The sequence below is a fragment of the Pseudochaenichthys georgianus genome, chromosome 20 (genome assembly GCF_902827115.2).
Source record: "Pseudochaenichthys georgianus chromosome 20, fPseGeo1.2, whole genome shotgun sequence".
Lineage (NCBI taxonomy): Eukaryota > Metazoa > Chordata > Actinopteri > Perciformes > Channichthyidae > Pseudochaenichthys > Pseudochaenichthys georgianus.
In genome coordinates, this window is record NC_047522.1 from 13,367,290 (window position 1) to 13,427,785 (window position 60,496).

A 60,496-nucleotide genomic window follows, 5' to 3' on the forward strand; every position below is an offset into this window, starting at 1 on the left:
TGTTCCATCCGAATTTACTCTGACACAGAAACATCTATATTGATTCTGACACTTCTACATCCAACTCACAGATGTCACCTTGCTTTGATAACAACAATTATTCATATAAACCTTTTAGAAGTGAAGTTACAGTCATTTGTTCTGGGAATGTCATTTTCGAGCCTGAAACCTGAAAAACAGGCTCGGGGTTTAACAGGTTAAGGATGTGTACGTGACTGCCTCAATAGGTGACGTAAAGCGGAAGTGCTCTAAGAAGGACCATAAGGACACGATAGAGCAGCTCACCTTGGGCGCGCGGTTTCTTAGCGGCAATAAGGTAAGATTTCACCGACTACAATTGTATTTTCCTTCATACATTTTAAATTCAACTACATTTTGAGCAACAATTCCTTTCAAGCGAGTCTTCCCCTCAACCGAAAAGCGATGGAGGACACAACACATGCGGCTAACTAGCTTACACCGAGATGATGCTACACATGTCACTTGTCCTCTATGCTTCCTGTATGGATCCACAGAACAGTTTTGTTTTATATTCTGGTTTGCAAGTGTTGTGTGGAGGTGTATTTCTTCCACATTTGCATGTAACACCTAATTCACCGTTCAACAACATATATGTGAGGAGAAATTAAGACAAGAAGTGTCTAATGTCAAAATGTGGAGTCATTGTCAGCATTTAGCTAAATACATTACTTGTATTATATTTGCTGTTCATTTTCCTCTCACCACTGTTTATTTTAATGAAATGTATGAATGAGTAGTTGATGCTCAAAAGCAAATGAGCTAGTAGGTTTGCAGTTATCATAATGTTATCTCTTTATCACCATGATTGATTATGTTATTATGGTGAAATGAACATAATGACCGAAAATATATGTAATAGAGCTTAATTGAGTCTTGATTTTATTGAGGATTCCTTTTATTGTCTTTTAATAACAGTAAATAATTGCATGATATCACGATACTTTAAATACTTACTCTTTATTTTTTTAACCTGTAGCTATTTCCTGCTTCGTCAGTATGAGGAAGTAGGTTAGATACCGTAAGCTTGGTACAGGTTGGACAAGTCCCCATTTATACGGAAGAAGTCTTACCGTAAACAACAGGAGGGAGTGGGCGGGGTTGTCAGTTGGAACAGACACTTCTTTTTAAGCTGTTTGACACCTCCCTGAAGTCTGCATCTGACATTTTTATAATGGAAACAAAGATTGCTGTTGTGATGTGGAAACAATACATGAAGGTCACATGCACCTGGTTCATTGAGACTATTTTAAAAGTAAGTTTGATCGATAGAATTTAGAGAACAATCAATCGGGGCCTTAATTCATGTTGATTTCCAGCAAAGCAACTTAAAACACATTATATAGTTGGAAATAGAAAAGAAATAACAAGCAAAAAACATACTGTATACAGAATAATGTCCTTAACTCTGTAGATTACAGTGAAAAACAGTCTCTGTGTACAGGGAAAACAATCTTTAAGACCTACAACATCCATTCAAGGTCGTCTGAGGCAACCTGACCCGCCTCACATCCTCTCCCCGCCCTCACCCTCAACCACTCTCTCGCTCCGTTTCCTTTCGTCTTCTTGTCTTTGCATTTAAGTTGTTAATAAACCGTCACAAACTCATCTTCTCTGTCCTCTGCTTTCTCTAGGAAAATCAGCAGAAATGGAGCGAGTGAGGTCTGCGTTCAACAGAATGGTGAGTATTTCTTATTTTATAATTCAAGTTTAGCTTTTACCCTCTTTAATAATGTGGCAAACTTTGTTACCAGACAGCTGTTGGATCAGGAACACATTGCTTTCATAGTTTCCCCTCTTGTGTTCCCTCGCTCTAGATTAAAAGTGAGCGGTACAGCAGGTTTACTCTGCAGCCCTCGGAGGACGGAGAAAGACACGTCGAGGTCAAACTGTCAGATGATGCCGCAGAGGACCAGGCGGGGGGGTCACCGAGCTTCAGGCCAGCACTCCCACGTCAAAGCCGGGCGACTCTCTGCTACCTGGCCCTGGTGATACTGCTGATATTTTCCATTGGTAGGCCATGCTCATTATTATCTTCCCATGTTACTATTACGCCTTTTCTTCATCTATTTTCTAAATAATGCAATTTATTAAATCAAATACATCTTAATCTAATATTTGGGATAAAACTTAAGATGTTTAAATGTAAAGAAACATCTTCCCGTTTTAGAAGCCATATATACCAGTGAATAATTGGCATTTTTTGCTTTAAAACTTTCAAGATTTTGAGCAAGCAGAAACTTTGGAAGAATTACTGCAAAAAAAGAGACAATTCAAAAGCAGCAACTGAAATCCATTGTACGTAAGCTAATAATAACACTAATGAAGTTACATTTTTGTGCACTCAACAGAGTTGTACAATATTTAACTGTCATTTTAGAGTCAAATTATTTAATTTGATTTGATTATTTACATATCTCTGTATCAGTATCACCTTACAACATCAATGCAGTAAAGGACATTAGTAAGAAAAAGCTCACAGCTCTGCTCAAGCATTAACCACTAAGTTGTTTATGTGAAAAAGAACCTAGCAGCGTTGTCAGCACTTTGGCCAGAGCTTATTTATTGTTTTGCTTCATTTTGAATACAAATGTATTATTGCACATCTCTGAAAACTAGGGTGCCGTGGTACTTTCGTCATAGTCCTATTCTGTTCAGCTGTAGGGTTAGAAAGCTGCTCCTAAACTTTAATACTTTTTTTATAATCCAGTTCTCATGCCTCTATACTTTCATCCTTCAGGCTACCTGCTGGGTTACCTCAGCCACCGTGACACTCAGCTGCCGCAGGAAAACTGTGCCACAAATCCTGAAATGGAAATTCAGAAAGAAGCAGCAACAGAAGCAGCCGCAGAAGCAGCCGCAGCAGCTGTTCCAGATGCTCCGATGTACTGGAAACAAGTTACCGAACTCCTCACGCAGAAACTCACCAGCCAGGCTTTTGACAAATCTTTGAGGTGCCTGGTTCATGTGCATAACTTTTTAAAACACAATTGAATATCATCATACTGAAAGTAAAGACAAAAGAGAACACCCAACAACCAAACAAACCTGCTAATGCAATAAGTTATAAAAAAAAATGGTGCCTCCAAAGTTATCCTGTTATTAGTGGTAATTAGTATTGGGCAATATCAAAATATATAGTGAAAACAATGTAAAAATGTTTATTGCATATATATATATATATATATATAAAAAAAAAAACCCTCTATCTTTCAAATGATTTAAAATAAGAAACTACTTTTTTATGTTTCTACAGTATATATTTATAGAATTACTGTAAACATGCTATATTGTGATATATATATATATATATATATACCCACACTTTAACTAAGGGCTCTACTTTTTCCTACCACTGTCCCTCAAACCATATTCATCCAAACGCATTCATAAAATACCAGACTTAAAAAACAAAGCCACATGACTTAAGCTCCAGAGTGTTATGGTCAAGGAAATTATTAAATATATTTCTCAAGCTTGGAGACAATTTATGATTTATATCATCTGACAACGTGCAGCAAGCCTAAGGCATAATGGAAACGTATTAAATAAGGTCACCACGTACGAAAGTTGGTTAAATATTTGTACACATATTATAAAATCGAATGCAACCATGATCTATCACTAAAATATATTATGACAAAGTAAAGCACTGAAGCCAACGTTAATAGCACAGCAGAGAACAGGATCGCCTACATTTATCTCGGGGCATTTGTGTTTCTATGACATTTATCTCAACTTAACTTTTTATGTGTGCCACCATAAATAAAAGTTAATGGAAAAAAGATTTAAAATTCATTTCACTTGAAAGAGTGTCTCTGGTAATGTACAACAAAAGTTGACATCTAAAGAAGTGCACCGTTTTTAATGAGTCATCTCGTGGGCTTTTTTTTCTCAGAATTAATTGAACCATTCATGAAAGGCTCATTGTTGAAAAATGAGGTGCAACAAATTTGTCGGGAAATTAGATTTTGTTTCTCTGCAGTGACTTTGATCGGCCCAGTCGTTCAGCAGGAAGTGATGGAGACAAGAGTCTGGCAAACGGCATCTTTGATGTTTTCAAGAAAGAGGAGATGGATCCCTGGGTTGGCATCCACCATGTTTTGCTGCAGACCCCAGACAGGTTGGTCCTTTACTATCATACATTTACTGATTGTGCCAATTTTATTTAGGGATATTTATTTTTAAAATGTAAGAAATTGGTGTTAGGATGATGATTTAACCAAAACATTTTAAGGCTGAGATTATCAAAAATCTATATTGTGAAATTTTCATTGAAGTTTTCTTTTCTTTCAAGTATTGCTTATCTTCTCCTTCTCCCTGTTTCTCACAATTTTGAAATTCCAGATTTTTTCTTTTCAGATATTGTTTTGTTATTTACGCCGCAAAACCGGTTGCCATATCTGTCTCAGCTTAATCAATTTAAGGTTTTACTTTTTTGAAAAACTCCAAAACAGGCACATGAGCCATCATTTATTTTGACAATTAGGCAGAAGTATGTAGTAATTTAGTTTGTTAGTAGAAAAAAAAACTCTTGATTTCTAAGACAAACTAAATATTACATATATTTTAACAAAACTTGTATCCTCTAATCTACAGCAAGTGTCCAAACCGTGTCATTTATGGTTCAGATAACTTCAAGCCTACAGGATATCTGGCATACAGTGCTACTGGGATAGCTGTGGTAAGTTGTTCAAAACATTAACATTTCCTTTTTTTTGTTAACATTTACTACCATTTAAAATCTAAAATGGAATAAAATCTGGGGTTTTAGTTTCCAGCTTATAAATGGTGCGGCCAATCTGACTTTTACTTGTGTTTTCAGGGCAAACTGGTGTATGGCAACTACGGTCGTCAGGAGGATCTGGAAGTTCTGCAGAAGAAGAACGTTCAACTGAAAGACAGTGTGTTGTTGCTCCGCGCTGGAAATATCAGTTTTGCAGAGCAGGTGACGACACACTTGATACCTTCACAGGCCTCATATCATTTCTTTCTTTTGCATTTGGGAACTTTAATTAAAACTTGTTTTCATGATTCTGATTGTTTCTTCAGGTGGATAATGGTGCGAAGAAGGGGGCCTCTGCTGTGCTGATCTATCCTGATCCTCAAGATTACAGTTATAATTTGGACACAGCTCTCTACGGACATGTACGTTTGCACATAATAGCAACGTAGGATGCTGTTAAAAGCCAAAAAAACAAGATGCCAGTGAAGTCTCCCTTTAAAACCACTTCATGTTGCATTTTGACTTTGTGTTGTCCCTATGCAGGTCCACCTGGGTTCAGGTGACCCCTACACAACCGGATTCCCCTCCTTCAACCATACTCAGTTCCCCCCCACGAAGTCGTCCGGACTCCCCAATATCCCAGCCCAGACTATCACGGCCACCATGGCTTCAACTCTTCTAAAGTGAGGACACACACACAAACAAACCCACAAAGGGGAACAACCTTCCACATATCTTCCGGTTAAGCTCAGGAAATGCTGTACAGTAAAACACCACATCTGTTAAGCACTATAAATAAATTCATGGTGCTCGAGTATGGTTCTTTGGACAATTGAGCAATTTGTTAACTTAGTTATTCTTTAGAATATGATGGACATGCATGACTGTGTCTGACATTATGCTTCACATATATTCTTACCGTGCCTGAGTATACCTACAGTACATCTTTGTGTTTTTAAGGTAAAGCCTACTATTGATGTTTTTTTTTGTCTTCATTTGAATTTATCTGTTTTTTTTGCAGTTGTGAGTTCAATTCACTTATACACTGCTGTCATACATATTTACAGCTATAGTGTCAATCATGCATTTTTTATGAATACATAACATGTGATTAAAATATTTTGACACAACACGACCAAACATTAAGAAAGTGCATCTACACAAGACAAAGCACGGCAGCTAATATTGCCTACTAGATTCTGGCTTTACGCTTGCCCTGCTCCATTTCTGGCACAACACTGGCGCTGACCCCCCCCCCAGCATTATCCCCCCGCCGAGGGCAACAAAAAAGTCCTCTGCTCCGGTGCTTGTGGTATAAACACCAACAGTCCCACAGTGCTCCAAACTCCCAATCCTGGCATCATGGCTACAGTTAGCAGTCGTAATAGGTTGATTTTATTTTATTATTATGTTGCAACAAGAAAGGTTAACTAAAGAAGACACTGCAGTCAAATCTGGCACAGTTCAGTGTACAGCACTTCCTCATCCGCCTCTCTATCTCTTCTCTAGGACAATCGGAGGTCCTGAGTCAGATGCGAGCAGCGGTTTTAAAGGCAGCTTCACCTCAGTGGGTTACAAACTGGGAGGCAGCGAGAACATTACCGTTGAGGTGAACAACGTGCTGGTCAACAAGGAAATCCACAACGTGTTCGGAGTCATCAAAGGATTCATTGATCCTGGTACGTTTTTATCTTCTCTCTGACCATCTACACTTGGATTATTTTGTCTCCACCATACATCTAAGATGCTTTGTTGTCTATATGTGAACCTGCAGATCAGTACGTTGTACTGGGAGCGCAGAGGGACGCCTGGGGTAAAGGTTATGCCAAAGCCACTGTTGGGACCTCCGTACTGACTGAGCTGGCGAAGGCTGTTCGGGAGATGGTGGAGAAAGGTAACAATTATCTCACAAAAATCTCGATGCGTTAATATGCAAGTACAATTTTTAGCCTTAAAGAAGTTATATAAATGAGGCTGTAGCCAATGTTGTAGACTAATGTCGGTCACAGTGTGTGTTTTTGTTGCAGTTCCTTCTTCTGCTTAACATAAGTTAAAAGCTCTGTCTGTTTTTTTTTTTCCCAGATGGCTTCAGGCCCAGGAGAAGCCTGGTGTTTGCTAGCTGGAGCGCTGGAGAGTACGGAAGTGTTGGCGCCACTGAGTGGTTGGAGGTAGAAACTACATTTATTTTATCTTGAGATCCAAAAAAAAAACATCTATCCCATATTTCTTATATGTTTGAATATGTTTGTTTTTTAGGGTTATATGTCTTCTCTTCACAAACATGTTGTCACCTACATCAGCCTGGACGGACTGCTCATGGGTAAGTAAAGCCTCTCCTGAAGCATATCTCTGTACTGAAAAAGTTGTTAAGGGATTTCCAGTCGGTTGACCTTGTGTATCTCCTCACAAGGTCGTGGGAGCTTTATGGCTTCAGCAAGTCCGCTGCTCTACAGCCTCCTTGAGAAAACGATGAAAGCGGTAACAGCACAACAACACCTCACTCAATGTTCATCCAGTTCTGTACAAACAAGTTGTGTTTTTGGATTCATTTATTTTCATTTGCCTCGTCGATGCAGGTGAACAGTCCTATGGGTGCTGGCACTGTGTACGATATGGTGGGAACAACTAACGTGTAAGTAATGGAGCAGCATGTAGAGCCACGTTTTTGTTTAGTGAGACATCCAAAAGATAACTATTGCAAACCATGTTTCAGGATAGTTTTGTAGTACTTAGAAATACAATGATTAACAGAACATTTGAACACACAGAAGTCTCACGCTGGGTGTTTTTATAAAAAATATATTGGTGTCGATAAAACACTTAAGTCTCTGTACAAATACAAATGCCTTATGCTCACAATTGAAGACAACATTCTAACATGTTAATTATCTCTGAACAAAAGCAGCCAGACAAGAGTTTTGCTTAAAGAGCAACTTGCAGGTTTTTTATTTTTACTAGATCTATTTATTTATGCTTAACCTTGCCTTAAAATTACAATTAAAAAAAGTTAATGCAGGACTTGATATGTTTTACGAGACATAAGGGCAAGAATTCAGAGGGGAAAGGAGCCGTTTTGAGCTCTGCTACTAACGTCAAACGCGTCGTATTACGTCACATGGGGGAGCAACTTTCTCGGACCGTTATCTGCCCAATCCGCGGTAGTAGCTCGTAGTTGGTTTGAGCGGTTGTGATTTAGTGAGCTGGTATTCTTTCGGTAATTTTACATTGCATTTCACCATTTGTAATCATGGTGAGCTATTGTGTTTGTGCAGGTTGCACAAACTCCAGCCTGTCAGCTCATCGAGTCCACAGTTTCCCTATCAGGTAAAGGACCGGAGCTAGCTTTCGTTCCTGGGTGCGTTGTGAGAGGTGCATCCACCTCCCTGCAGCACATACTCTCCACAGCTGAAGTCTGTCAAACAAAGCGTTTATCAGGAAACCGTATTACATCTCTCTCCCCCCTTCGCTCCTCTCTCTCTCTCTCTCTCTCTCTCTCTCTCTCTCTCTCTCTCTCTCTCTATCTCTCTCCCCCTTCACTCCTCTCTCTCTCCCCCCTTCACTCCTCGCTCCTCTCTCTCTCCCCCATTCGTTCCTCTCTCTCTCTCTCCCCCATTCGTTCCTCTCTCTCTCTCTCCCCCATTCGCTCCTCTCTCTCTCTCTCCCCCATTCGCTCCTCTCTCTCTCCCCCCTTCGCTCCTCTCTCTCTCTCCCCCATTCGTTCCTCTCTCTCTCTCCCCCCTTCGCTCCTCTCTCTCTCCCCCATTCGTTCCTCTCTCTCTCTCCCCCATTCGTTCCTCTCTCTCTCTCCCCCCTTCGCTCCTCTCTCTCTCTCCCCCTTCGCTCCTCTCTCTCTCCCCTCCGGTACACAGCACCGTAAGATGTAGTGTGGAGTTGTATTGGGTAACGCGAGATACGGCTGGTACTTGCGCATTAGTGTCTGCTATGGATCAGTATCAACAGTCCTGCCAGTAACGTTACTATATTATCAATACTACTTTAGTTATAGCCTGATATATGATAGCTAACTTTACAATGTTGTGATGTGACTGACGTTAGCTAACATTAACTGCCTGTAGCTAACGCCGGTCACTCACCAGGACAGCTGCCCTGTTCTCCACTGGTTCTCCTCACACCACTGCTCCATTTCTCGCCGATGGCCGTTATTTCTTCTAATCCTTGGCTGCTCCTGGTCTCTTGGACGCCTAGCAGGCTCATAATTATAAGGTTGTGGTCCGTCATATGCATACGAATATACATTTTCAACCTCTTCTGTGTCAAAACTAGCATTCTGATCCATGTTTATTAATACCTTAGACCGGCTGTTCTCCCCCGTGTGACGTCACACGCGGGTGGTCTTTTTTTTTATGCGGAAGTAAAAATGTCTTACAAAAACGACGCCAGATGTCACTGTAGTGTATATTTTTGGGAACATTTAGTGTATACATCATTTTCCTACACATTTATTCACTGGTGTCTCTAACCTGCAAGTTGCTCTTTAAGTAAAATGCAGTCTAAACTTGGCAAATATATTTTAATTGCCAATACCAAACATTATGTCAGCTCTGCCACAGTGTGGTTGCTGTTGAAAGAACAGATTGTGAAACCTTTTGTTGTAAAAGATGGGTTCATTTCAATAACTTTCAATAACATTCTGATATGTGCAGACTAAAGCCGATGTCAATGGACGACCCTGCCTATCCCTTCCTGGCCTTCTCTGGAATTCCTTCCATCTCTTTCCACTTCATCAATCTCAACGTGAGTAATGCAACACAATCCCTGGATAATTACTGTGGATATGTTTACTTTTACCCACATGATGGCAGTGTTTAGATGTACGAAACCGCCTATATACACTAGTGGCTAAAGATGGAAAAATAAATGATGTTAGACATTTATTTTCACATTAGGTTATTGACATTGCATCCAAAGTTCAGAAACGCAGTATGCATTGTAATTCAGTCCTTTTTGTATATAAAAGAGACAGATGGGTTCTTTTTTAAAGAACATCCTATAGCTTCTCCTAGTGAAAGTAAAATCAATTCAAAATGCCCAAGATCACTACATCCTTTGCTACAAAGTGATGACTTTTTTTTGGCAGTTTACTGATTACTCTACTTATTCTGATTGTTACATCTTGTTTCCTTTGTGCTTTTTAGTTTTAACATGAACATTGTTTTTGAAATTGTGTGTTAAGGAGGAGACTTACAGCTACTATGGCACCGACCTGGACAACAAGGACCACCTCGATTACAAGACGAACCATCACACCAGTGAAATGGTGGCACTGGCGGCACAGTTTGCCGGACAGATGGCTCTGCGACTGGTTCACGACCACGTGCTGTATCCCAGCCTGGATGTGAGCCGGTACAGCAGCGTGATCACCAAGGCTGTGGTCCGGGTCTACAAACGCATCAACCAGCTCTCAATGGTCCGTTTCTCCATCTGTCTTTTGACATCTAGCTAAAGCTTTTTGTTTGTTCTTAGTGTTATTGCTGATACCTTTTTTATTCTGTAGACTGGTCAGCTGAAGGAAGTGAATCCCAACTGGCTCAACCGTGCAAGTGGATCCTTCCAACGAGCTGCCAGCAGCATTACAGATGACATCGACAACACTGACCTGAGTGACAAGGAGTCCTGTCGGATCCTCAACGACAGGATCATGACGGTGAGACGCAGTGTAGTCACATGCGTGTTTAAAATGTTATTAACAAGTTCGATCCTTTGGTTGATGCCACTACTCTCCCGTTGATATATTTCCATGTGAACAAATTGGCAAAATGTACAATTTGCGTCATGGGTTGGGTTAAGAAATATTTAAAAAGTGCAAAACTATGCCAAATTCAAAACGTATCAGTTTGTGATCCTCCATGTTATGTAAATATTTTAGATTCTGTTTAGTTTGTACAATTGAAACATTCTAAAACGTTATTATAGGATTGTATGTTTACTAATTGAGTAATGGTTCCACTAGCATACATGCCCTATTTCAACATGTTGCATCATTTCATTTTTTTTTCAAAAGGTAATGGCAAATAAAAGATAGACATAATAATCAAATCATCACAGGTTCAAGTGCGCACGTGCGCGCACACACACACACACACACACACACACACACACACACCATGAAAAAAACCAATTGGGTTCAATTAAGTAAATCTTATCTTATAAAGATGGTTTATAAGAATGGTTCCTTGAGTGAATGCTCTTGCTAATGCACTATCCTGAGCGCAGTATACATGTAGCTTTGTTTTACTACTATATCTTAACACCTCACAGATGTATAACAGTCTTTGTTTTTCGTTCCAGGTTGAGCCCTCCCTCCTCTCTCCCTACGTGTCCCCCATTGAAACCCCCTTCCGTCATCTCCTGCTGGGTCGGGGCTCCCACACTTTGGCCTCCATCGCTGAGACCACCGACATGGAGCACTTCCGCATCCAGCTGGCCCTCGCCACCTGGAACCTGCAGGGATGTGCCAACGCCATGGTGGGCAACATCTGGGACATCGATGAGGAAATCTAAAGAAAAAAGTCTGGGAAGTTGTGAGCGTGATTGTCGTGTGAGAAATGCAGTTTAAAGTAGAAACAAAAGAAAGAGCTCCAACAACAGCACTTTAGCACAAGCTGTCAATCAGATGTCTAAGCCAAACCCCTAAAACAGGTAGGGTCCGAGTTGTAATCCCCCACAGATTCAGGAGGAAATGGAAGAGTACGAAATAGTTCTTCACTGTGAAACAAAATGAAATGCTTGATAATAATGCTACTGACAAATCTGCGTCCTCTTCTTCTGGCAAATAATTGAAGCAGTCTCTGCTGTGACCTCTCGCCATCAAAACACTGAGAAACCTTATTTATACTTATGTTTTTTATCAGTGGCAGGGCCCACTATAAAATGATTATTTTGTCTTTTTATACGACGTTATCGGAAGCAGTGTCTTCCATAATTATGACGGTTATACTGTCTAAGCACCCAGCAGCATCTGCTACAGAAATGACTCAACTGTTGCTGACAAAATGGAATCCCCTGTTAAAAAAGAAAATATTCTTTTATTGCAAATGGCCTTTATATCTTCCTTTTTGAGAAAATATTTTACAGCATGCCATTAAATGGTTATTTAAAAGGAAGAAATTAAGAGTGATAAAGAATTGTCCCTGATATGTCAAATTAGTTGCAGAGTGAAAACCAAAAGTCTCTGGATATTGGGAAATTCTTATTTATAGACCACTAAGCCTAGAAATGTATTATGATTTGGATTTATCCTGCACTTAGTGGCAGGATGAATTCAAGTTTAAACAAATAATTTAAAGCTAAAACATTATCAAAGCTCTTTAAGACGCGAGTAATGATTAGTTAATTTGCAAGAAAGCCATTTATGTTGCACAGTCTACTTTGAAACAGTTTATATTATGATAACGTTATCGGGAGCAGTGTCTTCCATAATTAAAACCCATTATCGGGAGCAGTGTCTTCCATGATGTAAAGCAGTGATGGTAGTTTTTGCCTACCAGTGTGTGTGATTGTATGTTTGTGTGTGTTTTTAAATGTGTATTTATCGAGAGCAGTGTCTCTCATATTTCACTTGAGGGTGGAATAACTTATCGGGGACAGTGTTTCCCAGAGTTTTATACTTTATATATATTTATTTGTTGGTCATTATTTTTGGATTATGTGGGTTTTTCTTATTTAGCTAGATTACACATTTGTTTTACATCTAATAAAACACAGAACATTATTGAAATGCACTTAATTGATTACAGTTTTCAACAAACCTAGTGACTTCAAAAGTACAACAGATGCACCTACATGTGATTCACTCCGCAACTCTCTTTGCATGGCATATTTCCTCTTCATGATACTGTACTGCTTTATTCAGTTGTAGTTCAACATCATTTCTATATTACAAACTTTTTAAATGAATTTGAGTTCTACCAATAGATCTTTTTTTTTCAAGCTGTTTGATGTCTTTTTGTTTAACCATTTTCTTCCCATAAAAGTTGTTTTCTGACCATATTTTAAGGCCTTTAAAATGGAAATAAGGGATATTTATTAGAATACACATGTTAAAAGAATATCATCAGTCAGTCAACCCAATTGAATTAAATTCATATCCAATTTCTTTATTTCAATACGCTCTAGAGAGCAAACAAAACATCTGTGTTGGGTACTTTAGATTATTACATGTCATTATTACACCTCCCTTCTGTTTGGGAGCTTGATATTGTTGCAGCCTTCTTTTTCATTCCTGCAAGATGTTACAATAATTAAAACCAACGTTACTGAACTCTGATAGGGGCAACTGAACGGTTGGGAAATGTCATTGTGTAACTCCAACTGTATGTTTCATAACTCATTGTTCTCATCATGATCTCCATGTTCAGCAGAAAAGTCTAATAAACCTTTTTGGCTTAGCTTCCAGAATATGTTTGTCTGATCTTATTTTCTTTTTACATTTTTGTATGTTTTCAACAAGAGCAATTATAGTTTTGATTTAGTAAACAAGTATTAAACTTCTATTTAATTGCTGTTTCACAAATCAGCCACGTATACTTTTTGGGCTATGATGAGCAACATAAGGCAAGAAGTGGTAAACTGAAGCCAATGGAGCGCTGTTCTATATATATATACATATATTATATTCTTTAATATACTGTATCTGTTATAAGCTATTTTCTATCTTTTTGAAGACTTGTCATTAGTAGGTAAATGTATATTTTTAAGAGCAAGTATTCATTTTAATTTCTGTTATTTCAAGATTTGTCATGGTTTTCAGATTTAATAGAACAGTATTTAATTTACATTTGGACTACATTAACATAAACAAAGGCAACACTAGTGAAACTTATCAACCGTTTTTTTTACAAACATATATAAATATTTAACGACACCTTTGCTGTTTATGGCCCTGATGAGGCTTTTCATAATCGCGTTGTACTCGTGCTTTTATTTTGAAGCCTGAATCTCCGAATAGGAAGTGCTATTATTGTGGTGAATTCGAAGCCACTTCCGCCGCTCTATCTGCGCGTGATGATGTTACGCACAGTGACGCTCGTGAACTCGGACAGGCGCACCGAGGAGCGTTTAGGAATAAACGGAGGACAGAGATAACGGTTCCGCTGAATTTAAAAGGTTCCCCGATAAACAGCGCAGCTTCACGCCGGGCAGCAGGTACTGAAGAGCGGCGGGCAGAGCGAGGACTAACCGCAGGAAGGCGGACTGTTCTCCCGTAAACCCGTCTTCACCTCCCAGGTTGGTATTCTGCAAAGAAGCTATACAATATATTTGGTATGCTGGGGTTGTCTTTATCTGGCAGCTTGATATCGCTACATGGAAAACGTGACATGTTGCACTAAAACAAAACACAATAAATGACTAAATAAAATAAAGCTATTGTGTTTGGGAGTGAAACTAAAGTAGTGAGGTGTTAACTGACACATATAAAGGTGGACATCGAACGTCACTGAGGCTAATCAGCTTTGGGGGGCAGACACTGACAATGTAAAGCAGCAGCCGAATCAATACAAATCCGTTCTGATCTACTCTATGGAGATTATAGCTCTTTACCATGATGAACATCCCAGTGGACACACACTATTTGAACTCTGGTCTTAGCTTGATGCTTATTGCTGGATACTGGTATTCACTCTTTTGTTTTTAATGTCTAATATGTTTTTCCACAGTGAGATGCAGTTTCTACTCGGAACTGACCTGGAGTCAAATCATTACAATACTGGTGTCAATCTGGTGTCAAATGGCCCCAAGAAGATTTGATATGACACACCAAACATTAAGGGATTTCAATAATTAGATTTGAAAACATATGGATTTTGTTTCAATTATTCTCAACATGACTTAGAATGGGGAAATACACAAAGATCCCAACATTTTGAAAGATATTTTTTCAAATGGAATTTGGGGGCTCAGTTTAATCCTTTAAAAAATAAATGCCGACCTATAAGTATTTAACTATCTTCAGTTTGAGTTGGTGAAAATAAAGAATACTCTGTGCAGTAACGTGCAACCAGATAACACTTCCGATGCCATGTCTTCAACAACATGGCATCTCAAAACCTTGAAAATAAGTAATTTTTCCATAACCCCAAACATATTCCTAGACAAGATAAACAGTCTCAGTGCTATCATTTGTAGCTATTAACCTGATTAACAGATCAATAGGAGGAAGAAAACAGACTCGAAATATTTCAATAATGTAATTAAATCGTCTTTATGGACAACATTGGAGCCTGATATTTTTTTAAAGACACTGAATAGAGACTGCTTTTATTTTAATGTGTCATGGTTGTGAATTACTCCATACAGACAGACAGATTGAGCTCTATTTCTCAGAGCAGTTTACTTATAGTTCATTTATAATTTGAGTGAGCTCTTGTCATTCTGATTTCACTGCTTGTTTTTTATGTGTATGTAGATGCGGGGTCTCTCCATCCCTGGCCTCCTCCAGGTGACCTCCAGTGATCCCTCCTGACTGCAGCTTTAAACCCTGATCCAGCAGCAGACTTCTGCAGGGTAGGACCAGTAAGATACACATACTGTAAGAGATGATTGCAGAAGAATGTCTTTCTGTACTGGCTACACTAATGCCTTTATAAATGTACTCAAAATGTCCCTCAGTCTTTTTCTTTTTCTTTTTAAATGTGTTGATTTTCTATGATATTGTTCTTTTAGTGACACATGGCGGTGGCTGACATGTGCAATAGATTACGAACAAAGTGGTTGATTAAAATTCCGTCTAATCGATAGTTTCAAATAACCAATTTGGCTCTAATAGTCAACCAATATATCTGTACGGTGGCTGACAGATGCAAATGCAATTTATTGGCCCCAAACACTTTTATTAGGAAAGCCGCACTGCAGCTAGAGGAACGATGCTAAAACACGTGCAATTGAAGTAACATCATCGCCAACTTGACGAAACATGCGCAGCTTTTACAAAAAGCGATGCATAAACGAAACGCTGCAACAAAAAAATCGCTGCAAATAAAAAAATGCTGCTAATACAAATGCTGGAAGAAAACCCAAACCACATTAATTTCAAATATATTAACAAAACACTTATGATTATGAACAGACAAACTCTGTGAGAGTGACAGTTGGGGATTATACCGATCGCATAGTTTCTGAACCCACAGCACGTTTCTCCTATTGAAAATGTTTTGGGCCGTTGTAGCGTGTTTGCACCTGTCAGACAATTGACTGAATTTGGATCAATCACTGTCTTGAAAATCTATTACACTTTTCAGTAATTATCAAGCAAAACAAATTTCTAAATTGTATCTAAATCCCGCTTCTCAAATGTTCATACACTGTTCTATTTGTCAAATACAGCCATTTTCAAGATGTATTCATTTTATTCCTATGGTTTGATACAGTCCAAACATATTAAACATGAACAACTCTGTCTCTAAACAGAACAAGGTAGAGTGCTTGAACTTACATTTGTAGTAGCTGGTCATCCTTATGCAATAATAATAAAACATGCTTCCTGGTGTTTATATATAGTCAGTAATCAAAGCAAGTGGACAGTGAATAAAGAAAAACAGGATTCTGGATGCACAATAAATTGTCATCCTTGTCATACAGGAACACATTACTGTATATAACAGTCCTGACTGAATCTCAGGTATAGATGCTGTGATTACAACACCTTAGCAGTTGTGCTCCACACTCCATGCCTGCGGATATAAGCTAAATGTAGCTTTCCTATATTTAGAGCATTGGCCTCGATAAAAGTGAATGCTCAGATTTTGTGCTCATTTAGGCCACGGATGCACACATACATAAACACAGGCATTTATTATTTATATGCGCCAGTTACACTGTCTTTGCCATCAAATGTTGCTTTAATGACAGCTCAATATTTATTTTTATACTTGTTTCTCAATGAAACAAGAATAAAAAGAAATATAGAGGCATAAATGAAAGCCTCGCCTTTTGAATGTTCGTGTAATTTGTTACAGCAAGTCAGTTCAACTAATTATATTCAGAATGAGGCTCACAAGAACAGGCAGATTGCATTTTTGTGTGACTTTTTGGGCCGTTTCAAGAGTGCATTCTAAGCAGCAGTGAATCAGCTTTTACAAAATGTATTGACAAAAAATACATTATTGCTATCGTCTGTCTGTGAAAGGGCGCCTGGATGCAAATATTTTGCTTATCATTGCAAGAACCTGTGTATACCATTATTTTATATTAATAATATGTTGACCTTGGTTTTATTGCTTTAGCTGATTGATTGTAGCTGGTCCATGGCCATCTATCCCATAGTTGCTGCGATATCTTCGTCTAGACCCGAGACATGGACCAAACAACAGACGGCCATTATATCCCTTGCTTTTTTTTTTAAATAAAGTGATTCCTTTTCAGTATGGCTTAATCATCAAATAATGACAACCATGAAATAGATAGTCTTTGGTTTCTAAATACAGTTGAACAAAATTGTGTTTAAATGTTTATTTAGAAATAAGGTCAGAAGAAAAACCAGGGCATGTTTTGTCAAACCAACAGACCAAAACCACAGACCAGAACCACTATCACATGACAAAATACTTGAGTAATTAAAAAGTATTACAAATGGTTGTGAAATCAGTTGAACGCTTCCAAAGCTGATTTTCCCTTTTTTAAATTGACTCCATAATATTATGCTTGTTTGGATTGGTGTCAAGCATAGCTGCAATACCATCTGCATGTCTGCATCTATCAAATAATGCTGGGAACCCTATTATTCCTCTTTGGCCTAACTAATGGCCACTCATCTATTCACCCATCCATCTGTGCACCTATTTGTTATTGCATTTTCTCGCCTCCATCCTCCAACATCTCTCCCTCTCTTTCATCCTCTTGTTAGAGCTGCTGAATTATTTATCACCAGACGGTGGGCTCTGCTGCTGAACCAGAAGGAGATGGAGAGCTAGAGAGAGAGTAAAAAAGATGGCGAGAGAAAGGGTAGTATGGAGGTGTCCGACGCCGCTGGAAGCCGTGAGTCAGCAGGGAGAGAAAAACCCAGTGTGGGGGAAGATACAGAGTTTATAGATAGCTTTAGGGGATACGACTGGAGACAGTGGCGTCAAATGCCCTCGGTGTGTTTGTGAACGTGTGTGTGCATGTATCGATTTAGCAAAGAAGGTCATGGAGCCGAGAGGAGATTAGAAAACTAGACTCAGAGCACGGCAGCAGAGCTAACGCCTCCTCTGAATAGCAGCTAGACAAAAAAAAAAGGAGACAAGGCGAAGGACGAGAGGAGCTGCTTCACTATGGGGGAGAGCTATATGTACCAGCGACTTCCTTACACCAGAGGAAAGGAGGAGGGGGAGGATGAGGACGAAGAGGAGAGTGCCGGGAGCATTAGAGAGAGTGTCGGAGGACAAATGGTAAATACGAAAGTTCTGGTTGGACATGCCATGATCCTTCTTCACTCTGTAAATACAGTATGTCTTTCTGTGCTAGTGTGTGTCAGTGAGATAAAGAGGTGTGTGTTAGAATTCAAGTGTGATTGTGATCATGTGTGTATTGATCGTGATTGTCGGGCTGCAACTGGACTATACTTTGATTTTAATTCAAATAAATCGTTCAGTTCAGCTGTCCACAGCCTGTTCCTCAAATGCTGCGAAACCAGTTCAGGCTAACATGTTTTATCCGCATCATCATCATCATCATCATCATCATCATCATTCTTTTTATGTTCTTTTAAATCCTGAAGGAGGTTATCTTGAGTTAAAGGCTAAATGAGCAGAGAGTTCAAACCAGGATCAGGGTTAGTTTAATTGGGTTAGTGCTGATCATGTGATGGCAATTGAGATGTTTTTGTAGGGAAACATCCCAGCATGCACTGCAGCATCATGTTAGTGGACACAAGTTTCATTGTATATGTATTCCTGAATTGTAAAATATGTCATTGTATTCTTAATGAACGTTTATTAAATAGTTTGTCCATCAGAGAACTATGACTATTAGTAAAATGTCCTTCTCTGTACACATCTCTCTTAAAATTCAAATAATGCCATTTTAAAATTGACCATAACAGTTTGATTATGCTTTAGATTTTAGTATTGATATCATTAACAATCATGACATTCTAGATCCTTGAAAGTAGGGACACATTGACGGCATTAAATAATGTAAATAATGTATTGGACATGTCATTATTTCGGATAAATTCCTCCCATGATAAATATTGTGTGACATCATGTTTGGATCCAGAAAAAAATTGGACTCAAAGGAATTGACAACAAAATAAGAATTCAAGGGAAAGATTAGCATAAAGGTTGGAAACAGGGAAGAGCACCAGCACCTCTAAATGTCAAAAATTAACATGTTTAGGCACACAATCCATGTGTATTCAACACTGGCTTTCTGTCAATGCATATTTAAATGTGTGTGTGCAGATGCAGAGTGAGGAGGGGACCGAGTGGCTGCTGGAGCTGCTGACAGACGTGCAGCTGCAGCAGTACTTCCTGCGGATCCGTGATGAGCTCAACGTCACACGAATCTCCCACTTCGACTATGTCAAGAACGAAGACCTGGAGAAGATCGGCATGGGACGCCCCGGTACTTCCTATTATCACCTGTTCCCAGACGCAATATAAGTCTTTAGAGGGAAAACAATCTCAATCTGAAATCTTTTTTTTGTGATTGTGTCGTTTTAGGTCAGCGGAGGCTTTGGGAGGCAGTCAAGAGGAGAAGAGCTCTCTATAAACGCAAGTCCTGGATGAGCAAGGTGCAGTACCACTGTCCTGCAAACACACATAAAACCATACTCATACACATTTTTGCTAGAAGTTGCAAGTTTCTCACAAATGTACTAAACGCTATTATTGCACACACACAGTCTTGGACTTTGGAACATTTAATGTCTATCTCTTAAACCCGTATGTCCGAACACTAGCTGCAGCTTAATGACAAATATATTAGTTACTTTACTACATTTTTAGATAGATTTCTTGTATTAGATAACTGATTTTCAAGGCTGAAATAATGCTCACATGTTTGCAGGATGACTGTGTACATCTCATCTGAAGTGACTACAATTACTATTTGTTGCTTTTTTGACATTTTAAGTGTAGATGCATAATTAAATCAAATCAAAAATCTTTCTCTGTATGAGACATACATACAATTAAACCCCTCATCGGTTTCTTCTTCTGTGCTTGTAGGTGTTCCCTGTTAAACGACCTGACACGGACCCCCAGCAACCCCTCCCTCACGGGGCATCGTCCAGTTCGACTTCATCCAATAGTGAGCCAGCAGCCTCGCTCACCTGCCTGATCAGAGAGTCGGAGCTGCAGCTGTTTGAGCGGCTGGGAGACGGCACGTTTGGGGTGGTGCGGAGAGGAGAGTGGACTGGACCCAACGGCAGAGTGGTGAGACGGAAGAGTGTAAAAAACAGGAGGAAGGAAAAGCATAACATGTTGTAGTCTGTGCAAAATGTATGACATTTAAGCTCATCTTGGCTGATTCCCAGAGGTGGGAAGTAGTGGAGTACAAATACTTCATTATTGTACTTATGGTATCATTACTTTACTCCACAACTTATTTTTCTGACGACTTTTTACTTTTACTTCCTACATTTTTAACACAAATACCTGTACATTACATTTTCAAAACTGGCTCGTTACTTTAGTTTTAATCTGCATTTAGTGGCGGGATCATTATTATTTAGAGTCATTGCGTGCCTATAGATTTGAACACAATCCATGTATCCATCATTTCCTGGTCTTCTCTAAAGAAGAGCGACCAATGAAAACGTTGTCATGTTGCTGTTGTTCAGCATCGAAACATTCATTAGCTGACAATGACATTATTGTTCTATTAATATAAAGGGAGGTCAGTTAGTCTTTAATAAAACAGTTGGTAGTTATGGGTACTTTTTAATTAAGTACATTTCGAAGCCCATACTTCTTTACTTTTACTTCAGCAAATAAGTTTAGTCAGTACTTCTACTTTTACCAGAGTATTTTTAAACACGAGTATCTGTACTTCTACTTGAGTAAAGGTGGGGGTACTTTTGCCATCTCTGCTTCTTCCACAAAACTGTCCCAAAGGCAACATTTGTATGCAGTTTATTCTCTTTGTTGTTCGGCTGACATTGTCTCTCCCTCTCTGTGTTTCTAGTTGTCAGTGGCAGTGAAGTGTCTGAAGGCCAGTGTGTTGGACTCTGATGGTCTGGACGATTTCATCAGAGAGGTGAACGCCATGCATTCACTGAGCCATCAGAACCTCATCCGGCTGTACGGCATCGTCCTTACGCAGCCCATGAAGATGGTAAAACACACACTCTGACTCAAAAATGCTAAAGTAGACACCCAAATCACAAATCAGATGCGTAAACAATTATGAGCGTTTTAGTTCCAAAATAATGTCTGTGCTTGTGTGCAGGTGGCTGAGCTGGCCCCTCTGGGTTCTCTGTTGGACCGCCTCAGGAAGCGTCAGGGTCACATCCTCATCTCCTCTCTGTGCAACTACGCTGTTCAGGTCAGTTTAACACCAAAGAAAAGGACAGTAGGGGAAGTGATAAACCCTCAATTCCATTGGGAACGTTACAGTGTCTAGAGATAAATGTAAAATGCACTGAACATATTGTAGGACAACGTATTGTTATTTAAGGTCATGCAGCAAAAGTTGTGTTGTAAAACATCAGTTTTTATATCTTCATTAATTTGGATGAACACATAAAAACTCAAACGAGAGAAAAAGTTAAGAAAAAAAGTGGCGTCAGAAGTATTCTAATAACTAATACCACACTGCAGTTTAAGTCATGCATTCAAACACTTTACTTGAAATATGTAACTATTAACAGACATTTTAATCAAAATTAAAAGTAGTCATAATATATTTTCTTTTATTGTTTAACTATCATTTATGATAAAGATATTCTAGGTTGTGCTGATATTAACTTATTTGTATACGGTTTTATATCGCCAGCAGTGCGAACAATATAAGATCATAATACTGTATGTTTGTTGTGTGTTTGTAACCTGTGTGTTTGTACCCTGAAAAGAAAGTACAATATTTCCCTCAGAGATACAGTCAGGTAGAATAATAAAGATAAATGAAATGGAAATACCCAAGTGAAGTAAAATCACTTCAAATGTATGATAGTACTTTAGTTACATTCCACCAGTGTCTCTTTGTGTCTGTGTGGATGTTAGGTGGCGTGCGGCATGGCCTACCTGGAGCAGAGACGTTTCCTCCACAGAGACCTGGCCGCCCGCAACGTTCTGCTGTCCACCAATGAAATCGTAAAGATTGGTGACTTTGGCCTGATGAGAGCTCTGCCAACACACACTGACCATTACATCATGGAGGAGGGCCACAAAATCCCTTTCCCATGGTGAGAAGAGCGTCCCGATCGCACTTCATTATTTGTCGTTATGTATTTTTTATATCCAGGCTCAAGTGATTGAAAGATTTTATGGGGTTTTATCCATAGTTTTCTTTCTCTCTTACATTTTCTGTGTCTGTGTTATTCTATATTTTCCCTTGTCTCTCTCTAGGTGTGCTCCAGAGTCTCTGAAGTCTCGTAGTTTCTCTCATTCGTCTGATACCTGGATGTTTGGGGTCACTCTGTGGGAGATGTTCACCCATGGACAGGAGCCGTGGCTGGGCCTTAATGGGAGCCAGGTGCTCACATAACTTAAAATGTTGGATACAAAACTATTTTTGCATGTGTTGTTTCCGAAAAAGCTTAACCCCAAAAAACTATGTTAGTTGCAGTTTCTGAAATTGCCCACACAATAAAGATACTATAGCTTTTTAATGATGTGTCTGCTTGCAGATTCTCCACAAGGTGGACGTGAATGCTGAGAGGCTCTGTAAACCAGATGACTGTCCTCAGGACATTTACAATGTAATGCTGCAGTGCTGGAGCCCCAGACCTGAGGACAGACCCACCTTCATCGCCCTCAGAGACTTCCTGCTGGAGGTAATACAGGATTTATTTGTCAAAATCAGCTTTTTAAGCCCTTTGCACCACCTGGTAATGTAAACCATAAGAGAGGAAACTCGTACATGGTATTACAACTGATCTTAGGTGCATTCAGAAAGGTGGTTATATGTGCAAACTAAGTTTAGAGGGAGATTATTACTCAGATCCTTAAAAATACGTACAATGCTCTGTTACTTGTAAAGGAACAGAGCATTTTTAAGCAAGAAGTACTTTAGGTTTAAAAAGTACCTTTTTTAATGAACAGAATGGCCACTGTCATTCTAATGCTTCTATCTGTATAATACCTTATATTATCCTATTCTTATTACCATACCATGTATCTGTAGTTCATAATCTGTTGTGGTTAACGTATATCCTCTACAAAAATGTTTTCAATACATCTTAATAATATAATCAATTATAATTTATGTTGGAGCTATTATTAGTTACAAAACCTTATATTACTATTTGGCAAATGATCTCTAAACAACATATCTTTTAAAAATTCCTCTAAATTGTTTCTGTTATAAAGTAATGAATAACTAAATAAGTACTTATACATTGAGAGGAGTAACATATCATTATTTCTCTCTAAAATGTGTAGTGGTAGAAGTAAAAAGTAGCTCAAAATAAAATCAGTCTTTTTTTTGAAAAATGCAAACATTTTATTTGTAAGTGAAAGCCTAAACCAGAGTACTTTTATTTGCAGTTTGACAAGAATCAGTCAGCTCGCTTTACCAGAACAAATACATAGGCTTTTCAGCTATTAAGCATGTCCTACCACTTGTATTATTTGTTGTGGTTTGCAGATGAGAGGTTGGCTTAGTAGCTGACATTATTATACTAAATTACTTTAATCTATTTACACCACATTACTTTTTACAGGACCTCTAATGAGTTGTATATATTTCAAATTAGAGAGTTAATTTGTCTAAACAGAATCAGAATCAAGTTTATGGCCAGGTACAGTTACACATACAAGGACTTTTCTTTGGTATCTGGTGGTGCGAACATAAACAATCTAAGAAAATAAGTTGCAATATGAGGTAAAAAATGAAAGGTATAAGGATAATAAAAAAACCTGTATTTTTAAGAAACAATGTTGCATAAAAAAAGAATACTAAAGACAAGTATTTACAACAAATGTAAATATACAAAGAACATTAAAAGCTTAAAGAATGTTATTTCATCTCATATTTCCACTAAATGTGTTTCTTTAGCTCCAAAAGTAGTTGGAAACCAAAGTGATGCAGCGGACAAATAAAGGACAATAGAAGAAAAGCAAGTGGAAACAAATAAATCACCATTTAAAAAGAATGACAGGACATGTTTGTATCTTGTGATCCTGCTGAGGACAGTAATACATCATCAGACGTTTGTAGCTCTTTTCCTCTAACTGTAAGTGTGTGTGTTCCGCAGACAATGCCGACAGATATGAAAGCGCTCCAGGACTTTGAGGAGGAAGACAAGCTCCAAATTAAAATGAACGATGTCATCACCATGATAGAGGGAAGGTCAGTGTGTTATAATTCACATGGCTGTACCTTCAAGAATGTCATTTAATTCTCATTAGCAGATCAGTACTTTAACACAATTACTGGTCTGGAAAGTCATGCTTATGTGTGTCAGTGCGTATTGGAATGAAGGTTATTACTCCAAGTCTACAAATGCGTCTTTTGTTGATATTGAATTCCTTGCTTTATTGAGCATTTATGTAATGCTGTGTAGTTAATGGCTCGTTTTATAAAATATACTGTGGGTATTGATGCCCAAATCAAAACCCACAAGTAAACAATTATTATTAATTTGCCGTCATTTACATTCATGTGACTTAGACAATCTGCTCCACTCAGGAAAGTCCCATTCTTTTTGAATGACATTGTATATGAGGACTCAGATTCCAGTCATGTGGTAAACAGAAAAGACCTCCTTATTATGTCCTTATATGTGTTTTCAGGGCAGAGCATTACTGGTGGAGAGGACAGAACAGGGGCACGCTGCGTATCGGTCAGTTTCCTCGTCACGTGGTGACATCAGTCGCCGGTACATCCGTCCACGACATCAGCAAACCGCTCAAACACTCCTTCATCCACACGGGGCACGGAGACACGGACCCTCACAGGAGCTGGGGACATGCAGACCGCATAGACAGGTTAATAATACACGCATATTAACTTCAGTTGCATCCACACAAAATATGAAATAATACAATCAATTAATAGATTAATGGTTTTATTTAGGGTTCAACACTAGTAGAAAAACAATCTGGTTATATAAATGTTTCAAAGGCTTGAATGGCAATATTTTGCGAGAAAAACATAATAAAAAGTGTTGTTATATTAAATAGCATGTTGTGTAAAAGTCAGCAATGGTTTCTTTGTTATTCCTTTATTCATCATTTTACCCTCCTCGACCTATATTGAACTACTCATCTAGATCATGAAAACCATTTTGAATTGATAGAGTGGACAATGTTGAACTACAAACAGTTATCACTAAATGCTATGCTATGCTAAGCTCGAACCATGTGTATGTGATTCTGTAGATCTGCTATCATTGCCGTCTCCACTGGAGTGCAGCATTGAGTCAGTTTACCAACAGATGATGTACTTGTTAAGGTTTTATAGGAACATGCTTGAAATTCAGAATAACTCACATCTGCTGCAATAATAGAAAAATAAAAAAACTCAAGCATTTTTACTGCCAGCAAAGTGTATCCACGAAAAAAGTACTTATTGGCTATAGCAAACATAAAGGACAGCTGAAAAGAAATAACATGTTCAGTTAAAAATGTTTGTCTTATAAACTAATGTTGAATTAATTTGCAGCCACAGGTTTATTCCATTAAATCTGATTGACGTCTCTTCTCTCTTTCAGTCTGTATTTGGGGAACCCCATGGACCCTCCTGACGTCCTTGGAATGGACTCGGGCATCGCAAGGCCGACCAAACTCCCCAACCGTGCAAAGAGTACATTTATGCAAACCTTTTTAACATATATTTAGTGGCACGTTAAGTACACATACTCAAGTACATTTAATCAAGTGCTGTGCTTTACTATGCATTAGATGTGGTATATTCAATGTTGTATGCAACTCTATTTATTTATATTCTTTAAGAAAAATTCATGTATGTCCACATTTGGTCACTTAAGGCCATTAAGTGTATCTATATAGATTGAGAAACATCTCCTACATCTAATTATTAAAGCTTATTTTGGATAAGCCTTAAAATATATTGTCAAAAAGCGCATTAAACGTTGACTTGGAAGATATACATGGATATCACACAAAAATTACGTTACAAACATGTGATTATATTATAGAATATGATGCAGTGATGTAGATTAAACTGCCCACCAGAATATACAGAGGTAAAAAGAGTAAATGAAATGCAAGAAACACATTAATGCATCAGTAATGTTACTCTTCAATGTTACTTTTGAGCATTAACTGGACTTTTACTAAGTGTTTTCTAACAGTATTTTTACATGTACTCCTTGTAACTAGCTTACAATGGTTCTACTGAACAAATATCACCTCATAATTCTTATTCCTTTTAAGGCACTATGTGAATATACACTAATATCTAAAACTCTCTTTATCAGAGCAACCTCCTCCTCGTCCGCCTCAACCTGCTGTCCTGCTGAAGAGTAAGTGTTCCTCAGCAACTGTTTACAATCAAAATGTTTTCATTTAAATACATCCTTGTGTTTCCTGACTGGTGCTTGAATGTGCATCCAGAGCCATTCTACGACTCTGTGATCGACGATTACGATGACGAAGAAGACACCAGCACTTCTTCTGGCCTGAGGAAGCTCGGAGTGTCCCTGGGACTCAAGCTGAGACCGTGGGAGGGGTCCAGGGTGCGCTCGGCCAAAAGTGAAGTGTCGCTCATCGACTTCACTGATGACAGCTTCAGCTCCACCACGCCCTCGCCACTTGCTGATATGCGGCAGCCGGATGAGGACACCCTCAAGGTACTGTCTGTTAGTGAATGAAAGTAGTTAGGATGTGAAATATTTAAATGTGATTCATTTTAAACCATAACAGTTTTCTCGCTTCTGGGTTTACTTCCAGTATTCGGCTGATTTAATCTTGTGTTTGGTCCCCCTGGCCCCGCCCTCAAGAACCCACTCGGCCCATAGACTTAACAATGTGACGTAACAAATGTTTTAATCCCTTTTTATGGTTCAAGAAAGGTTCTACAATTATAAAACCTAAAAACTGAGGACTCATAGTTAGCAGGCAGATTACATATTCTTCATTTATGTTATTTGTTACGCCAGGTGATACATAACAGTATGCTAGTAAGATGCTAAAAGTCTGCAAGTTTGGATCTTATCACTTTTTACTTTGTTATTATGTTAATGTATAGTCTTGTAATTGAGTTATTATATTTAGTGAGAATATTGCAATCCTCAAATCGACAGACCTGTATAGATTCAGCTTGGATGGCGATAAGATTCTATGATGCTGTAATTTACCTTCAATTGAACCTTGGTTCAAGTTTTTTATGCCAAGCCTACATTGTGTCTTCACAAAAGATTTGGCATTTAATGGAACACAAATCAGAACGAAGACATCCTTGCAGTCTAAGTCACTTAGAAACTTGGTACACAAGCCATCATGAACTTCACGGTTTCCTGTCAACAGTTTAAAAGACGTCTCTTTTAGAATAGTCGTCCAAGTGAAACATTTTTCGCTGTAAAGTCAAGAGTGGTCACCTGTGCAAAATAGAATGAACGCAGAGCAGTGGTGCTGTGTCCAGATTTCATAACAGTATCCATGCTTCCTCCCTCCTACTGCTGGCGCCCTTTCACAGAATCGAAGGTTGATGGAAAAGAATGATTTGCATTTTCTAAAGCAGCACATACAGCACTTTTTCACATGTTTCCACAGCTGCAATCATAGGACGTGGAGAGGTTTTTATATTTTACATGCATAATTTCCCCTCTGATCTTGTGTATCCACTACCTTTATTCCCTTTGGTTTCCAGTCCCACACCATCCCACACAGAAAGCCATTTTTCTCCAGCAGTACATGATCTTAAAGTTTTGTCAAATACCATAGACCTTCTCACACTATGTGATCACAGTTTTGTGTTCTCTAAAGGATGTGTTCCAGCTTTTGACTAAGAAAAGTCTTGAATAAACTTTTGTCCTTGAGCCGAAGGCAGATACAGTGAAACAGATTTGCACTCATTGATTGGTTATGTGCACATTCGTAATTTAGTGGCTTACAGTCATATTTCCGCTTAACTTTTAAGCATTTTTCCATCATCTCAACGAGTTTGGTTGTTCATACTTTTTTGCTACATAAATATGTCATATATGTAATGTGCAGATTTTTTGTTGTAAATCTAAAACTTCTACAGCCATTTCTTCTTCCAGTCCTGCCCAGTTCTTTTGATGAGCTATGATGTTTAAACCATACAAGTTCTAGGTAGATGACAAATGTTGTTAATTCAACAACAATACTTGATTGTTATTTTTTCTCGACATACAGTATGAAGCTGGCCACAACATACTATTGAGTCATTCTCTGTTCCAAGGTTGGCTTTTATAATGTATAACTTTCCCCTAGTTGGTTTATTAGTCTTTAGCACTGTCTATGACATTTTTCTCAGATTCTGCAATGTCCCTCCTTCTCATACAGGACACTCCGTCCATCCTGGACTGGCCTCTCCCTCAACCATCTTATGACGAGGTGACTACCAAGCTCGAGGACCAATCAGAGGACCAGGAGGTGCGGTCTATTAACAAGGGATTCACTGAGGAGACCACGCCCACCGCCAGCATTAGTATGGTTGGCCGGAGCGAGTCGCAGTCAGCTGACCTCTTCCAAGAGTTACAGAGAGAGGTAGAGAAAGTAATGGACACATTGTTTCAGTTTTTGTGGACACAAACAGACACATGCTAATCCAGTGGTTCTCAAACTTTTTTCAATAATGTACCCCCTTTGAAAAAAAAGTACCCCCTGATCAGTGCAAAAAAAATTGTTAGGGAAAATATGCCTATATAAAGAGGTACAGTAAAGCGCTGCACCATCAGTGTCTGATTTATTAAAACAACGACATTGTAACTGAGAAACACTTAAATGCTACATTTCAAATGTTTACAATCCATCACTAAATTCATGGCCAACCAATTTTAACATCATGCAATAACACTAAGACAACATTAGTTGCATTGAACTGATCTTTTTAATAAGTTGTACTTACAATTTAGTGAGCAATATGGGCTTGTGCTTCACTGAGGATCTTTGTCATTCTCGGTGACAGGAAGGCCACTGCAGTTATTACACTTCGCGTTTTGAAATATTTGTAACTCTGTTAATATAAAACCCACACTGCTCAAACTTCGTTACTTTTCCTAAAATTAGTATATTTATTTATTTAGGGGCGTGGGGAATAAAGAGAAAAATATATATGAGCATTTTATGAGCATGGGATTTTGACCCCTCAAATGCATAATGCTATACTTTGCGGCAACGCTTATTGTTTAGGTCCTTTGATAAGCAGGCAGTCATATTATTAACTAGAACTAGCTAGATCTGATAGATTTGGACATAAACGCGAGTGAATTCTAACCGGACGCGAGAGAGAGAGATCAGATCAGCTGCTGCTGACGGAGAACAGGCAGCTCTGCATGATCACAGCTCCGTCCGCTGTGATGGACCGTTGAGCGGAGCAAAATACACTAAGAGTTAGACCTAACACACTTAGCTATTTCATCTACTCTGGAACTAGCTAAAGTTTAGTTATACATATATTTATTCTTTACTGTCGGGTCACTTATTACAGGTTCAGCGAGCTGCACGAGCCTGACTAGCTGTCAGGAGAGGGAGAGGAAAAGAGAGCACCCCGTTTATTGTTCCCATTTTATTATCCAGAATGACTGTAAACTTGTGAAGAAAGTAGTTAATCTACTATTAGTAGTTTGTTTAAATGCATTAATTACGTTTTTTTTCATTAACATAAAATAAATCTCACGTACCCCCTGCAGTACTCCAACGTACCCCTAGGGGTCCGCGTACCCCCATTTGAGAACCACTGTGCTAATCTATTTTTTGTGGGTGTAGGTGATGGTGAAGCTTCAGGTTCCCATGTCAACGGGCCGCTCTCTCCCCTCCTCCCCGCTCCCGATGACCCTGGCTTCTCCGAGCACCCACCGACAGATCTACCTGCCCCCTCCGTCCCCCACCTATGCCCCCTCCTGCCTGGATGACCGTCCCGTGCTGCCCCCTCGCAGCCCCGTCCCCCCGTTGCGTCCGTCAAAGCGCATCCCCTCTACCCACACCCCCCACCCCCAGGCACGCCCCAGCTCCATCTCCATGGGCGATGTGGAAGACAGACCTCCTCAGATCCCACCCAGAGACCACGCCTTCTCTCAGCCAGGCTCCCGCTCCTCCTCTCCACTCCCCCTGGTGCCCCCGCTGTCCTCCTACCCCATGGCCCTGCCCCCTCCCCCTATCTCAAGCTCCCCTCGCAGGGCATCAGGACTCCTGGGACCCCTTCTGTCCTCCAACTCCTCCCCGTCTCACTCCACATCACACTCTTCACGGCAGGCAGCTAGTGGTTCATCCTACTCATCCAGCTCCATTCTGGATCCTCTTGCTTTTCGTGAGGGGCGCGGCCTCTCCTCACTGATTGACAGCTCCCAGAGCTCTGCTCCGGCTCCGTTGCCAGAGCGACCAGCTTTTCTGGAAAGGTGTGTTGCTGATATCAAACACTGTCCAACTAGCTTGTTTAGCCAATACATTATCCTGGAACTAGCTCCATACTGTATAAGCTATAATTGCTAATCTAGGGGGATTCGTTCTGAGTTCACTAATTTTGAGCTTTTCATCATATTCTGATCTTCATAGGCAGAATGCCAGTTAATCCATAATGTATGAAATAAATAATATATTTGTAAAATACATATTTATGTGTATAAATTGTTAATATACAATAATAAACAAGCAGTTTTTTATTATATAAATGAATACAGTACTGTAACCATGCCTTTCAAAAAATGTATCTATAATAACAAAAAAACTGTCACCATTTTGTGTTAGATATGGAGCAGCTAATATGGCGGCAGTCAAACCAATGATTCAACATCCCAGCGGAGCCAAACCAAACTCCTCCTACAACAACAACAACAATGGGCGAACTGCAGCTCCCAGCATGCTTCAGGAGCAGAGCGTCACACAGGTAAGAGAGAGGTAAATAAAATGCGCACATTTATTTTAAATGCCACATGCAGACAAATCAGTCAAATGAGTCACCCTCAACATGTTGGATTTAAAATTCCCTGATCCATATTAATCAATTAGTCAAGCACATTGCTACTTTGGCTTTAAAACGCTTTTAATTTACAGTAGTAACTCCTTCACTGATTTGTAAATATTGAACCGATTTATGAACTCCTTATTATTCAAATACAGCTGTGTGAGACTACATAACATCTGCCCTAATGTTTTGAAAAGTCCCTTTTGTAGACATATTTAAAAACCTTTCTGTAAAAAATTATCTTTTAGGCATGACCTTCTTCATTCTAACACTGCAGGACTCCCCTTTTGTCCATGAAAAATGAACTGACTTCAAAACGGCACAGGCATAATTTCATTACAGACTGTGAGTCCATCCCTTATTGATACCAACATCTCATTAACACTTGCTATTAGTGTTGTAGTTAATCAGTTACAACACCACACACATAATTAAACCCAAATAGACCTGCCAGATATCTGATAGACATAAAACCCTTTAGGATTTAACCCACCACTCTGACATTTCCCTTCTTCTTTAAATATGGCCTCATTAAATATTAGACCATTAGCTAAAATACTTTGATCATAAATGGTTTGATTACCTCACATGAAGTGGATCGAACCCAAATAACACAGTCACAGCCATGCTTGATGTTGTAATCTCACTGTACCTTGCCCCAAGTGGAAACTCAATTGAAATGTAGACCACATAACAGGAATTCTGATAATGTGAGGAAAGCAGGTCATCATTGACTTGTCTGAGACAACTTCACATCTGGCATAGGAGTTATTGCAGAGTTATGTGTTTCCTCTTTGTAGAATCATGTTACCTTTCTGAAAAGGAGATCAGAAGGAGGCATTAACCTATTCACTATCTATTCTTTAAATACCTTTAAACTTTAATCCTCCATTCATTATAACTTCATAGTGCGGTATGGAGTCTACTGCTCAGAAAATAGAGCACATCGTCCATTACTGGATCAGAACTTCCACCCCTGGCTCCTCAAGTCCACAAGTCCAAGGCTACGGTCGAATTGTCAGTTTAGCTTAGGAAACTTCCTAACGGAGTGAAATGACCCGGAAGTACCTCAGTGGCAGCCATGATAAGAGCCGTTCGAGTTCTCTAGATGATAGGAAAGGAGGTTTGAAACGTCCTTTATAACCTCCTTTAGCTTAGGAAACACTGGATCTTAAGGCCCGACACACCAAGCTGACACCAAATAACTGACACAGACGGACCCCGACTGTTGCGTCGCCTCGCGTCTCTGCGTTTTGGCCATGTGTCGCACTGGAACACACCCCAAAGACCTCAGCCGACGGCCAAGAAGCACGTACGAACTGCGCATGCGTGAGTGGCAATAACTCTGCTTACCAGCAGGCGGCGGTAGTGTGTATTCGTCATTCAAAAGAGGCAACAACCGGACGAAAGACTGCGTGATAACCGAGAGAAGAAGAACAGACTGCGTGATATAAAGAAACAACAAATAGCGTGTGCGTTCCATTTTCACTCTACAACGAGAAGCTCATGGGCTCGCTAGCTGAACAGCCAATTAGAGTGATTTCTTTTGCCGACTGCCTGCCGATTCAACATGTTGAATCAGCGGGTTTTCGGCTGAAAAGGCGTCGGCAGGCTGAAAAGACACGACGGTGCGGGACACACCAATCTGAGTAGGGCGTGTCAACGCTCATCGTCGGCCTGATGCCCACCGACAGCCAAAATCGGCTTGGTGTGTCCGGGCCTTTACTTTACGAAAGGAAAAGAGAACATGCTGTCACACAATATACCACGGTGAATGTTGACCTTCCTTTTCCTTTCTTAAAGGAAGGTCAACATTTACCGTGACAAAACATTCGGCCGTTCACGGAAACAACCGATTATGACCGAGAAATTAGTATCATGAAAGTTAAGGTGCTTATTAAAGGTGGGGTAGGTAAGTTTCAGAAACCGGCTCGAGAGACACTTTTTGTTATATTCCATGGAATGCTCTTAACATCCCGATAGCAATGAATATCTTAAGTGCTTTGACAACAAATCCATAAAAAAATGTCATCTGTAGAAGCCGTAATACTGTAAAAAGTACGACCAATCCGTTTAGCCGGCCCGGATAACTGGATGGCCTACCTGCCTGTCAGCCTTCCATCGGGGCACAAACTTATCTCGTGCCCTAATTGGTCATGTGCGCGTTCGTGTGTGTTGGAGGAGGGGCTCTATAAGGAAGTGGCAGATTTTCTCCGGTTGTGTATTTTCAAATTCTAGCGATCTCGAGCCGGTTTCTCAAACTTACCTACCCCACCTTTAAGCATTTTAAAATGTATGTGGTAACTTGCCAAAGTGCTTTGTTTTAAACGTTCATCACTATAATAATCAAAAGGAGAAATATGAACGTTAGTTTTTACTGGAATGATCAAATAAAGTCAACATTTCACAGTGTTTACTGAGCTGTGTGGGGTTTCTTAAACTTTTAAAAACATGTTTAATGGTGATATACACAGTGATAGATGTTAAGGACTAACACGTTTATAATAATTACATTTGTATTTATTTTAAGATCTTTTCATACAATCATACGTATTGGGATCATTTGTATTAATGTGGAGCCGGAGGGGGAGGGTGACAAGCATTAGTTTCACTTTCCTTTTTTATTTGAATTCCAACCTCGGTTATGATGATTATGTTTCTCTTTTGTCCACGTTCATAAAGCATAAAACAACACCATAAGAGCACGGTGCAAAGTATCTAGATGGGTTTACAGTAGTCCGCCGTCCATGTAGTCTGCTGTATAGAAAACTGTAGTTTCCCGACAGCAGACGCACATTTATGACGTCCAATGGCGCATCATAAATATGTCCGATAGTGTAAGTGCAGTCAGATTCTCAAAGCACCGCAGTCTCTTCTCCTAAGTCCTTTTGAATTCTCCTATCCACTATCCCTTAACCCCGTGACGTTTCAAACAGAGATAGTGGATAGGAATAGACGATAGGTGCTGATCTTTTTACTATTCAACTGCAACCCCTGTGTCATTGGGCCCTAAAACGCTACAGAAGACTTAGCCATCAGTGTCAGAGTGTATGTGAATAAATAATAGATATTAGATTATGAGCAGTGTGAATGGGTAAATGTGGTGTAGCTTACAAAAAAAAAGGCTTTGGTAAAATGGTCTGATAAGGTCCGTCATTGACAGGTCCAAGGAGCAGTACACGGTGTCACGCTGGAAGAGTGTCAGGCAGCTCTGCAAAGTCACAACTGGAGCACCCCCCATGCAGTAAACGTTTTAAAGGTACACTTGTGTTTTTAAAATACTTTGTTAACCTTGAAAGCTAAACCCCACCTGTAGAGTAGATGTTGTCACCAGGTACCCTAAAACTTAGTAATACAATGTGGTGCAAAGCTAACAATTACATTTGCAATACATTTGTGAATCTTTATGTTTGCGTTTAATAATATTGAAACCGACCGACAGTCATTTAGCTCACGAACCCATCTGACTTCAGCGTGAGTTACACAACAGTTAAATGAACATACATTAAATAAATGGTTATATGGACTTCCGTTAGTAAGAGAAAGCTCAAGGACATACATGATAGGAGGATGAATGGAACTGTATAAGAACTTCTGTTCAACTGTAACTCTCCTTTCTTTCTATGCTGAGAGAGAATGAGAATCATAGGACTGAATGCATATACAGTAACACAGTGTGAATCAGAGACATCATTCAATACTCAAACAATAGCAGTCAATACTACCTGCCTGCCTACATTTCATGTTCTTGCTGTATGTATTGAAGGTGGAGCAGCTGTTTCGTCTTGGCCTGAGGTCGAGATCTGAGTGTGAGGAACTTCTGCAGCGCTGCCAGTGGAACCTGGAACAGGCCAGCACGCTCATGCTGGACACATACGGACCACATCGTAACAAGTAAGTATGTAGCTGTTCTATTCCCCTAATATGTACACTCACCAGCCACTTTATTAGCTACACCTTGGTATGATCTTTAACCAGTTTGGCCATTCTCCTCTGACCTCTGGCGTCAACAAGGCATTTTCGCCCAGAGAACTGTCGCTCACTGGATATTTTCTCTTTCTCTGACCTTTCTCTTTAAACCCTAGAGACGGTTGTGTGGGAAAATCCCACTAGATCAGCAGTTTCCGAATTACTCAGACCAGCCCGTCCGGCACCAACAACCATGCCACGTTCAAAGTCACTTAAATCAACTGTCTTCCCCGTTCTGATGCTCTGTTTGAACTTCACCAGGTCGTGTTTACCATGTTTACATGCCTAAATGCCTTGAGTTGCCGTCATGTGATTGGCTGATTAGATATTTGCTATAACGAGCAGTTGAACAGGTGTACCTAATAAAGTGGCCACTGTGTGTATGTCTTTGTTTTTATTTTAAATATATTGCCAAGCTTGATTCAGCAATGGTTACACAATCCTAATTTATTTGCATCTCGTTTATTAAATAAATAGTTTGGAAGTTTGTGTAATACGCTCGTTCAATTTCTAATTGAGTGTTGGATAAAAAGATAGAGATCACTTGTGCCTGTACTCAGCTTACTCGTTCAGCTCTGGTATGTGTGCAGACATGTTCTCATCTCACTTTTGACAAAAAGTAAAATAAGCACCTTTCCTTGAATCCCAAACTAGTTATTATTTTAAATGTACCCACTACCCACACAATTATTTGAACAAACATACATAACTTAAACGCTTCTCCCTGACTGCTTTTAAAAACAAACTCATATAGGAACGGCGCGGAGCAGAGGTTTCTGCCCCAACAATGGTCACAGTAGTAACCCTGGCCAGTGCTTACATGGCCTAGGACCGTAGTTACAGTAGTAACTATGGCCAGTACTTACCTTACTCTCTGCATCTAAAGAAAAAACGGGCAAAATATGGCACACTGGGCTTTCCATACTAAATTAAATGAGAGACGCAGCTAAAGCTGGGACTCAAATGCTAATGATAGCTCGGGCACAACGCCACAAGCAGAACTTTCAAAAGAGCATAATAAGGGCAACTTTATGGGAGAGGAAACGGGAACACTGTTGTCACCAGAAAGTCTAAGCCAAACAATAAATAAGACAGCAATCAGGACAACTTAGCTGGGAGAGGGTGCAGGGACACAGCCATCACCCGCAACAAGTTGACACAAACCTGTCCGTCGAGGCTCTGCACAGCGCACAGCCGGCCACAGCTCCTGGAGGACGCGTTAACAACCCGTAGCTCCGACTGTCAGCACTTTTAAATGGAACGAAGCTGCCACGGCACACTATCCAAAACAGGATTCGAACTAGGCCACCATTAAACTGTCATTCTGCACATTTCTTATTCTATCTACATACATCTTATAAGAGTATAATTAATACGTATAATATCGGTTAAAATAAGTGCTTCAACATTAACATTGTAGCAAAGTTGATTGTCAAGTTCCAAAACAAACAATAATATTAGATGTTAAGTACTTTGTCAGGCTTAATATTTATCTGTAGATACCCCCAAAGCTTTTTTCTTATTTAAAAGAAGACCTTAACCTAAAGTATTCTTTAATATTTAAATAAAGCCTAATTAGTTTGTCTGTTTTGCACATCCTCCTGTTAATATCTTTGGACGTCCTGCACTAAACTGTTTTATTGTAGAGATCACTTACAGTATCTTCTTGATATTTTCTATTCTATATTTCTATCATTGACCTTCTACTTTCCCCCTATTTTGTATGTACTCTTATTTTTTTTTTTAATGTTTTCGGATTTCATATCGCATAAACACCATATCCCAACGTGCATTGCAGCTAAAACATCCAATCACCGAGCTTCAACGATAGCTAAGGATTAGAGTAGTAGTTAGATGTTTTCGCCTGTCAAAACCTTTGAAAAAAGAATCGAAAGGGAAAAATCTATGGGAAAAACACAAAAGCATTGTACACAATTTAAACCAATCAATGTTGTGTAATTAGGATAAACTGATGTTTTTTAGTTGATGAGTACTGCAGATTTCACTGTAAAATCATTTGACAGTGAGGGGAATACTTCCGGTTTTACTATGAAAACTTCAAGACCGGAAAGTCTGTTTTCACCCTGTGAGGGTTAACGCTAACTTTACATGGACGCAGGTCAATAGAAATGAATAGGGGGAAAGACGTAGTATATTGACGTTCTCCTGGCGAGACCTCAAATAATCTTCGTAATATCTATCAAACTATAGATCCACACATCCACTGGACGTGGATTCTAAAAGTACAATATGCACTTCTCGCTAGAAATCTAATCAAAAAGCATTTTAATGGCCAAACTATCCTACAATTTAGGATTTTCCAGAGAGGGTTATTTGTGAATATACGACCCACCGGAGCATTTGCAATCAACGGGAGCACTAGGTCGAAAACTTTAAAACGTGATCATAGGTCGTAATAAACTGCTTGAACAATCGACCTATTTGGTCGTATGAGTTGGAGGACTTGTTGCGGAGAAAATACGTTTCTAGCTAAACGTAATTAAGAATGCAGTATGAAACGACTACAAACAATATTGCGATTATTTACCCATTAACCAGCATAATAACGGATTTGGTAAACTGAACAATAGTGAGCCGCCATCCCGAAAATAAGTTTGCTCTAAAATTATATTAATACATTACTATTATCATTATTATAAGCAAGACAATAAACGGCAAAGATATGTAGAATATAAACGTATTTGAGATACGTTCAAAACAAACGTAATGTGGGAGAAAATACGTTTCTTGCTAAACGTAATTGAGAATGCAGTTTAGTTCTGGAGGAACGTAATTGTTAGGAGACAGGGTTGACTTATCCTGTGAAATTATGAAAAAAAGTGACCTTGTATAATTTACTAAACTATAAAATTAACAGAGGAATCCTTACATAAATCCAGAAATGAGGCTTTTGCAGAGGTTTCTCTAAACACTATAGTCTGCTACGGCACCTGGCGATAGAGTGGTCTTTTCAATAAATAATAAGATTGATTGTTTACCCACCATTACTGTGGTTTGTTCAAATCCACCTATCTTTGTCAAAATTGTACCAAGTTTAGTCAGTGATGGTTGCTAATATCTAATGCTCAATATTGTTTGTACTCTACCAACACTTGAGGAACATATTTGTCTCACTGAAGGATGCTAAATGCTTAAATGTGTCACCAGCCTGTCACTTACTGGAAATGTTGGGTGCTGAACAGGCAGCATTCATTATCAGTTAACCTTTTTTCAGGGTTTTCAACCCTGCACATATGACTCCCTCTCTGTCTTTATGTCTCACAGGAAGTGACAACAGGAGGACAAACTGAGCGCTGACCGGCTCAGATGACTCACCATTCCAAGCATTTGAGACATAGTGATGCTTTTTAATGAATGGAGGTACATAAAGCCGTATATGTGCCTCACTTATTGTACTGTGAATACCTGCTATTACCTGTGTCATACACACGCATGCTCATTATTTGCTAACGGAGCAGCTTGTTGAATGAACTTTACTTAAACCATTGCTATCTATGCTTTTTGTTATTACTGAACCTGAATAATGAACAGTTGTGTTTTTTCTGGTAGCTACTGCAAACTTCTACTGCGTGTGTCTGCTGTGAATGAGTGAGTGTGTGCATTACATGCACACAAACACTGTATATGGCCATGCTTTCTGCTGTTAATAAAGCGATACAAAATCAGGGAACTGTTAGCTACTGATATAGTTGTAGGTTTTGTATGTAAAGTCCTTATAAGATACTGTATTATTTATTGCACTTTACTAAGTGTTTAACACTAGCTGAAGACACAATAACTGCTGCTCAGACTAAGATATATCTTGTTTATGAAGTGAATAAAATACGGATATGGACTATTAGCATATCAGGAATAATTATTATTGTATCATTTGAGTTGTAAACCAAGCTTTTTAGGCTTTTTAGAATCTTAGCTGGAACCCTACTATAGGCAATACAATGCCTGAATCAGAAATGTGAAGCTACCTACCATCTCATTATGAACAAGTAAGATATTTAATCATTTGAAAATTGATGTTTAGTATTTCTTCCTATGAAAATGAATGCTGCATGATAATCAGTAGCAGTTACCTACTTATTCAGTTGATTTGAATTAAATGCTTCAGTAAGTGTTACTGTATGTATGAGTGTGTACTTGTGTGCCTACTGCCTAGTGTGTGTATGTGTGTGTCTGCGCAGATATTGATCATAAATATGATCAATTACAAATTATACGGAACAAAAAACAGATAGGAATGGATAACACATGTTCCATTATTACAGCATTGCATGTCAGATGCTATACGATACAGCCAGCTTTCTTCTTCAGACCAAATTAGAACAGTAAAAGTAGAAATGTCAAATACATTATGGCAAAAATGTTAAAAAACGCTTCTGTTTCTTTCTGTTTGGGTCTGTGTGTGTCAGACATCCTGCCAGCTATTGCAATGTTTTGGATTTATGTGATGCTGACAGCAATATGTTGTAACATTCGAGCAGCTTATTAATGAAATTACAAGTATGGCCTCCAACATTGTGTTAATAAAATGAAATGCGAGTTTTCAAATGTGTTTGTGTTCTTCGTTTATTTCCTTAACGTCATAAACAAACTGCTAAATGTAAGGAATCAGATTGGAATTATTTATTTTTTTATTAATTTTTTATTTGATTCTTGATGTGCTTTTTTTCATTTGATCGTTTATTGGCAGGGATAATGCACAGTGATTAACACAAGTTAAAACATAAAAAATGTGTCAAGCGTAACAGTGCCATATTTAGTTTTGAGCTAATTTCCCTCACATAAAACATTTAAGAAGTTTACATTTTACAAACATAGCAAAAACAAAATACATGAGGCAAAAAGTGCAAAAGAGCAAGAGCAGCATATACAAGTATTTACCACATGGCAGTACAATATAGCTACGACATAAAGTGCAAGAGAAGATAAAAGAGCTACATAAAGCTACATAAGAATGTAAACTGTTGACTATAGAAATGTAAATGTATGTAGTATATAGAACTATACAAAGGTAGAAAGTGCAGATACAGTGTTGTTACTGTAACTCCCCGTTTATAATGAAGGTATACGAGAACGCAAATGGTGAAAACCACAGAAACATTATTCAATCTGAGCAAATGTGCCTTTTTTAAGGGGGTTCAAACAAGACAGGAGCTAATATGGTATGATATGCAAAAAATTGTCATACTCACAGGGTTCCTTTGACCTTTCACCGTAAGTTATCTGAATGAAAATTAAACTATGGATGCTCACAAATCTACAATTTACAGACATGGCCAATGTATCTCTTGCATTTTGGGGCAAATAACCGTGCAGTGCATTGCATGCAGTATAAATGTTCCCATACTTTATGTTAATATTTCTGGAAGCTGGACCCATTGTGACCTCTAGAATAATCACAACCTCATAGAACCAAAAACCAAGACCTTCAGTCATTCAGACGATATATGGGCTTCATAGGTATACTGATGATAGGGGATCTAAATAAGGTAGCCATAATAACCAGACATACATAAACAAACATAACATGGAACAGTCACGATGACGATGGTTTGGAAGTCTAGTTTTTTTTTCTCACCCTACAAGGGAGGTAAAGTAATCTTCTAACTCCTATTCAGATAAATAAAATAAACAGTCATACATTGATATGTGTGTTGCTATCTGAAGTATTGTGTGTGTGATTTGTTGTTATGTAAGCAGTGATTTTCCTTCAATGTTTATATTTTCTGAAAGGAGATTGACACTGACACAGTGGCAATCTCAGAAATGAACTGGCTGTTCTTGTGCTTGTCAACTACATTGATTTCTGGAGTGTGTCGTAGCAGACAGAACTCTGGGGATAGAGGGATTCTGCAATCTAAGATGACTTGTGAGTAGTAATTGGGTAGTATTCAAGAAACTGCATGCTCCCAACCCCATGTTTTTGTATAAGATATTTTAAGTCCAATTGATGACTATTGTGGTAATGATGCTTAAGGTGTCTGAAAACTTCTTTTTTTTTACCTATATATGATAAGTGCTGTGAAGTTGGAAGTCAATGTTTTGCCAGTAGGAGTGTATTTACACAGTGTTGAAGTAGAATTAAAGACCTTTATGATTTTGCACTGGGCTGTCACAGTTATGGAGATTGTAGCTTTTTTCAGAGCAGGGAAGCTTCATGGTGGTTGTTTTAAGGAAAGGTAAACCTTAACGTGAGATGTTTTTCAAATACAGTTGTTGCAAGTCTATCCATGAGATAAAGTGGTTTGATAGATCCTTTAAGAAAGGTATTGTGTTTGATTTGTAAATAGTTGAAGAAGAAATTGGGAGCCTTAGCTGGTCTTGAGATAGTTATTTTTCTAGGAGGGATAGTTAGATTTTGATTTGGTACTGTTAGGCATCATTAAAACAAGTGGGGTGAGTATTTATATTTTGACAGTTGCAATTTTTCCAACAAGTAAGAGAGGTAGATTCATCTATTACCTAAGATAATTTTCTTCTGTCAAGTGAAAATAACGTTGTCAGCCTGACATGTTTGAGAGAAGAGTGAAAATAATAATACATTTTCTGCAGAATCACAGGATTCTTCTCAAAGTTGGAGTATAGTAGACATGTTTCCATTTATTTTGATCATTCTAGAGAATTTGAAGCTTCCGGTAAGTAGTGCATCGAGGCAAACCTTAGGTTGTTGTGAACGGCTTCATTGGCATTGTTATTAAGCAAAGCTAAGTGGTATAAAGACAACAAATAATGAAGGATAGTGGGCATGTTTCCTTGGTGCCTCAGTACAGTTTGACACATTGATGACAAATCTTAGCTTTTATTATGCAGCAAGGCAACAGTTGTATACTCAAATTTGAACACCATTTAAATTAATCCACTGCAGCTTAATACTTGTATTTATTTTTACTTGTTGACTTTTGCAATGTTGATGTATGTGTGGCAGGGCAGCAGGTAAGTACATTTAAGACGTTATATATTCTTACAAAAAGAATGTTTGCGCCCCAGTGCTCTCTAACACAGCAGTGAGTGTGACTACCCCCCCCCCCAATGACCAACAATAAGCTGCAATAAATCAAAGGAACCAACTGAGTTATGCAAAAAAGATCCCAGCTCGTTCCTAAAAACACCTTGCAAGTTAAAAGGAAATGGGCAAACAAAACAAAATCAAAACAGGAAAACACTAAAAGAGCAAATAGTAAATAGCAAATCATACTTCATATTCAAATTAGCAGCAGGTGAAAAGGTAAAATGGATGTTGAAAACGAATCACCATGATGCATACAAACATTGATTTAAATGTTGTGAACCTACTCACAACCACAGGTCTGATAATAAATGGAGGAGAATAAATGGATAAGCAAGACAAAATAACTGTAGAGAACTGCCTCCCTGCACCCCCAAACACAGGGCCAAAGAAATTAGGGGAATGGTTTGGCCTCCCTTTAGTTGCATTTATATTTAACAAATATATTTTCCTTTGAAAACTCACAGAGCATACATTGCCTCTCTTTTCCATTTCAGTGACTAATCCAGAAGTTACTAAACCCGGAAGTACTGTCATCATATCATATGACATGAACAGAAAAATAACATTATAAACCCTCCTTTTCAACTAGCAATAACTATCAGCAACTGTTTAAAAAAGAAATTGAAGTGGCCTTAAACGCAGCACTAATTGATTTGATATTAGGAGGTTAGTTAACATTGCTTTATGAAAAACTTTTAAAATAACATTTAATCTTTGGGAAAGGTGTGTCTGGAGACATTAGTGTTAAACCCCATGTTGAGTTGCAAGTCTTTTTAATTTTGTCAAGTCCTGTCTCAAGTCATTAAATGTGACTCCAGTGAGACTTGAATCATAAGACTTGAGTCCGCTCTTCTGATAGACACTCATTAATTCATGTCAAACTAATACTCTGTTATTGTAAAGTGTTACTAAAAAAGGTACATGAGATGGTGTTAACTGTAATTCCTTATTTTCCACCAGAATGAAATCCCTCAGTTCAAGTTCAAAGGCTACAACTCTTTGAAACACTTTGAGCTGAATGACACATTCAAACATTGCAGTCCTTTCTCTCATGGACCTCTTATCTATGCTTCCTCAGGGATCACGGTGACCTTTCCATTATGGGACCTACAGGCCCCCATCACCCCCCACACACACTACTCTAAGTCAATCACTCACTCAAACACACCTTTTGCTTCATAAATTGATTGCAGTACTTTGTGTTCTGATTGCGCGGTGTGATCCCTGGACAATTTTGGAAGCCCACTCTGCACTTATTGCTACAGCAGTAAGCACTCTGTCACTTCCACTGATGGTGCATGGGGCCAACACATACACCATACGCTCATACACATGCACCTTTTGTGTCTGACACAAACACATATGGAGACTTGTGTAACTACGAAGTATCGCTACATTTCTTTCCTTCAAAATCGCTTTATATTATAGGTGTTGTTTGTGCGTCCATGTTTGATTATATGTGTTTTTGTAATTGTTTGCTTATATGTTTAAAGCTTACAGGTCGTAACAGTCATAGGTTCTTGTCATGGGGACACAGATTAATGGTCCCCTATCATGCAAAATGCACTTTTTGATGTCTTTCATACATAAATATGTTTCCCCGGTGTGTCAGTAGACTCACAAAGTGTCAGAAAACAAAACCCTCTCTCTTTCCCTCCGTACCTACATATCTTAAAACGGGGATACAACGGAGCTGATCCAGATTTGCTGCCGAAATGACGTAATATCGGAAATGTGGGCTGGCTTTACGTCTACGGCCCTATCAGAAACATTGCTGTATCAGAAACAATGCGCGACGTGTTTTGGAAGTAATATGGTCTGTGTTTCCATGAGCAATCATCGCCAACACTCAGAGCTAACGCTGTACTGGAGAGAGAATGTGTAAAAAGCAGGATATAAAAAGGTACTCACCTTGTGGTAAACCCGTCAGAGAAAAAGTATTTGAGCTCCATACTGTTTCAGAAATAATCCTTGATGTGGTTTGGAACATGATATGGCGTTTAATAACGGCAGTTTAGCTAAGTATCTCGGTAGAATTATCCAGCATGAGCTCTAGCCTTTTCTTCTTTTTTTAAAGCTACAGACCCAGAATCAGCACATCTCTAACAGGGCTGAAATAAAGGGGTATGAGGCATGGCTAGAATGGGCGATCTGTTTGGTATTTTTAGCAAAACACTTCATAGACATGTTTTTTATATATCTGAGACCTCCACATTTTTGTGCCTAAAAATAGTATGAGGCCTTTTTATCAAGGGGATCTGGGTCCTCCCCTAGAAACAATTCATGCTTGCAACTCTTGATTTACTGCTTTCTGGTATATTTACTTCACCAATTCACTGGAGAAAGATATTTATTATTATTATTCATGTAAAGGAAAACTAAATATTCAGGTGCCAGTAACAAATACAATTGAATATAATGCAGTAAGGCTTATTCTTTATTGCTCTTACTTTTGTATTCTTCAATACACTTTTCTCTATTAATGTCGTCTCTGTCAAGTCAACACCAAGGAAGGGATGATGGACTCTTCTACTAATTTATACCCTATAGAAACATTGACAAGGGAGAAGCACCAAGCAACAGATGATGAAAATCAATAATCTTCTCTATTTGCAAAAAGGCTGGTTTTCAGTGTTGTTTGTGCTATTGTCATTTCAAATAAGTGCCTTCCCCTTGTCTTAACCTATGAGATCACTATCTAGCATATGTGAATGCAATCTCAGATATCTACAGAAAAGTCCAGGAGCATGAATGTCTTCCTTTGAAAAGATGGAGGAGTATCATTGTGTGAATGCTGGAGTTGATTCAACAGTCCCCAGAGGTTTGATTCATTCAGCTCTAAATTAGACCCACAAAGCCTTTAGACTATCAGCAGGATGCCAGGCCTTCTGATTTTTGAACACTGATCACTAGGGACTCACCTCAAAAGGATGGTGAAGTCAATCCATAATATGGATTGACTAACTGGACAACGATAGCTCCACCTGTCTCTGTCCAAGCCTCCTGGAGTGCAACCACTCCACAAAAGCTCTTGTAACAAAAGACTGTATTTCAGGAAAAAGTATTTTCATCGCTACACATTAAGTTTTCAGTTTTTCATTATCTGGAGGTTACGGCACCAGAAAACAATAACTGTAAGAGAATATTTATGTCTCCTAAGTGTCAACGCATAATTCGTCCTTACTCCTAAGATATTTAACCTTATTCTGTGTGTTGACATTTACGACCATCCCTGCTTCTAATCTCCCGTAAGGAATGTGTTAATGCGGTCGTATGTTGATACTAGGTTTTATGGCCTGACCTGGTGGGCACAGGGGGGGTTTTACGACTGTGAGAACGCTGGCTTTCTAAGCTCCACAGATGTGAGAGACATCTCCTGTGTCTGCAGATGTTTACGCCCATCCCCAATATGTGGATTTGACTCTCTGTAAACTAGTTAAAGGGTCTACCAAGATGCGAGGCTGATCAGAATTGACATGACAACCCACCCGTGCAGTCAGAACCTTTTGCTGTTGTGACTTGTGATATGAATTCTCCGGCCGTATCCTTGTAATAAACTATCATTGTTTGACATCAAAGCTCCAACTCTCCTCGTGTCTCTCTGAGTCCTGACTCTCCATTGCTGCAGAAGTTTCCCTTACAAATTGGCGTTGTCGGCAGGATACCAACACATCTTCAGAACTGGTAAGTGTAATTTCAAATCCACATTTGGACATTGCCTTACCAGAATCTGTGATTGACGGTATCCTAAAATTACCTGTGAAACTGAGCGGTTGTGTTTCGTTTTTTGGTTAATGAACATTGGCTGATTGTCTCTGTGTATGCTGCTTGGGACGGAAGTACCATACAAGCATGCACAGCTTATTTTCAGAGTAACCTTAAAGAAATACATCAGTAAATTGGAGCTTCTGTATGAAAGCAATGTAAAGATTTGTATTGGACAAATTGCCAAATTCTGGGGGTTTCAGCGGCCAACACAGCAGTTAAAAATAAGCAGCCAGAGATATTCCCCCTATCGCCTCTGTGAACACGGCCCCAGCAGCAGCTGTGGGGGTGTGTGTAAATATCCCCCCGTTGTTGGGTGGCTGCAGCCATGCAGCTAAGAGGAAGAAAGTCACAGCTTTTTGTTTATATCTTTAACTCACACATTCTGTCGGTGTCTCCCCCTGTGGCGATGAGGTGGCCCGAAACCGCTGACGATAGGTCTCTGGAGAGATGTCAAATTTGACCAACAGCGCCTCCCTCAGATCTGGGTAGCAGTTGGACATGTCTTCATCCATCGCTGTGTAGGCCTCCAGGGCTTTGCCAGTTAGCAAAGGGATAAGTCGACAGGCCCATTCCTCCCTTGGCCACTGCCATGTTTTTGCCATGCGTTCGAAGCGTAGAAGGTCATTTTCATAGTCTTCACCATTTTGATACACTGGCATCTTTGGCTCCTTACGATGAACTGCTGCTACACCCCCAGAAGGATTACAAAATCTGTCAGGAGAAGACATCAATGAAGGCCCAACGTCAACGTGTGGAACCCCCCGGTGGCGATGTACAGGCTGCTGGGAGGCCTCAACTGAGACCCGCAGGCCCCTGAGCTCCTCCTGTAGGATATCATCTCTCCTCTGCTGAGCCGCTATGAAGTCCCTGAAGATATTTACCACGTCAGCGTTTGAGGGACCCACTCCTGGAGATGGCCCAGGTTGCCGCTGCTGGATTTTTGGTTTTGCCCCTTGTGTTTCAAAACCAATTGATATTCCTTCTTCCTCTGACGTCACAGCTATGTCCCACTCCTCATCCTTCATCATAAAAGGTTTTCGCTCAGAGCGTAGTCCAGTTCGTTTTTTAAAAATACGTCCATTTTATGCAAAATGATAAAGTGATGATGATGAAATTATATAATGTCAAGTGACAAGCTGAAGAGCTGTGTGGTAAGATAAGGTGTTATCCTAATGGATGTGATCCCATAGGAACCTGAAGCAGCAATCCCATATAAGGTAATAGGGGCGTATCTTACTCGTTTGAATGGAGTATGTAGCCCTGTCAGCAAGATTTCAGGTTTCTGGCTTCCTCTGAAAGGTCACTGCGTTGTTGCCGTCGATGACTGGGCCGATGTGGGTCATTTTGTCGGAATTTTTTTTGTTGATGTTTATTGATTTAAATGTGGACATGCAGTCGTCTGTGTGAAAAGGGAGTAAAGGAGAGGGCTGATCTTAGAGCCCTGAGGTGCTCCAGCATTGTGAGTGGGGGGGAGGAGGATGTAGTGGTGCCTATCAGCACAGCCTGGAGAAGCCTAGAGGGAAACACAGTATCCATTCTGAAAGGGCTGTGTTGAGTCATTGGTCTCAGAGCTGGATGAAAAGATATGAGGTTAAAATTGGTGTTGAAATCTGAAATATACTCAATGAATAATATTGTAACTTAAAATAGGGCTTTGGTGATGGCGTTGCCTATGGATCTGTTTGCCATGGAAACAATTGGAAGTGGTTCCAGTGAAATATGAGGTGGTGAAGGACTAATTACTCAGAGCACTTTGTGTTGGTTGAGGTAACTGCAAGGACGGTATCATCCAGCCTGAGGTAAAAAATGTTAGGACAATGACTGTTGTGGTGACTGGAGCATTGAGAGGATGACATGTCTGCAGTTGGTCTACACAGTGCACACTGAGCTCAGACAGGGATATCATCAGGTCCAAGGGCCTTGTGTAGATTAATCCTTTTGAGAGATCACTCTGTCCTGGATCTCTCTAGTGGACACGGCTCCAAAATAATCAATCGTACAGAGTGCAAAGATTGGGGACTGCAGAATTAGGTAATAGTATGTCCTTATTGGTTAATTCATTGTTAGCTAGAGCAGTGGTTCTCAAACTTTTTTCACTCATGTACCCCCTTTGAAAAAAAAATGCAACCAAGTACACCCTGATCAGCGCAAAAACTATTTGTAAAGGCCCTGTCACACTGTCCCGAAATTGACACCCGATGGACGAATATGGAATTGTGAATTTCGCACGAAGATGGCCCCGAACCACACACGAAGGCAACATTTACATTACATTTAAGACATACAACTGCAATGAAAGTACCAAAAACAATTATGTTACAGTACTATGATACTGTACTGATATCTTCAGACTTTGTTCTTTACTTTCTCCGTCTTTATATGTAGAAAATATTACGTTTTCTCCGTAATGTTGTTTCCATAACAACAACAATTTCCTGTCAACTGTCCTTCAAAATAATATATTATATCCTTTTTAGTTTCACAGAACACAAATTGGGTTATTTACATAATATATTTACATGATTTAGTTGTGCAATAAAACAACCCGATGGACATACGATAAAGGAAATGTTCAAATTCGGCTGTGATCGTAGCAACATCGGGCCATTCGTGAGGGCATCTTAAGCCATCGTATGACCGCCGGTGGAGTCTCTCAGGCACCGGCAGCAACTTCGTGAGCAAAATCTTTGGCATGCCAAAAAATTGCCGAAGGACCTTGCGAAGGTTCATTTTCGTGTTGAATTCGTGTGTCAATTTTGCCCTTCGTAAGGCCATCGTGAGGGCATCTTGTTATCATCGGTGCCATCGGGCATTCGCCCCGATCAGAGTGAGGGTGAATGCACCGATGATAACATGAAGATGACACGATTTGACAAGATGCCCTCACGAGTGCCTTACGAAGTTGCCGCTCATGAAGTTGCTGCCGGAGCCTGAGAAACTCCACCGGCGGTCATACGATGGCTTAAGATGCCCTCACGAATGGCCCGATGTTGCTACGATCAGAGCCGAATTTGAACAATTCCTTTATCGTGTGTCCATCGGGTGTCAATTTCGGGACAGTGTGACAGGGCCTTTAAGGAAAAAATGCCTATATAAAGAGGTACAGCGCTGCACCATCAGTGTCTGATTTATTAAAACAACAACATTGTAACTGAGAACCACTTAAATGCTACATTTCAAATGTTTACAATCCATCACTAAATTCATGGCAAACCAATTTTAACATCATGCAATAACACTAAGACGACATTAGTTGTATTGAACTGATCTTTTTAATAAGTTGTACTTACAATTTAGTGAGAAACATGGGCTTGTGCTTCACTGAGGATCTTTGTCATTCTGACAGGGAGGCAAACTGCAGTTATTACACTTTGCGTTTTGAGATATGTGTAACTCTGTTAATATAAAACCCACACTGCTCAAACTTCATCACTTTTCCTAAAATTGGTATATTTGTATATTTATTTATTTTGGGGCTATGGGAATGATGAGAACAAAATATATGAGCATTTTATGAGCATGGGATTTTGACCCCTGTGGTGCCACGTGATGGGACATAATTCACCTCTGGTTATTGTGTTGCAACACGGACCCGTTAGAGAGGGCACCGGAAGCTAGGTTCATTCATGCTAGCTTCACAACAAGTAATAAGCTAATGTCTTAACCTGTCTGAATGTTCTTTGATAATAAAGTGTGGAGTTCCATACTGAACACACCGCCTCTGACTCCCATTCATCGGCTCTACACTGGTGACCCCAACTTTTCCGAGAAGGTTTCCGGAAAGTTAACGAACATGGCTGAGCGCGATGTTTTCGTAAAGCTGCCGGTGTTTTGGGAGAATGCCGCGGCGGCGTGGTTTGCACACGTGGAGGCGCACTTCGCCTGCCGGCAAGTCCGTGACGGGGACTTGAAGTACTACCACGTTGTAGCAGCGCTAGGAGGCTCCACGTCGTCCAGGTTGGTTGGTTTTATCACAGAGCCCCCACACCATGGCAAATATTAGGCGATTAAGGCCCTCCTCCTTAAGACATTTAGCTTATCTGCTAAGGAGAGGGCCCGCCAGTTACTTGACATTCAAGGCCTAGGAGACAGCAAGCCATCTCAGCTAATGGAGAAAATGCTAAATCTGCTAGGGGGGGAAGATCCCCGGATTTTATTCACGGAGATTTTCCTGCGTCACTTGCCTTCCCGGGTCCAGACGGCGCTGGCCAACACGCCTGTCACGGAGCCGCGTGCCTTGGCTGAGGAAGCGGATCGTTTTTTCCTGGCTACACAACAGCCCGGTGCAGAGACGTTAGCCGCGACGCTCAGCGGCCCATCTGCAGTCAAGACAGCATGGCAGAGGCCGGACACGGCAGTTTCGAGCCGGCGTGGAGACACCGGAGAGTGCTTTTACCACGCACGTTTCGGGACAATGGCGAAGAAATGCATCGCTCCGTGCAGCTACAAACCCCCGGGAAACGGAGGGGCCGGCGCTCAGTAGTGGCCCGGAGCGTCGGCGGCACGTGCAGGCTCCTCAAGACGGCAGTGATAACACCTTTTGGACTATTTGAGTTGCTGCGGATGCCTTTTGGACTCAAGAATGCCGCTCAGACGTTCCAGCGCCTGATGGATTCGGTGCTGCGGGACCTGCCGTTTGTGTTTGTCTACCTCAACGACATACTCGTCGCCAGCGCTTCAGTGCAGGAGCACCTGTCCCACCTCCGAGCCCTTTTCACACGACTCAATGAACACGGATTAATCATCAATCCTGCAAAGTGCCAGTTCTGTGTGTCTGACATTGATTTCCTGGGGCACCGCGTCACCAAGGGCGGTGCGACACCTCTGCCAGCGAAGGTGGAGGCTGTGGAGGCTTTTCCTCGCCCGCTCACAGCCCGGTCGCTCCGTGAGTTTCTGGGGATGGTGACCTTCTACCACCGTTTCATCGCCCGCTGCGGCCGCTGTATGAAGCGTTGAAAGGCAAGACCCCCGCCCAGGCGATCGACTGGACAGCAGAGGCGGACGTCACTTTTGCTGAGGTCAAGACCGCGTTGGCTCAGGCGGCTTTCCTGGCACACCCATCCTCTACGGCTCCCATTTCCATCACCACGGACGTGTCGGACTACGCGGTCGGCGCAGTGCACGAGCAGTGGGTGGAGGGCGCTTGGCAGCCGCTCGCCTTTTTCAGCCGCCAGCTGACGCCCAGAAAACGCAGGTACAGCGCCTTTGACCGAGAGCTCCTTGGACTTTATTTGGCCGTGCGGCACTTCCGTTTCATGCTGGAAGGCCGTGAATTTACGGCGTTTGTCGACCACAAGCCGCTCACCTTCGCCATGTCAAAAGTGGCGGAGCCTTGGTCAGCTCGTCAGCAGCAGCAGCTGTCCTACATATCAGAGTTCACTACGGACATTAAGCACGTGGCTGGCAAGTCGAACCTGGTTGCTGATTGCCTCTCCAGAGTCGTCATCGGTGCCGTCCAGTTGGGCCTGGCCTATACTCGCATGGCGGCGGACCAGGTCACAGATCCCGGCGTCCAGGCTCTGAAGGTGGAGGGCGCTGGCTGCGCTTGGAGGACGTGGTGTTCGGCGACGCGGGCATTACCCTCCTGTGTGACGTTTCCACGGGCCTGGCGCGGCCTGTCGCGGCCTGTCGTCCCTGCCAGCTGGAGGCGCTCTGTGTTCGAGGCGGTGCACGGCCTATAATACCCCGGCGTTAAGCCTTCGGTGCGCTTGGTGGCCGCGAAGTTCGTCTGGCATGGGCTGAAAAAGGACGTGAGGACTTGGGCTGGTGAGTGCGTGGCTTGTCAGCGCGCTAAGGTGCACCGCCACACGAAGGCCCCTTTGGAGCGTTTCCTGGTGCCTGAGAGGAGGTTTGACCACGTCAACATCGACCTGGTTGGTCCATTGCCCTCCTCTCAAGGTTTTTCCTACCTCCTCACCATGGTGGACAGGACGACCCGTTGGCCGGAGGCGGTTCCTCTCGTGTCAACGTCAGCCGCAGACATTGCCCGAGCTTTCATTGCGACGTGGGTGTGTCGTTTTGGCACCCCGTCAGACATTTCCTCGGACAGAGGCTCACAGTTCACGTCCGAGCTCTGGAACGCCGTGGCGAGTGGTCTGGGGGTTAAGCTGAACAGGACTACTGCTTATCACCCTCAGGCTAACGGCCTCTGTGAGCGGTTCCATCGCTCCATGAAGGCGGCCCTCAAGACCGGCCTTACGGACGGGAATTGGGTCGACAAGCTGCCCTGGGTGATGCTGGGCCTGAGGACTGCGCCTAAAGAAGACCTGCAGTGCTCTACGGCTGAGATGGTATACGGTCAGCCGCTGAGGGTTCCTGGGGATTTCCTCCCTAACGCATCGGCTCCCTGGTCGGCGTCGGCCCAGCGGGCTTTCCCGCAGGACGCCGCTGAGGCCTTTGCTCCGATCCCTACTACTCAGCACGGTAATCAGGTGGCACGTGTTCATCCGGCATATGCGCACAGAGGCCCCCTGTAGCCCCCTTACAATGGGCCTTTCCGGGTCTTGGAGCACGGGGACAAGCACCTGGTGGTCGACCTGGGTGGCAAAGCCGAGCACGTCTCGGTGGACCGGGTGAAGGCTGCTCACCTGGACTTAGACCAGCCGGTGGTGCTGGCTCGACCTCCGCGACGGGGACGCCCCCCGGCTGTGACCCCTGTCACGGATTTAGGACCCGTTATTCCGGTCCCTCCTCTTCCGGGGGCCGTGCAGGCGGAGGTCGCTTCTCCGGCTCCCGTGCTCAGGAGTCGTGAGGGTCGGCGCGTCGTTCCTCCCCGCCGCACAGACTTTCTTTACATGTGAATTCTGGGGGGGCTTGTGTGGTGCCACGTGATGGGACATAATTCACCTCTGGTTATTGTGTTGCAACACGGACCCGTTAGAGAGGGCACCGGAAGCTAGGTTCATTCATGCTAGCTTCACAACAAGTAATAAGCTGTATAATAAAGTGTGGAGTTCCATACTGAACACACCGCCTCCGAATCTCATTCATCGGCTCTACACCCCTCATATAAACATATGCATAATCAGTACTCAAGTTGTAAAAATAAATCAGGGGGGATGGTGAATTTTATCATATGGGGACATAATTTGTGCTGATAACCCGCCGAGGGTGGGAGACCAACCAGCATAAAGATAATTAGTATACTCCTAAAACAACATGCATGTTATGGATGTTCAGATACTCCTTTCATTGCTCTTGACCAAGACACCTCAGAATTAGAGTCGGTCCCCGGGCTGCCATGGCACCACTAACATTTAGGGTAAAATGCAGAGGACAATTAGTGCAAAAATATTTTTTTCACTTTAATTTAAAGGGGGGGAGGGGATACAAAATTGTGGTTATAATGGAAGTATATGGTACAAATCTTGTAGGTTAACAGTCCCTCATTTATTATTCAGATGGATCAACTGATTATACTAATAATAAAGTCAAAATAGTTTTTAGAATATTGAATTATAGTGTATTTTTTCAAAAAAGCAGTTACTGGTATACGATGAAAACTGGTATCTAAAGGGTTACATTTGCATCGTAATTAATTAAACATTATGTAAATTCTTCATGAAAAATTTGAGGGAAAAAATTAGAATTTTTTTTATCCGTCATCATTTTATTGCAGTTCAAATACAAATATTTTATGTTAACATTCCCAATGTTACTTTTTTTAACAGGGCATTAAGTGCAAATTGAAATTGTTTACAAAATATGAAAAAAATATATTAAAAGATTATACAGATAATACAAAATAGGACCAATGTTGTCAATGGCTGCCTACTCCACTCTCCCCCACCTCATAGAGGTTTACACATATTTTCATAATCATGCTTTTTGGTCTAAATTTTTCTGGCTCTTGCTTTCGGATTGTTAGCTAAGCAATGGCTTTGAAGCCAAGTCTTGACATATACCTCTGGTCTGAACTTGTTCAGTGGAGGGCCAACACACTTGATGAAAAGCAAGGCTGACATGCTTTTTACCTAGGGAGCTTCTAGTTGTGGTTAAAATGTTAATCTGACTAAACCCGGACTAAACCCACGTTCACACTCAGCTGTGGAGATGACCAGAGTGTTCACTGCTTGAAGGAGGGGTTTCAGCTCTTCTGGTGCTGGTGGTATCATTTCATCAACAGTTTTGAGTCTTACCAGCTAGCTAACACAAGAGAAAAATGTATAACTCCAAACTAAGTTGTTATTGCTGCTTATGTCCATATAGATTCCACCTTTGGTGACTAAAGTAATGAGTAATGACTAAGATTACTGACTCTTGACTTACCTGAAATTTTATTTTTAGTATTTTTAAATATGAAGTCCCTCAGATCGCGTTGTCCTCCTGATTGCTTGGCCATTGTGATGACCGTTACCTGCGCTTCTGGTATCGATCAAACAGGCGCATCACGGCGCTCTGACGCCCTCTAGGGCACTCGCATAGTATAGCGTCAGTGACTTGGTAAAAATGTCATTGCGTGTGTGCGTGCTCCCTCGCCCACAGTATTTTACTCAAAATGCGCAAAATTAATGTTGAAATAGCAGTAACACCAGTGCCACGTTCATTGATAAAATTACATAAGGGATGGAAAGGGGGAATGGCAGTTTTAGGCTGCGGCCCCACGAGGACGAAAACGGCTAAACGCATAGGATTAACGCAAACGCAATCGCAAACGGCTTCCGTCCACATGCAATAATTATCCTGATAGTGTCTGCCCACACGAGACCGCTCCGTTTAGCTCCAACCGCTGGAGAAGCTGCAGTACATATGCAGGAGCCTGTAGGTGGCGCTGTAACTTCCTCCACAAAAGCAGCGAAGAAGAAGGTTGTCATGGTTGCCCTTCTGTTTATTCTCCGCGGTGGGGGCCGAGGGAACCGGGCAGAGTTTTTCGCCAGTCAGCGTGTATTAAAGTTGAAATCTTCCGGACAAAATTATAAAAGTGCCGGTCAAAGGTCTTCTTTGTTATTTATTGAGCTTTAAAACAAATGAATAACGACTCTATATAATATAATGATAAAATACACGGAGCCTCTCTTTTTCCTCCCTCTCTTCGGACAGCGCCAGTGTCTGTCTCATGCAGCAGCTCATCCAGTAATCAGTGACCCGGCCGACTGTAAAAATAAACATATTTATAACTAGTTTAGGGAGTTTGAGAGGTAATTAAAATAGCTAAGGGTGATGATCTGACTTGAAGTGTGTGTTTTGCTGCAGAGGGAGGAGCTGCAGGTGAGCAGAGCTGCGTGTCTCCGTCCTGTCAGATTAGACTTCACTCGCGAGAGAAAGATAAATAATCTGAATTCAGGGTGCAGTTTACTTTGACGTGGGGGTGAGCAGCAGAGGTGGGGAGAGGCGGGGCTATTGCCTCATCATTATTGCTGTAGATGTTGCACAAACAACTGTAGCATGGTCAATAGCGTCCGGAGCACGATAGCAACTCTGCGATCCGCCATTGTTGTTGTTGTTGGTGGCGAAACACTTCAGCACTGGCGCGGGGTAAGCGGAGGTGAGCAGAAGAGGTGGGGAGAGGCGGGGCTATTGCGCAATCACTATCAGTGATCTGAAAATGTCCGTATAGGGCGCACACACGGAGCTGTTTGACCCCCCAGAGAGTGGCGTATGCATTTCTATCCACCTTGGGACCCGTTGTCGTTTCCTCAGTCGTTTAGTGCCATATTCGGTCGTCCTCGTGTGGCCGAACGGTCTATATGACACTAAACAGTAACGCAAACGACCGAATTCGTCCTCGTGGGGCCGCAGCCTTAGAAGGGGGATGATTTTGACCGTTTTTATTTCAGGGGGGATGCCATCCCCCCTCATCCCCCCTCAACTCGAGTACTGTGCATAATGCTGCGCTATACTTTGCGGCCACACGCCGTTGCCAAGCAACGCTTATTGCTTAGGTGTCCTTTGATAAGCAGGCAGTTATACAATTAACTAGAACTAGCTAGATCTGATAGATTTGGACATAGACGCGAGTGAAGTATAACCAGACGCGAGAGAGAGATCAGAGAGCAGATCAGCTGCTGCTGACGGAGAACACGCAGCTCTGCATGATCACAGCTCCGCCGCTGTGACGGACCGTTGAGCCGAGCAAAAATACACTAAGAGTTAGACCTAACACACTTAGCTAGTTTATCTACTCTGGAACTAGCTAAACTAGTTATAAATATATTTATTCTTTACTGTCGGCCGTCGGGTCACTTATTACAGGTTCAGCGAGCTGCACGAGACTGACGGGCTGTCAGGAGAGGGAGAGGAAAAGAGAGCACCCCGTTTATTATTCCCATTTTATTATCCAGAATTACTGTAAACCTTTGAATAAAGTAGTTAATCTACTATTAGTAGTTTGTGTAAATGCATTAATTATGTTTTTCCATTAACATAATATACATCTCACGTATCCCCTGCAGTACTCCAACGTACCCCTAGGGGTCCGCGTACCCCCATTTGAGAACCACTGAGCTAGAGTTTACTTCCGAATGCAATACAATAGCATTAGAATGTTTGTATATTTTGTCTTGCTCTTCGACATTAAAATGTATATTTAATTATTACCAACCTCCATTATTGTTGTCAGTCTTCTTGGCATCCCTTACTTAATTTCACACTTGGCTTGATTTCCATTTGTTTCTGTCCGTTTTGTGTGTTCCTTTGACCTTAACTCCTCTCTCAGAAAGACTACAATATTTTAGCAAGTAAGCCCAATGTAGCCCTCACTGGCTGACTCTCTTTGATATCTGACTGGGTTTCCTTTGGGTATTTAAAAAACATGTTGCGATATTCCTACTATTGCCCTTGGCCTTAGATCAGGAGTTGCTTTTGTAGTTGAGAAGAAATGGGTCAATACAGAGGACACCCAAAAGGATAAAAAAAAGTCTAACTTTACGTCGTAGTCATTTTGAAGGTTTCGTTTTTTAAAGTCTATATTCCTGTTCATCCTTTCCCATGTGGAAATCATACTCCCTCTGTCTGCCATCTCTTATCTGCATAAATTATGAGAGTTAGACACAGAAACAAACTCAGGGCCGGCACTCATTGTACTGAAATCACAAGCTTCAGTGACGCAGATCTAGGCCTGAAACCATGGCATTCACTCAACTGTGACTTACAGTAGAGGCCAGACAATTTGGAGACGAACAGGGCTGCCAGTATGTTTGTGCTCCTGCCAAAGCTGACCAAACACAGCTTTGCCACCATGCCTGACTAGGTCTCTAATGAGTGTCCTTGAAAGCATCCTCATCTAAGACAAAAAGGACTAGCTAGACCAAAAACACTCAAACGCCCTCATAACCTGAATTAGAAGCTGACTAATTGCGCATGTTTAGGAAGAGACAGGACCTCACTAGAGAGCAAAGGTACCACAGGTACGTCAAAGTGACAACACTTTGTTAGAATGAGAAACCCTCTGCAGGCCTGAAAAGTATTTTTGTTTGCCAAGTCAAGGTGAACAAATGCAAAAACAACTATCTTCATGGTAACTTTTTAAACAACTTCTTGTTGTTCTCTCTTAAGTAACAGTAAAAGTCTGTCTGTCCATGATCCAGAGTTAAGACAAAAGCACATCAATTCAGGATATGCTTAACTTGAAAAACCCACGTTGATGTATTTACACCTGAATTATGCAGGGTGATAAAACAGTTGTACATTATTCAGTTGATGTTCTTCAGAGGCAATCAGCCAATCATTCTGTCGATATCCCAGGTCCCTATTGGCCATATTATGGCAAGCTGTCATTTGTACTTTTATGGGTAAGTCAAAACATTTAAGGTGAAGCTTTTCTATTCAACAATCTATTTTTTCAAACTTGATGTGCATACGTACATGCATACGTATGACTGCTACACTGTAGAACAAAGCTTGTCAAAAAATGTAATTTATACTTTAAATACAAATTTCAAACAATGCATGGGAGGCTAGGTTATGCAACTCCTCATATTATTAGACAATCTTTACTTTTTCACCTAGACAATATCTACTTTTCGACCACTACTGTGAGCGTAATGTACTGCTAAAAGTAGAGCTAATAAATGTCCCCTTAGGGATAATAAAGTATGTATTCTTCTTTCTTCTTTAACTCCTCTTACACAACGTTGTCAAACTCATCAACAAGTGTGCATGTATTTTGCACTCTTGCGATCAAAACACACAAACATTTCCCACCATAAAGGGAGTGTTATTTCAAGCAATCACAAGCTTTCCTCTCACAGCCCAATGGGTTATTATTAGTGCAGTCCAGGCACTTGTTAAACGGTCTGTTTTGTTTAAAGATAATATACATTCAACAATACTCTAGTGTAAAATGAATTAATGACTGTAAATACTGTTAGAATATTTTTTCTTGGGCATGCATCCTTGAAATAACAAGAACATCTACATTGTATTCCCCTTGATGATGATGTTTTGTCAAAAGCACAGGTTGATGAGGGAGTTTCTTCTCATAAGGCTGACACTTTCTGTCTATATAAAGGTATACATTTATGCTTTGAGGCTGTAGAAATTAAATTGATTTAACACATCGAGGAAAGTGTTAAATAAGTGTGAGTATAAGGAAGTATAAGTGTCTTTCTGTCAACATCTTATTAGCAAAATCACGCTAACAGTGTCACCCCTGCCATTTTAATTTGCCTCTTGTGCATGTCTTCTTTTCATTAGTGCCAAAAATGAATGTGTAATGCACACATAGTTCGGTCAAAACTTGATTGGATTGTTTAAAGAAAATAAGAAATCGGATACTTGAATACATATTTAATGTGAAAGAGGCAGAGGCAGAGGGGAAATGACTCATCCTTGAACTGGGTTTAGATCGATTGTGTCAAACCAAGAGGAAAATGTGTTCTCCCAAAGGAGCAGTAAAAGGAGTAAAGGACAGAGAACAGGCAGGAGGTGCAAGAAGAATAAAGTGAAAGTGGGATCTCCCAAAAACAAAATCACAGAACGATTCAAAAACACACTCTGTTATGGAGCGTGGACTGTGAGCAATGTCAAGCTAGAGTTATCAACATGGTGAAGAACCAGCAGTTTTCCATCATTTTGATACTATGTCTCCATCCAGCTACATATTCCATATGTACGAGACTCTGTTAGACACCTCATGAAGAAGCAAAACAGTCTCACAATCTCCAAATCATCACTAGTGCCCTTACTACATATACTGTACTATATCATGTACTTTTTCCTTGATGTCTGTATTTGCTCTTCTTTAAAGTCTCCTGATTACAGTTTTCTTACCAGCTTTATAAACTGTTATGGTTTTATACCTTTACAGATTGCCCTTTGTTCCTGCAAGGACTTTTTACATTTGATTATACTGTAGTAACCTCCATAACAAGGGCATAAACTATTACATTTCGTGAGCCTCATTAGAAAGACTTAAATAACTCTCTGTTGCCTGAAGGTGAAACAAAAACAAAAACGCTCGCTTTGGGTTTTGCAGCGGTCAACCCTGTGACCTTTCAGATTTGAAGTGTCGTCTCTTGACATTCCTCTTGTTTTAATAACATCAGAGTCTGGTGAATGAGTTATAAAGAGACATAACTTAGGGCTTGTGTTATTGATTGGCAGCAGGAGCATGTGGCTGATGCTGCGCCACATCCCGAGGGAGGACTTAGGCTTTATTTATCCTTGGTTAAGCTTTTTTCTAATGCTTCTCTCTCTTTGCTTATTTACATGATTATCCTCTTGACCTTATCAGTTTTAAAGATGGAACAGGATTCACCCAGCTAAAACAAAACACCAAGTGGCTATTTCAGATCCATCCTTACAATTTTATTAACCAAAAATCCCATAGATCCTTACAACTGTAACAAATAGGGGAGAAGGCCAAAAGTAGGAAATGGGATAACCTAACCTCAACAATCAAATTTAAAGAATTCAGAACTTCAGCTGACAGTTCAAGGCTACAACCGGATTTAAGTAGAAGATCAAAGGCCCTTTAAAGTTGAGATGCCTTTATTGAGGTAAGATCAAAACCATATGTTCATAACTTTAATATCTCAAGTTCTTTAATTGGATGGTTTTATAAAATATTGTTTTTTTGTTTGCTGTTCTGACGGTGGTGACAATGCAGGCTTCTCCAAAAGCGGCAGAATCTTCCGTCTCACATGTAGCTCTGGAAATAATGTACAGTGTAACAACATTTGCACTAGATGTTCAGACAGTCACTGCCTATAAATAAGCAAAGCGATTTTATTTGTATCTTTGTCAATTTTTGAAACATAGAAACCTACAATTTTATTGGAATAATATATCCAACTACAGGCTTCTAAAAACATAACTCTTTTTATTTGTTGATATATGTTTTGGAGATATACTGTACCAGTGATCTCAATTTCCCCATTTGTTTTTTGGTTCGACTATCCCTCCATAAATCAACTTTTGGCAACCCACAGAATAAAGACATTCATAATCTTAGATATGATTGCTCCTCAAAAAGGAAAAAAAACAAAACATGTAAAGATGATGAATTTGGGGAAGAAAAGAAGGAGCCCAACATGATTTCACTAGATCTAAAACCATCACTATTTCTAGGTCATGATGATATCAGAAGCATATTCATATTTGTTTCGACATTTGTTTGGTCGAAATATATGACTGCAAAATGTTTGGGACCTCCAAGACAAGTTCTGATACCTCTCTATATAAGTAAGCAAATTGTACTTATTCTTTGTCATTTAAAAAAAAGAATAAACTGAAACATCCGTGAAGGGTTATCTTTGTAGTACATTTAATTGAACAAACATGGATTGTGAATCTGTCTTTCTCCTTCTCTGGTGTTCTGTAATCACATGCCAGCA

At 40.4% G+C, this 60,496-nt stretch overlaps 2 protein-coding genes across 5 annotated transcripts; both read left to right on the forward strand.

The window, feature by feature from the left end:
- Positions 1 to 232: 232 nt before the first annotated feature.
- tfr1b (transferrin receptor 1b) lies at positions 233 to 13,162 on the forward strand. Its single transcript, XM_034108542.1, has 19 exons — positions 233 to 316; positions 1,653 to 1,699; positions 1,836 to 2,031; positions 2,759 to 2,972; positions 4,004 to 4,141; positions 4,618 to 4,702; positions 4,844 to 4,966; positions 5,071 to 5,166; positions 5,288 to 5,427; positions 6,254 to 6,423; positions 6,519 to 6,638; positions 6,827 to 6,912; positions 7,001 to 7,064; positions 7,155 to 7,222; positions 7,321 to 7,376; positions 9,409 to 9,499; positions 9,939 to 10,172; positions 10,260 to 10,409; positions 11,054 to 13,162. The coding sequence occupies exons 2-19, from the start codon at positions 1,667 to 1,669 to the stop codon at positions 11,264 to 11,266; spliced, it is 2,277 nt and encodes a 758-aa protein (XP_033964433.1). The 5' UTR covers positions 233 to 316; positions 1,653 to 1,666; the 3' UTR covers positions 11,267 to 13,162.
- A 609-nt stretch (positions 13,163 to 13,771) lies between these two features.
- Positions 13,772 to 39,479, forward strand: tnk2a (tyrosine kinase, non-receptor, 2a). 4 transcript variants are annotated; one of them, XM_034109197.1, is made up of 22 exons: positions 13,772 to 13,990; positions 15,171 to 15,268; positions 17,607 to 18,129; positions 19,144 to 19,306; positions 19,405 to 19,475; positions 19,912 to 20,118; positions 20,870 to 21,019; positions 21,134 to 21,229; positions 21,907 to 22,088; positions 22,252 to 22,378; positions 22,533 to 22,679; positions 24,102 to 24,196; positions 24,640 to 24,834; positions 25,560 to 25,651; positions 26,289 to 26,333; positions 26,425 to 26,660; positions 28,339 to 28,542; positions 29,764 to 30,392; positions 30,742 to 30,880; positions 34,122 to 34,217; positions 34,725 to 34,852; positions 38,213 to 39,479. In XM_034109197.1, the coding sequence occupies exons 3-22, from the start codon at positions 18,013 to 18,015 to the stop codon at positions 38,217 to 38,219; spliced, it is 3,126 nt and encodes a 1,041-aa protein (XP_033965088.1). In that variant the 5' UTR covers positions 13,772 to 13,990; positions 15,171 to 15,268; positions 17,607 to 18,012; the 3' UTR covers positions 38,220 to 39,479. The 4 variants fall into 4 exon arrangements, with proteins under 4 accessions (XP_033965088.1, XP_033965090.1, XP_033965091.1 ...); XM_034109199.1 differs by lacking the exons at positions 17,607 to 18,129; positions 38,213 to 39,479 and adding an exon at positions 35,044 to 35,292 and having other exon boundaries at positions 15,171 to 15,293; XM_034109200.1 differs by lacking the exons at positions 17,607 to 18,129; positions 38,213 to 39,479 and adding an exon at positions 35,044 to 35,292 and having other exon boundaries at positions 15,171 to 15,277.
- Positions 39,480 to 60,496: the final 21,017 nt, after the last annotated feature.

Bases quoted from the DNA above. Each gene is read 5' to 3' on its own strand.
- tfr1b (XM_034108542.1), top strand. From the start codon at position 1,667: ATGGAGCGAGTGAGGTCTGCGTTCAACAGAATG. The intron at 5,167-5,287 runs GTACGTTTGCAC...GTCCCTATGCAG, and splicing joins ACACAGCTCTCTACGGACAT to GTCCACCTGGGTTCAGGTGA. The intron at 9,500-9,938 runs GTGAGTAATGCA...TTGTGTGTTAAG, and splicing joins TCCACTTCATCAATCTCAAC to GAGGAGACTTACAGCTACTA.
- tnk2a (XM_034109197.1), top strand. From the start codon at position 18,013: ATGGGGGAGAGCTATATGTACCAGCGACTTCCTTACACCAGAGGAAAG. The intron at 24,197-24,639 runs GTCAGTGTGTTA...ATGTGTTTTCAG, and splicing joins ATCACCATGATAGAGGGAAG to GGCAGAGCATTACTGGTGGA. The intron at 26,334-26,424 runs GTAAGTGTTCCT...ATGTGCATCCAG, and splicing joins ACCTGCTGTCCTGCTGAAGA to AGCCATTCTACGACTCTGTG.